Source organism: Gigantopelta aegis, chromosome 9 (assembly GCF_016097555.1).
Source record: "Gigantopelta aegis isolate Gae_Host chromosome 9, Gae_host_genome, whole genome shotgun sequence".
Lineage (NCBI taxonomy): Eukaryota > Metazoa > Mollusca > Gastropoda > Neomphalida > Peltospiridae > Gigantopelta > Gigantopelta aegis.
The window spans coordinates 5,272,807-5,344,895 of record NC_054707.1 but is presented as its reverse complement, the minus strand read 5'-3'; the positions used below and the strand labels follow the sequence as shown (position 1 = coordinate 5,344,895).

The 72,089-nt window shown below is 38.5% G+C and overlaps 1 protein-coding gene across 1 annotated transcript; it reads right to left on the bottom strand.

The window, feature by feature from the left end:
- Positions 1–25,640: 25,640 nt before the first annotated feature.
- On the bottom strand, positions 25,641–57,872 carry LOC121380698 (cerebrin prohormone-like). The gene is made up of 4 exons (XM_041509649.1): positions 57,802–57,872; positions 28,414–28,533; positions 27,106–27,249; positions 25,641–25,847 (listed from the first exon to the last, which is right to left on the bottom strand). The coding sequence occupies exons 2-3, from the start codon at positions 28,528–28,530 to the stop codon at positions 27,115–27,117; spliced, it is 252 nt and encodes an 83-aa protein (XP_041365583.1). The 5' UTR covers positions 28,531–28,533; positions 57,802–57,872; the 3' UTR covers positions 25,641–25,847; positions 27,106–27,114.
- Between the last annotated feature and the right edge of the window lie 14,217 nt (positions 57,873–72,089).

Sequence of the window (72,089 nt, the reverse complement as noted above, 5' to 3'; positions counted from 1 at the left end):
ATGATTATTTACGTAGAGAGAAAACCCGCTACATTTTTCCAGTAGTAGCAAGGGATCTTTTATATGAGTCATCTAACGGCAGGATAGCACATACCACTGCCTATAATATACCAGTTGTCTTGCACTGGCTGGATCGAGAAATAGCCCAATGGGCCCATCGAAGAGGATCGATCCTAGACCGACCGCGCATCAAGCGAACGCTTTACCACTGCGCTACGTCCCGACCCTGTATGAATGAATGTTTAACGAGATAAGATTCCAGCACGAAAAATATATCGGCTAATGGGAATGAATGAATGAATGAATGAATGAATGAATGAATGAATGAATGAATGAATGAATGAATGAACGAATGAATGTTTTAAACCTTTATGTTTAAACTTTTATTGTTAAACATTAACAACACCCCAGAACAAAAAATACACATGAACATATATGAAAATATTGACTATTGGGTGTCAAACGGAGATAAATGCAAAAATTAATTCATAATTTACATCAGTATAAAAATCCAAGAGTTATATTAAAACACAGTGTAAAGAACTGTGCAAAAATATCACAGATGAGTAAAATTAAAATTTAGAATTTTGTCGCCAAATTTAATTCACTACTAGTGTAGTTATATAAACAGAAAGTAATACATGAGTGGCCGCTAGATACAATTTATCTCACAACGAGTTGTTTTATATAGAGTAGTATACATGAGTGTCCGTTAAATACCATTTATCTCACAACGAGTTCTTTTATATAGAGAATCATACATGAGTGTCCGTTAGATACCATTTATCTCACAACGAGTTGTTTATATGGAGAATCATACATGAGCGGCCGTTAGATACCATTTATCTCACAACGAGTTGTTTATATAGAGTAGTATACATGAGTGTCCGTTAAATACCATTTATCTCACGAGTTGTTTATATAGAGTAGTATACATGAGTGTCCGTTAAATACCATTTATCTTACAACGAGTTGTTTATATAGAGAATCATACATGAGCGGCCGTTAGATACCATTTATCTCACAACGAGTTGTTTATATAGAATAGTATACATGAGTGTCCGTTAGATACCATTTATCTCACAACGAGTTGTTTTATATAGAGAATCATACATGAGTGTCCGTTAGATACCATTTATCTCACAACGAGTTGTTTATATAGAGTAGTATACATGCGTGTCCGTTAAATACCATTTATCTCACAACGAGTTGTTTATATAGAGTAGTATACATGAGTGTCCGTTAAATACCATTTATCTTACAACGAGTTGTTTATATAGAGAATCATACATGAGCGGCCGTTAGATACCATTTATCTCACAACGAGTTGTTTATATAGAATAGTATACATGAGTGTCCGTTAGATACCATTTATCTCACAACGAGTTGTTTTATATAGAGAATCATACATGAGCGGCCGTTAGATACCATTTATCTCACAACGAGTTGTTTATATAGAGTAGTATACATGCGTGTCCGTTAAATACCATTTATCTCACAACGAGTTGTTTATATAGAGTAGTATACATGAGTGTCCGTTAAATACCATTTATCTCACGAGTTGTTTATATAGAGTAGTATACATGAGTGTCCGTTAAATACCATTTATCTTACAACGAGTTGTTTATATAGAGAATCATACATGAGCGGCTGTTAGATACCATTTATCTCACAACGAGTTGTTTATATAGAATAGTATACATGAGTGTCCGTTAGATACCATTTATCTCACAACGAGTTGTTTTATATAGAGAATCATACATGAGCGGCCGTTAGATACCATTTATCTCACAACGAGTTGTTTTATATTGAGTAGTATACATGAGTGTCCGTTAAATACCATTTATCTTACAGCGAGTTGTTTATATAGAGAATCATACATGAGCGGCCGTTAGATACCATTTATCTCACAACGAGTTGTTTATATAGAGTAGTATACATGAGTGTCCGTTAAATACCATTTATCTCACAACGAGTTGTTTATATAGAGTAGTATACATGAGTGTCCGTTAAATACTCACAGCGAGTTGTTTATATAGAGAATCATACATGAGCGGCCGTTAGATACCATTTATCTCACAACGAGTTGTTTATATAGAGTAGTATACATGAGTGTCCGTTAAATACCATTTATCTCACAACGAGTTGTTTATATAGAGTAGTATACATGAGTGTCCGTTAGATACCATTTATCTCACGAGTTGTTTATATAGAATAGTATACATGAGTGTCCGTTAGATACCATTTATCTCACAGCGAGTTGTTTATATAGAGAATCATACATGAGTGTCCGTTAGATACCATTTATCTCACAACGAGTTGTTTATATAGAGAATCATACATGAGTGTCCATTAGATACCATTTATCTCACGACGAGTTGTTTATATAGAGAATCATACATGAGTGGCCGTTAGATACCATTTATCTCACGACGAGTTGTTTATATAGAGAATCATACATGAGTGTCCGTTAGATACCATTTATCTCACGACGAGTTGTTTATATAGAGAATCATACATGAGTGTCCGTTAGATACCATTTATCTCACAACGAGTTGTTCTTATAGATAATGATACATGAATGGCCGTTAGATACCATTTATCTCACAGCAAGTTGTTTATATAGAGAATAATACATGAGTGACCGTTAGATACCATTTATCTCACAACGAGTTGTTTATACAGAGAATAATACACGAGTGGCCGTTAGATACCATTTATCTCAAAACGAGTTGCTTTAAAAGGTATCTGACGAGCGAAAGCGAGTTACAAACCTTTTTAAACCAGGAGTTGTGAGATAAATGATATCTAACGGCCACGGATATATTATTCTATTTCTTACATATCCTCAAAAAACAGGTTTTAAGCACATTTTGACATCTTTATCGACTAAAATATACTTACAACAATTTGTAACGGCCTTACTCGTCACAGACGCATGATTTCGAGGTTAACTATACGTTACAGTGTAATCGTTTTTCACCGTGCTGTTTTTTATTGAACGTATGACATTGGTGCCCTGGTCTTAATATTTGCAAGATGGCCAAACTGGATTTTGTCTTCAAATAATTTCGTACGTACGAAAAAATTATATTTTAGGAAATAAAATGAAATTTAACCTAGTACAAATATTAGAACGATCAGATAAACATTTAATATGCAGCCACTAATATTTTATGCAGAAAAATATATTTGATATGTAATTACAATCGTTAAAAAGTCTCTGCTAGTCGATAACATCTTAAAAACTGCAGCAAACTCGGGAATGTCCTTTTAAGCACATTTTGACATCTTTATCGACTAAAATATACTTACAACAATTTGTAACTGCCTTACGCGTCACAGACACATGATTTCGAGGTTAACTTTACGTTACAGTGTAATCGATTTTCACCGTGCTGTTTTTTATTGAACGTATGGCATTGGTGCTCTGGTCATTACCTAGGAGCAGCCAGTCGTATGTCTTGAAATTGTTAACACACGTACAAATACAGAGAGAGAGAGAGAGAGAGAGAGAGAGAGAGAGAGAGAGAGAGAGAGAGAGAGAGAGAGAGAGAGAGAGAGAGAGAGAGAGAGAGAGACGCTAGGAGTAATATGGATGAAAACGAAGAAAAACAGTCAATGTTTCTGAACAACAAAACCGAATTACTATATCAAAATCGTACCTCTGCACAATGCTTAGTCGACAGGATGTTAGCCAAAGTCGGATTTAGGAGGACCGCCACTGACCTATGAGATCCATAACTTGAAGTTTCATCCCTCCTGCACCGTTTGTAGGACTGGAACTCTCATATAGGTTAAACAAAACAAAAAACCTCAAACCGGTGCAGGAGGAGTGAGTTCAATGGAAGATATAAAGATGTGATGGCATGCACTCATGAATCACTGTAAAAAAACAGTGATAATGCCAGGTGTTCGTGAAAGTGGATCATAGCTGAAATGTACAACCGGCCTCGGTGGCGTCGTGGTTAGGCCATCGGTCTACAAGCTGGTAGGTACTGGGTTCGCATCCCAGTCGAGGCATGGGATTTTTAATCCAGATACCAACTCCAAACCCTGAGTGAGTGCTCCGCAAGGCTCAACTACTTGCACCGAACAGTGATCCATAACTGGTTAAACAAAGGACATGGTTTGTGCTATCCTGCCTGTGGGAAGCGCAAATAAAATATCCCTTGCAGCCTATCGTAAAAGAGTAGCCTATGTAGCGACAGCGGGTTTCCTCTAAAAAAACAGTGTCAGAATGACCATATGTTTGACGTCCAATAGCCGACGATAAGATAAAAAATCAATGTGCTCTAGTGGTGTCGTTAAATAAAACAAACTTTATAGATGAAATGTACAGGATTTTCACCCAAAAGATGAAAAGATATGTACCATGTCAAAACAGGGTATTGCATCAAACATCATTTTAGTCATGTCCTGAAATGGCTCAAGATGAAGGGGACATCGACTGTTGGAAAGCTGAAGTCATCCCTCTTATCATACAGCTTTGTCTGAAGGCCAACATCGTTCTGAATCTCTGTGTATAGATCAATGTATGAAACAGATTATATAATTTCTGTAGTTTCCTTTATTTCTAATTCTAGTGGGTAGGTAAATCAAAAAGTAAAGTTTGTTTTATTTAACGACGCCACTAGAGCACATTGATTTTTTATCTTATCATCGGCTATTGGACGTCAAACATATCGTCATTCTGACACTGTTTTTAGAGGAAACCCGCTGTCGCCACATAGGCTACTCTTTTTTTACGACAGGCAGCAAGGGATCTTTTATTTGCGCTTCCCACAGGCAGGATAGCACAAACCATGGCCTTTGTTGAACCAGTTATGGATCACTGGTCGGTGCAAGTGGTTTACACCTACCCATTGAGCCTTGCGGAGCACTCACTCAGGGTTTGGAGTCGGTATCTGGATTAAAAATCCCATGCCTCGACTGGGATCCGAACCCAGTACCTACCAGCCTGTAGACCGATGGCCTGCCACGACGCCACCGAGGCCGGTAGGTAAATCAGTGAAAGGTAATATGTGATCTTATTGCTATTTAATGATATAATATCATCAATATATCAAAAGGAAGAAGTTTGTTTTGTTTAACGACACAACTAGAGCACATTAATTAATCATCGGCTATTGGGTGTCAAAACCCGCTACATTTTTCCCAATGCAGCAAGGGATCTTTTGTATGCACTTTCTGACATACCACGGCCTTTGACCAGCTGTGGTGCACTGGTTAGAACGAGAAAAAAAACCCAATCAGTTGAATGGATCCACCGAGGTGGTTCGATCCTGTGACGCAAGCGGCTCGAGCGAGCACTCAACCGACTAAACTAAATCCCGCCCCTATATCAAACGGTGAAATTAAACTTTTTCGGCAAACTCTTTTATTTTGATAGCGTGTTTTCAGACACCATTAGCGTGATGTCATTCAGTCAGAGAGCAATATGGAGGGAGAGAGGGGGGTGGAGGGGGGGGGGGGTAGATAAATTTAACAGTATACTCGACTCACTGTCATTGAATAATATTGTATTAACTATGTAACGGTATTTAACAAGACAAAACTGGTTTCGCCTGTTGCCACCGAGCTCCGTATTAAGCTGTGTTAATCTGTAAACGCTGATGGCCACACTCTGGACGGCATGGATCAATAATTGGATGGAGGAGGAACCCTTAACAACGACCGACTATTCCGCTCGCCAGAACACGTCAACAGAATCCGTACAAGGCGTCCAATTTTCGTCCGCATATCTCATGTCATTAAGATGTTCCAACGATTGGTTGGATAAGATATCCTTGACGTCATGAACCATCTCTAAGTGTGAATCCCCCCTCTGAGCAGTGCCACCTATGGGAGGCGACAGGTAAACCGAGTAGGAAATTGGTGGTCAGAGATCATGCTATGTCGATTAGATCACAGGAGAGACACAGGGACAGGTGTGCTGTGGCGATATAGTCATGAACATCAATATAGGTAGGTTTTTTTTGTTTTTTTTCTTTAATTTGTTTTGTTCTCTCTTGTTTTTGTCGTAGGGCCAAAACCTTCTAATATGTAGTATTCTGGAGTGGGTGTTGACTGATATGAGTTCACTTGTCAACTGTTGATATAAATGAATACACGGAACTATCCTGAGTTTTTGTCGATTGTTAAATTCATGTTGACCAACAGAGACTTTTTAACGACTGTAATTACATGTTAAATATATTATGTAAAATATTAGTGGTTGTATATTAAATATATTGTGTAAAATATTAGTGGTTATATATTAAATATATTGTGTAAAATATTAATGGTTGTATGTTAAACGTGTGTCTGACCGTCCTAGTTTTTGCACTAGGTCAAACTTCATTTCATTTCCTAATATATATTTATTGGTATACCAAATCCAGATCAAGCTACTTCCAAATATTACAACGATTAGAAATACACTGAATATAAAGACACTGTTATTCTAAACAGGATACTAATATATTTAATATGCAATACTATTCGTTACAAAATTTTATAAGTCGAAAACATCTTACATTGCAGCAAACTCAGGATAGACCATTTAAAATACAGTTTCATTATTAACCGATTGTCAAGCAACATTTGAAAGTTTTAAATAGTCCAATAAACGGCGAAGTTTTCGCTTTACATTGAAATCTCCATATATGTATGCGAATACAGGGCCGTAGCCCCCCAGAAAATATTCCTGAAAGCATTATAGAAACTTAAAGAAAATTCTCTTCTTAACTGTTTAAGGAGTTTTAGACTATTAACTATGTATTATCGTGTCTGTTAGCTGGTGCATATAAAAGATCCCTTGCTGCTAATAAAAAAGAGTAACCCAAAGAGTGTCCACAGCGGGTATCATCACCAATTATTTAACTGGTCCTTAAGCATAATATCCGATGCTATTTAACACAAAAGAAGTTTGTTTTGTTTAACGACACCACTAGAGCATATTGATTAATTAATAATCGGCTATTGGATGTCAAACATTTGATACTTCTGATAAGTGTCCTTAGTCAAATCATTGTGTCTGTGTGAACATGCTCAACTATTTGTTTATTTCCATCAGAAATGTTAAAATAATTTGTTTTTGCTGGTTATAAAATTAACATTAAACGAAATGATGATGAGTGTTTTCAAGTTAATATCCACAATTACCTGATGAATCCATAGTAAAACCACAGTGATATATATTTGTGTTTAAAGTACTAGACATTTCTTAATCTGGTATGTAAAACATTTTCTTTTCGATTTCCGCATATTAATGTTATTCGTTTTTGGCAGTGTATAACGTTTTTATCACTCATCTAGTATTTTTGGCGTACAAGGTCAATACTTTGCCATTATTGCCAAAACTACAGTGATCACGTTCTATTTTTGTAATGATATTGCACACCTCTGTGGTTTGTAGACAGACAGACCAAGCGCTTGATACGTGTGGATGTGTGATATTACCGTAATGTGTATTACCACTGTTCGTAAGCTACTTAATTAACAAATGTACACTCACTTTATTAGCTTTAAACCTTCTACCCACTCTTCTCTAGATCTCCAAATAGTTTTATGTTCAAAGGAAAACAAATATTTTAAAGTTGCAGATCCTAGCTCCGACTTCTCAACATGTACACTGAGTTTGTGTAATGAACAAATCTGTAAAGCATCTGGATTCAATTATAACAGAGTGAAGCAAAAATCTATGACGTTGAAATAGGGAAATACCCTTTAAAATATATTAGTTACAGTTACTTCTCAGAAACACACAAGGGTATCAATACAACAAAACGTTTTGTATTGTTAACGACACCACTAGAGCACATTGAATTATTATTCATCAGCTATTGGCTGTCAAACATTTGGTTAACTCTGACATGTAGGAAACCCGCTATATTTTTCCATTTGTTGCACGGGATCTTTTATATGCACCATTCCACAAACAGGATATTACATACCACGACCTTTGATATACCAGTCGTGGTGGATTGGCTGGAACAACAAATAGTCCAATGGGCTATCGACAGTGATCCATCTGAGTCAGACTGCGTATCAGGCGAGCGTGATATCATTGCGCCCACTCATATGTAACCAGACTTGTATTTTGGGTTACATGATACTATGCTTATTTCGATACCAGTGTGTGGGGGGAGTGGGGGGGGGGGGGGTGCATGTAGCAACTTTGGACACACCTGCTCTATAATTGTCTATGGGGATTTGGTTGTATATACCTTACCAATCGTCCATCTTAGATTCAGAAGAGAGAAAAAGAAGACATGTTATATTTAACGACGAACTCAGCGTAATTTGAACTCGGTTATATAGCGTCGGGCATATGGTTAACACACCAATAATGAAAGAGGAAACCTGCAGCCGCTATGTCATAGGCTACTGTTTTAGATTAGCAGCAAGGAAACCTTTACATGCACCATCTCACAGACAGGAGTGTAAATACCACGGCCTTTGTTTCATCAGTTGTGAAGCACTGGCTGGAACGAAAAATAGCCTAGTGGGTCTTGCCGATGGGGATCGATCCCAGGCCGACAATGCATCAGCCTTTACTACGTATACGTCGTCTCGCCCCTAATGTTAGGCTCAGACTACCAACTGTCACGACGAAATTGGACAACTCGACGGTTGAGTTGTAATTTCCCCAACTCCCGACTTACGATGGGTGCGCTCAAATTAACAACTAATCAATTGTACGAAAATCCAGGTTTTGGAGCGCTCAGACTAGCAACTCACAGTCGTACAAGTCGTACAAAAAATTGTTTATTGACACCACTAGAGCAAATGGATTTATTTAGAAAGGAACTACATTTTCCCATTAGTAGCAAGGTATCTCTTATAGGCACAATCCCACAGACAGGGTAACACATACCACGGCCTTTGATATACCAGTTGTGGTGCACTGGCTGGAACGAAAAACAGCCCAATGTGCCCACCGACGGGGATTGATCCTAGATGACCGCACATTGAGCGAGAGTTTTTACCACTGAGCTATGTCTCGCCCATAGAAGTCGTAAACGTAAAACGGTGGACAACTTTGTCATGGCAGTTGGTAGTCTTAACTTAGCATTAGGTATGGAGTCACGTAACTACATGCTAATTTCCGCTTTGTGCTTCGTCAGTATGAACCCAGTGTTAGAAAGAAATGTTCACAAATTCCGGTTTCTACGATTCTGTGATTTGTTTCCACAGCTTTGTGCCTCGCCTCCATTGATTTTACATAGCACAAGATACAAACGTTATCGTTTTTATTAATTAAAACGGAAAAACAAGTTTAATGTTCTAACTTGGAAGAGGAGAATAACATTTAAGACGTCTTCTGTTTGTTTGTTTTTGTGTGTGTTTTTGTGTGTGTTTTTATTTTTTTTTTTTTGGGTGGGGGGGGGGTGGGTGGGGTGGGCGGGGGTGGTATCACACACCCTCAGTTCTATATTAAGTCACAGGCCTTAGTTTCAGGTAGTAAAAATGAACGCTAAAACCTGTACCACATGGATATACAATTACAATAAAGTGACACAAGAGACTGTGAGGTTGAAACGGGGACAATAAATTAGGGCCCATCTCCATAACCGTTACTTCGCACAAGTAGGTGCGGATTTTTTTCAGAATTATGTAAAATGCATTTTGTTCGCTATAATACAAAAACAAGGATGACCAGAAACACACGGATATACGAAAATGGATAATTTGAACAATAAAATGTAAGTAATGTCTGATGTCAATGATCAAAAACGGATGTAATAGTAAAAAAAAACCCAAAACAACAACAAAAAAACAACAACCACGCAATAATATTTTAAACGTAGGGTTCATCACTTTAGAACGAGTCAGGGGCGGGACGTAGCCCCGTGGTAAAGCTCTCGCCTGATGCGCGGTCGGTCTGGGATCGAATCCCGTCGGTGGGCCCATTGGGCTATTTTCGTTCCAGCCAGTGCACCACGTGGAACAATGTATCCAAGGTGTTGGTATGTGCAATTCTCTGTGAGATGGTGCATATAAAAAACACTTGGCTATTAATGGAGACTATATATCAAAATTACCAAATGTTTGACATCCAATAGCCAATGATTAATAAATCACTGCTCTAGTGGTGTCGTTAAACAAAACAAACTTTAACTTGCTTGAAGTGATAGTTTGTTTCCGTCCCTTTGTTTATATACACTGCTTTAAAGTGACAATCATCCTAAAGATGACGTTAGAACCATACACGCGCTTTAAAGTTGCGATCATCCTACAGATGGAGATAGAACCATACACGAGATTTACAGTTGCAGTTCTCCTACAGATGGAGGTGGAACCATACACGCGCTTTATAGTGATAGTTCTACAGATGAAGGTGGGACCACACACGTGCTTTAAAATGTCAGTCCTCTTATAGATGAGCATGGAAACGTACACATGCTTTAAAGTGGCAGTTCTCCTACAGACGGATGTGGAACCATATACGCGCTTGATAATTTTATTCCTCTTACAGACGGAGGTGGAACCATAGTCTTGCTTTAAAGTGGCAAACCAACAGATTAGGTTAGAACCACATACTCGCTTTAAAGTGGTAATCATCCTACAGATGGAGGTTTATAATGATATTACTCCTGCAGACGAAGGTGGAACCATACACGTATTTTAAAATGGCAGTCCTCCTACAAATCAAGTGGAACAATACATGTGCTTTTAAAGTGGCAGTTCTCCTGCAGATGGGGTTAGATCCACACACTCGCTTTAAAATGGCAATCCTCCTTCAGATGGAGGTGGAATCACACACGCGCGCTTCATACTGACAGTTCTCCTACAGATGAAGTTGCAACCATATACTGTGCTCAAGATCTGACAGTGAATAATGGCTGCTTATGTTCAAGGCTCTCATAAAGTCTTTTCAAATCCGTTTTGTGCAGAGATACAGTATGCTAATGACAAATTCACAATCGACATATATGTTTCGGCCTCTATTACAACTTTAAAATTGTTGTATGTTTTGGTGTGCTATTGACGTTCTTTCCATGTAACCGTGGCTACCGTTCGTCTTCGTGACTTGGGAGTGTTCAATTCGCACATTAGGCTAACGTTTCAACACTTGCTCATATACTGTTAATTAAAAATCCGATAGTGCTAAAGAAGTGTAATCAACAATTTTAAAATGTGTTTGAATATATCCTCCTAAAGCCACCGGGTTAGCCACTGTGACTGCGTATTTTCACCACCACCTCTACTCCTACCTCCGTGTTCGATACATTTTCACCTCTACTCCCACCTCCGTGTTCGATACATTTTCACCTCTACTCCCACCTCCGTGTTCGATACATTTGCACCTCTACTCCCACCTCCGTGTTCGATACATTTTCACATCTATTCCCACCTCCGTTTTCGATACATTTGCACCTCTACTCCCACCTCCGTGTTCGATACATTTGCACCTCTACTCCCACCTCCGTGTTCGATATATTTGCACCTCTACTCCCACCCCCGTGTTGGACACATTTGCACCTCTACTCCCACCTCCGTGTTGGACACATTTGCACCTCTACTCCCACCTCCGTGTTGAGTACATTTGCACCTCTACTCCCACCTCCGTGTTGGACACATTTGCACCTCTACTCCCACCCCCGTGTTGAGTACATTTGCACCTCTACTCCCACCCCCGTGTTGGACACATTTGCACCTCTACTCCCACCCCCGTGTTGGACACATTTGCACCTCTACTCCCACCCCCGTGTTGGACACATTTGCACCTCTACTCCCACCTCCGTGTTGGACACATTTGCACCTCTACTCCCACCCCCGTGTTGGACACATTTGCACCTCTACTCCCACCTCCGTGTTGGACACATTTGCACCTCTACTCCCACCTCCGTGTTGAGTACATTTGCACCTCTACTCCCACCTCCGTGTTGGACACATTTGCACCTCTACTCCCACCCCCGTGTTGAGTACATTTGCACCTCTACTCCCACCCCCGTGTTGGACACATTTGCACCTCTACTCCCACCCCCGTGTTGGACACATTTGCACCTCTACTCCCACCTCCGTGTTGGACACATTTGCACCTCTACTCCCACCTCCGTGTTGGACACATTTTCACCTCTACTCCCACCTCCGTGTTGGACACATTTGCACCTCTACTCCCACCTCCGTGTTGAGTACATTTGCACCTCTACTCCCACCTCCGTGTTGGACACATTTGCACCTCTACTCCCACCTCCGTGTTGAGTACATTTGCACCTCTACTCCCACCTCCGTGTTGGACACATTTGCACCTCTACTCCCACCTCCGTGTTGGACACATTTGCACCTCCACCCACCCCCATTTTGGACACATTTGATCCCCGACCGCCACTCTGCACTACCATATATATCCATTCTGTAGGATGACCCACTCTCCAATACCATGTGTCAACTCTATAGGAGGACCGCCACTCTCATTACCATGTCTACTCTGTAGGACTGCCACTGTGCACTACCATACATGTTAACTATGTTGGAGAAACACCATTCTCCAATTCTATATATATATATATATATATATATAGAATTGGAGAATATATATATATATATATATACCAAGCCTATGAGGACCGCCACTCTCCACTACCATATATGTCAACACTCGCCAATACCTTAGAGCCCACCTGTAGGAGACAAATTCTTCAAGACCATATATCCTACGTATGTTTGAAGACTGTCATTGAAAACCGATTCTGTGTGGACTTCTTATGTATGCTTAAAACAAAATAATCGCATAAAAATATCTTCTTCTTTTTTTTTCTCTTTTTTTTTGGAGGGGGGGGGGGGGAGATAAATGTCACCACAGATCAACTGTTCGGTTGGTAATGCGGTGCTTATATCCAATTAAGGCTCAAACACGCTGTTCTGGGCACTCACAGTGGGTTAGTTGTTAGTTGTCATTGGTTAGTGAGAGAGAAGAGGGTGTAGTGGCCTTACACCTACCCATTGGGTCGTTAAAACTCGCTCTGGGTGGCAGTCGGTACCGGGCTGCGAACACTGTACCTACCACGCTTAAAGTAGAGTAAAGTTTGTTTTATTTAACGATGCCACTAGAGCACACTGATTTTTAATCTTATCATTGGCTATTGGACGTCAAACATATGGTCATTCTGACACTGTCTGGCTACTCTTTTACGATAGGCAGTAAGGGATCTTTTATTTGCGCTTCCCACAGGCAGGATAGCACAAACCATGGCCTTTGTTGAACCAGTTATGGATCACTGGTCGATGCAAGTGGTTTACACCGTCCCATTGAGCCTTGCGGAGCACTCACTCAGGGTTTGGAGTCGGCATCTGGATTAAAAATCCCATGCCTCGACTGGGATCCGAACCCAGTACCTGCCAGCCTGTAGTTCGATGACTTAACCACTGCGCCACCGAGGCCGGTCTACCAGCCTTATGTCCATGGCTTAACCACGACACCACTGAGGCCGGTTCAGATTCATCTGACTCTTATGATTATTATTGTGATGGTATGCTGTTGGCTTAATTATGTCGCAGCGGAAAAGTTAAAAGTCTGTTTTGCTTAACGACACCACTAAAGCAGAATTATTAATCAATCATCCGATACTGGATGTCAAACAACTGGACATTTTAATATAGACCAGAGAAAATCTGCTACATTTTTCCATTAGCAGCAATGGTTCTCTTATCCACTTTCCTACAGACAGGATAGCACATACCACAGACTTTGGTATGCTAGTCGTGGGCCACGAGATGGAACTGGATACATCGGATGTATTCGCCCAGGAGGTTCGATCATACGACCCTAGGGCGAGCGCACTACAGACTGAGCTAAATCCCGCCCCCTTTTTTAGTCACACACACACTCAAACATTTGCTAATTTTAACATATAGTCTTAGAGAAAGAAATCCGTGGCATTTTCCATTACGGATCTTGTATATGCACTATCCCATAGTCATGATAGCACATACCACAGCCGTTGATATACCAGTCGTGGTTCACTGGCTGGAACGAGAAATAGCCCAATTGGCCCACCGACGGGGATCGAATCACATCGAAATAAACAGTCAACACAGACCGTCGACGACATCGTATTCACGTACAAGAGTGAGTCAACAATAACCCTTTAAAAACCGCGATAGCAGGCAAGGAACCTTAACACTGATATAAAGGGGCTGGGTTAGACAACAACGTTTTTGTTGGAACCCAAAGACCTGTAAACCCCATATGACAAACTTTGCGCGTGGCTGAAATATGAACTTACACCAGATTCACCTGTTGACTAAGAGGTCGTCCTTATCGTACGGGGCGATCAAATCGTGAAACCGTAGAGGCAGATTCCAAATCCCTAATCTCATTTGATGCTTTATTTGCCGAAGATCTCCGCTGCCATCAATCATGGTGGCTGAACACCGCGATGCACCGCAGACTGACGTGATAACCTCGTGATCGACGCATCCAATAACGCGCGGAGACAGGACCGCATGATTAACAAAGTTTTGAATCTTTTTCGTCAACAAATCAGTGGAATTGCCAAAGAGCACGAATGAAACAAACGGGACCGCATACGCGGACACAGTGATTCCAAAGAATTTCTACGAATGGTCATGAGACGCGCCCAGTTGTAATTACTCTTTCTTTGGAGTTTTATTACACTTCTGGACCCTCAATTAATTTAGCTTTATAGAGATACGTAATCTGGTTTCCAGAAGAAGACATAGGCTACGGACATTATAAATATGTCTTAATGTGCGTTTGAAGAGCAAGCTATTTTTAGACGTGGACGAAAAAGGAAATGAATTTTTGTTTAACGACTCTCGAGAATATTGCTTCTATTAGTCTGTGACTGTTAGGTCCCCAAATCATTGTAATTGGTACGTCACATGATAATTGCAACAGCAGTCCGTCCAAAGAAATAAAGTTTGTTTTATTTTAAAGATGTCACAAGAGGACATTTGACTTTTTAATCATTGGATGTCAGGCATTTAATACTACTAACATTATAGCATTAAATAGGTAGGTAGGTAGGTAGGTGAGTAGATAGGTAGGTAGGTAGGCAGGTAGGTAGATAGATAGGTAGGTAGGTGAGTAGATAGGTAGGTAGGTAGGTAGGCAGGTAGGTAGATAGATAGGTAGGTAGCTAGTTTGGTAGATAAGTAGGTAGGTAGACAGGTAGATAAGTATGTCGGTAGGTAGGTAGATAAGTATGTCGGTAGGTAGGTAGATATGTAGATAGGTAGGTAGATAGGTGGGTAGGTATGTTGGTAGGTAGGTAGGTAGATATATAGGTAGATAGATAGGTAGGTGGGTAGGTAGGTAGGTAGGTAGGTAGGTAGGTAACTAGTTTAACGTGTTCATATACCACCAGGGTTTCGAACACGCCCATCCCGAGTCCGACCTCCGATATGATCGGAGGCTTGACTTGGGACTGTAGCATTAGACGAAACCCGTTGTCTTTTAACACGCTTTAATTACGTTGTTTGACACCTAATAGCTGATAGAGACAGCTGGCCAAAACCCATAAAAACATTGTTGAGGCATGTTTGGTTAGAAATGGCTACCAACGGTTAACGAGGTTGATATATCGTAAAATGTACGGTGAGGGTCGGTACCCACGCGATCTTGATCTTTAAAGGTCATTTTAGGGTCATTTAATGTCATTTGCGTCAAATTATGGAAAGTTATGTTGTTGTTTTAGTTGTTGTTTTTTAATTTTTAATATTGGAGGCTGGGGCTTTTAAAATATGTATGCTACTTAAGATTTACTCTTCATTAATATGATTGTAATAGATCATAATGTATTACAATTTACTTTCGAACTATGGAGAAATGTTGATAATAAAAATCGATTATACATAGTATATTTTGTCGTGTCACAAAGCATTCACTGATTCTTTCTTTCAGTACTGAGCATATGTGCTGGGATAGTTATAACGGCCACATTAGTATTTTCGTTTGACATCGATTCCATTGGAGGAGGAGGGGGAGACTTCCCAACCCTAGCCAGACCGCAGAAGACTAGACAACACTATTCTCCTTGGGAGGCCTTCACACAACACAGACGGCCTAACTCTCCACGAATATGGGACGCTAAGAGCACCGCAGACACGAACCCGCTGTCCATCAAACTGAAGTCTCTGTCTCGCCGGAAGCCTCCGCCCACCTCTTACGGGCGGACCGAACTAGACACTCGGTCGGCCCAGATGATGAGTTCCCGTCGCTGCCGGATTCAGCCTATAGAACTGACGATCCACCCTCCTCTACAGTACGAGGGTTTTTGCACGTCCAGCACGGTGCTGACGTTCGCGTGTCGCGGCGGGTGCGACTCCTACAGCAGACTCAACGCCTACAACACGTCACAGATCGAGAGATATTGCAGGTACGTAACGTACTGCGATTGAAATATTCTATACATGAGGCAGTTATTTTATCTCCATGAAGGACTGTCATTTCATAATTATTATGGTGATGATGATGATAGTTGTGATTACTGTGGTAATGATGGATATGATGACGATGGTAGTGATGATGATGATAGTGGTGGTGGTGGTGGTGATGATGATGATGGTGGTGATGATGACGATGATGATGGCAGTCATGATGGTGGTGGTGATGATGACGATGATGATGACGATTATGATGATGATAATGATGATGATGATGATGATGATGATGGTGATGATGATAATAATAATGTCATAGCATCTATACATCCGAAGTAACTTCTGTATTATGTAGATTTTTTATTTACAAATTAATACAAATGTATAAAATATTTCAATGAAAATAGTGGGAACGCTGAAACGGACGGCAACAGCATGAGCGGTAGTAGTAGCAGTAGCAGCAGCAGTGGTGGTAGTAGTAGTAGTAGTAGTAGTAGTAGTAGTAGTAGTAGTAGTAGTAGTAGTAGTAGCTGTAGCAGTAGCAACACCAGCAGCAGCAACAATAGCAGTAGCAGTAGTAGTAGCAGCAGTAGTAGTAGCAGTAGCAGCAGTAGTAGTAATAGTAGTAGTAGTAGTAGCAGCAGCAGCAGTAGTAGTAGTAGTAGTAGTAGTAGTAGTAGTAGTAGTAGTAGTAGTAGTAGTAGTAGCAGCAGCAGCAGTAGTTGTAGTAGTAGTAGTAGTAGCAGCAGCAGCAGCAGCAGCAGCAGCAGCAGTAGTAGTAGTAGCAGTAGTAGTAGTAGCAGCAGCAGCAGCAGTAGCAGCAGTAGTAGTAGCAGCAGCAGCAGCAGCAGCAGCAGCAGCAGCAGCAGTAGTAGTAGTAGTAGTAGTAGTAGTAGTAGCAGCAGTAGTTGTAGCTGTAGCTGTAGCAGTAGCTATAGCTGTAGCAGTAGTAGTAGCAGCAGCAGCAGCAGCAGCAGCAGCAGTAGTAGTAGTAGTAGTAGTAGTAGTAGTAGTAGTAGTAGTAGTAGTAGTAGTAGTAATGACTAAATCTTGAACATTGACTTTTTTTCCTCCAGTTGCTGCAGCCAGACAAAAGAAGGTGTGCTGCAAACTCCGGCTGTGATAGAATGTAAAGACGGCAAACAACTCCGGATTCCGGTCAAGGTGGCGCTGGAGTGCAACTGTCGGCCATGTTTTAGTTCCTTTCACCACGTGGACATCTTCGATCTCCGTCGTCTGCTTGAAAACTCTGTTTTGTTTCGTGGTTGACTTTTCTGAACGATTATGCAAAGAAAATCTTATACAAAACAAAAATCTGTGTGGGCATTGTATTTCGGGGCGTCTTCTACATTTATCATTAAGTGATTAATTCGTATCTGAGTACTATGTTTGGTGCTGAAGCCTTTTTTTGTGTGTTATTATTAAAAGTTCGATTTAAAAAGAATTGAGTCATACCTGCTTTAAACAGTTGCTTAGTATATGTTTGTTTATCAACAAGGAATGTAATTAGCAAATAGACTACACAATTGTAAATGGTTTAGTGTAGTATTACGGAAACAGCTATATGTTATTTCAATTAATAATCATTCATTCGGTGTGATAGGGACCATCCTGAGCTTGTAACCATTTTAAAAAGTTTTGGCGAGTAAAATAATTTTCATTATTAAAATTCCTCCAGTATAATAGGAACCTGCCTGAGTTTGTAGCCATTTTAAAAGAGTTTTGGCGAATAAAATAGTTCCAATTATTAAAACTACAATTTACTGACATGTTCTTATTTAAAATATGAATATTTCTATAACCAATGCATTTCTGGGAAGTAATGTTTTGAAATTGCTATTTCGTCCAACGGCCAAAGAAAATTTGAAATACTTCGGCCAAAGGTCATTCTGCATGTATTTATTCATATAATGCTTTATATTTAAAACATATTACGGTAAGATAGTGGAGTTTAAAAAAAAAAAAAAAACCCAAAACAGAAACAATCATTATGTATGTTTATTTCTGGAGTAGATGAACAAACGGATGTCTTGCTAGCGCTGAAAACATAGGATACTCCCTTTACAAAGAGGAGAGAATGTGCAATAGTGAACAATTATAACGACTGGTCGTCATAAAAACACTCCTAGTAGTCATTCCCCAGTATGACTGATACACTTTCAAACACTAATTTAACTATTACTGGAATTCATGCACTATGTTCTTCCAGTATAAAATGAATTTTATATACTTCAGAAGATATGTTTGAGACAACCCAAATAATTGCAAGTCATTACGTGTAATACGTGTATGTTTGGTTGGCCAAGTAAAAGTCTGAACAATACAGTTGTTTTGATTGGTTGTAATGAATGGCGTACATATTAGAAACAGCTACCTATTTGATCAATTACATTTATGGCATGCGGTTTTGATTATCTCAATAAGGTACAGTCAATCGGTAATGAAACAGAATTAATTCAAATACAAACATCTTATCTTATACCTGCCCTAAGTTCAGCCAGCGAACATTTCGCTAACGTTCGCGAACTATTTGATTGGTTCCTGACGAGGCCACTTGGTTTAATGTGAAGCGCATAAACCAGTCTAGTTGACGTTACTCGGCTCGATCTGGCTGAACGAAGCCCTGTTAAATGTTTCTGGCGCTTTTACATTCTGCTACAGTTATCGGGTTTTTGTTGTTGTTGTTGTTGCACTTTGTTTTGTTTTTTAATCTTTTGTTCTATTCGTTTTTTTGTTTGTGACTTTTCTTGTAAATCTTAATTTATCGTGTTAAGCAACAAATCATTAAACTGGTATGAAACAAACAATAGGTATCCTCTGAGAAAGGAAAAAAATAATATTTTTAACTAAAAATCAACTTCGTGTTGCACTTAAACGTCTGAATTTGTTAAAGACTATTTCATTTTATGCTGTGTTTGCTTTTAGTTTGTTTTATTTTGTTTTGTTTGGGGGAGGGGAAGGGGGGTGGGGGGTTGAGGGGTTGTTTTTTGTTGTTTTTTCAGTGTTTGCTTTACTTTGTTTTGCTTCGCTTTGTTGTTTTTCTTGCGGAGTGGGGGTGTTGTTTTATTGCTGGGGTTTTTTTTGCTTGTTTGTTTTTGTTTTTTGTTTTTTTTAGGGGGGGGAGGGGGGTTGGGTGTTTGTCGTTATGTGTGTGTGTGTGTCATACCACTTCCAGGAACACCAAACAGGTATATACAATTTTGATAACGCATTTTAGGATATGTGTAATGTCATAATGATATTTATCGTATGTCGCTTCCTTTCATGTCATTATTAAATTATTAGTAATATCACAACATATTTGTAAGTCATATTTTAATAAAAAAATTATGGATCTCAAAATATAAATAACATTGACTAATTATTGATCACACACTATTATAGTAACTCATATTCTTGCGACTGATCACTGTAAATCGTATTATTGATAACACAGTGTCATAGTAAATCGTACTGCTGTCAGTAGGAAGGAAATGTTTTATTTAACGACGCACTCAACACATTTTATTTACGGTTATATGGCGTCGGACGTATGGTTAAGAACCACACAGATATTGAGGTATGAAACCCGCTGTCGTCACTTCATAGGCTACTCTTTTCGATTAGCAGTAAGGGATATTTTATATGCACCATCCCATAGACAGGATAGAACATACCACGGCCTTTAATATACCAGTAGTGGTGCATTGGCTGGAGCGAGAATCTGCCATTAGGAGTTATATGTGAGTAGTATTACTCCGGCGCCGATCCGGACGTTCCAAATTATGCGCCAAATTATTTGATAAAAACTTTTATATTTTGGACGGGATATTCAAAATGCAATAGCAACAGCTGCTGGTGCTCTCTTGCTCTCTCAGCGCGGGCGGTCCCTATTCCCACCCACCCCAAACCCGTTCCTGTCCTGGACGGAGGAGACGGAATAAGTCGACACCTGCGCCCATGGCAGGCGTGCGCTACCAAGGCTTGCTCTGGACGTGAACATTAAGCCCTATAACGAGACCTGGCGCCGATCCAGCGAATGTTTTGAAGGGTGGTCTACGTGCAACTACTTAAGTGGAAGTTGTGTGTTAATGGTGAATGCACTTTAAAATAAGTAGAAAAAACCTTTGTTTGTCGTTCAGACCCTCTCGACAGCCTGTTTCTGTGAATTGCCTTTCATTAATAACTGTGTTCTGAATCGAGGCTGGCAGGAATTGGATGCGCTCCCAGGGCGAGTTCTAACGGCTCGTGGGGAAGTGATAGCTGATGCCTGTGTCCAGGGCAGCGGGATGGAACATTAACTCAATAAAAGCTTGTTTGGTTGCTCGGGTATTGTTGTTGTTGGTGGGGTTTGTGGGGTTTTTTCAAAAACTGTTTTTGTTTGTTTGGGGGTGGGTGGGTGGGTTGTGGGGTGGTGGAGAGGTTGGCGCTTTGAGAGGGTTGTGGATTTTTGTTGTTTTTAGAGGGCGTCTTGTTTATTGGTTTTTGTTGTGGTTGGCGGTTTTGGGGTTGGGTTGTTTTTGTGGGGAGTTCGGAGGGGGTGTGGTGTGGTGTGGTGTGGTGTGGTGTGGTTGTTGTTACTCTTGTTGTTTCTTGTTGATGTAAAGAAAACTAATTGAAAGAAGAAAATATTTAAGAAATATTCTATTTGTGTTACAGTGTGATAAATGAAGAATGAGTATTATTACTGTATGTAATATTTGATTTTACCGTATTTAACGTGCAATAAACAGATATTACATGATAATACTTTATCCATCGGCAGTAGGTCTTTACTCATTAACACGTGTACACTAGTTTGTTCTGTCAACCCTTTGTGATTCTTGGTATGTGCACTTTGTTATTTATATAACATTAAAAGAAACGTCTTCAAACTGTTTCCTCATTTGGTTCTTCTTGGATTTGGTTGTTCATCAATCAAATCATATTTTCATTATAATATACATAAATAAAATCATATTTTCATTTTATTAGTACACATTAAACCCAAAAGACACGCACAGTTCCGAATTTGGCACGGGCAGAAATAAAATATAATCAATGGAAATTCAACAATATTTACGACCTATTGCAAGTTGCCACACGTCGTTTGAAAGGAAACGAATATGTGTCTATACAGTTTGTTTTGTTTAACAACACCACTAGAGCACATTGATTTATTGATTATTTGCTATTAGATGTCAAACATTTGGTAATTTTGACATATAGTCTTTGAGAAAGAAAATCCGCTGAGAACGTTTATATTAGTAGCAAGGGATCTTTTATAGACAGAATAGCACATATCACGTTCTTTGATATACCAGTCCGGGTGCACTGGCTGGAAAGAAAAATAGCCCAGTTTAACGACACTACTAGAACACAATGATAATTATCGGTTATTGGATGCCAAACATGGTCATTTTGATGCTTTGTCTTCAGAGAAAACCCGTTACATTTTTTTCCCCATTAGTAACAAGGAATATTTTATATCCACATACAGGACAGCACAAACCATGGGTTTATGTATACCAGATGCGCGGCACTGATTGGGACTGAGTAAAAATCTCAGGCGAGTGCTCTACCAACTAAGATAAATCACGCACCAACTTTGTGTACATGAATCTGACAATCTCAACACCGGCCTCGGTGGCGTCGTGGTTAGGCCATCGGTCTACAGGCTGGTAGGTACTGGGTTCGGATCCCAGTCGAGGTATGGGATTTTTAATCCAGATACCGACTCCGCAAGGCTCAATGGGTAGGCGTAAACCACTTGCACCGACCAGTGATCCATAACTGGTTCAACAAAGGCCATGGTTTGTGCTATCCTGCCTGTGGGAAGCGCAAATAAAAGATCCCTTGCTGCCTGTCATAAAAGAATAGCCTATGAGGCGACAGTGGGTTTCCTCTAAAAAAAAAGGTGTCAGAATGACCATATATTTGACGTCCAATAGCCGATGATAAGATAAAAAATCAATGTGCTCTAGTGGCGTCGTTAAATAAAACAAACTTTACTTTACTGACAATCTGAAAGTAAGATATTTCATTTCCGTGCGTATATCCAATAACAGTCAAGCATGCTGTTCTGGTTCGCATTTCGTATGTCTTGGCAGACAAACATGGGTAGAGGAGAGAGTCTGAGGTTGCACTGTACCAAAGAATAAATATTTACGGAGAAAAAACAGCTGGGGCTCTGATCGGTGGGAATATAAGTTATTGATTATTTGAGGCAATTCTATTATCCATTGACGATAAATACTTATATTTGTTATATAGTTGTTATGCAGTATTCATCAGAGGTTGAAACCAGTGCAGGTAACTTAAAATCTGGAACTGCGATTTCCAGCAAAAAAATTAAATCAGGGTTGCTGATAAAAACATTAATTAAATACCTTAAATGGTGTGTGACCCCCCTCCCCCCCATTATCAGTTTTATTAGTAAACGTTAACATTATCGGCAATAGTAATATAGTTGATACATTGTAACCATGAGAGTAGAGGTTCTGTTAGAACTGCATATCGCCATTTTGAATTATGTGTCTTGAGAGTGAAATCAGATAAGAGTTATTCCCCTTGGCATGTTATTCACAGACTTTACTAAACAATTTCATTTGATGTGAGCGTTATATCGTAGTGGTAGCGTGAACAAATATCTGATTACTTTACAATGCTCAAAGCTGACTTCCGTGTATTATTATATTTTATTGTTTTTAATCCAAATGCGTTAATAGTACTCTTATTTTATTTAAAGTAATTTTTGTTTCTTACTTATTTTTCATACAGACGTAGTGTCTATAGCCGTCTATAGCCGTCTGTAGTTAGGTATGTAGGTAGGTAAGTAGGTAGGTATGTATGTAGGTAGGTAGGTAGGTATGTAGGTATGTAGATAGGTAGGAAGACACAAGTATGTATTTTACGACCTCACATTTGAGGCCCCTTCAGTTTAACCCCCCCCCCAAAAAAAACCCAAAAAAAACCCCAACAAATTACCGACATCTTCCGACGTCTGTAGTGTGGTGTGTGGTGGTCGAACCTGTTCAAGCTATATCACTATGACCATGACCTCTCTAAAGATTAAACTGTGACATGCCTGGTGTTACGGAATTACGAGCGATTATGACATGCATCGCGAGTTAAACCAGATTTCGCGACACAGGTGGTTTAGTTTCGCCAGTGTAATTTCCGAAAATACCCCCGATTATTACGATGTTAACGTTGTTACATAACAGTTTAGATTTTCATTTGTCACTATATTAGTACCGTTATAATTTATTATTTGTATATTTCTCACGTTATCCAGGAGCAATACACGTGACTACGTAACGGTACGTTTACGTTAATGAATAATTCTAAATTTCATATAAAAACTAAAATGTTAATTAAATATGTCACCAATAACTATGTATTAAGTAAAATTCCACACCAAATCCCATTAATATTTTTGTTTATAAAATTACAAGGTAAATACAAACGTTCCTGAAAGTCGCAGAGCCTAATTTCAACAGGTAAAACTTGACACTAAGGCCCAAACCACACTGGATATGTGTCTGCTGTCTATGGTATCAGTCCAAAATGAAACGCACTGAATCGAATATGACAAAATGAAACGCGTCTGTGCTGGCGTGAACTACTGACCTGGCAACAGACGTCATAGAACAGGCGCTAATTTTTCTCACTACCAGACTGACAGCTGCACAATGTTCGAGCCTTACTTTTTCAGTTTTCTTAATAAACAACAGAAAAGATATATAATAAGCAATGTGGAATAATCGTAATTATTTTTGATGTTTATAGAAGAAAATATATCCAAAGATATAAACTCAGTCACTTTAATTGATAACACGTAACAGTTACAGACTACATCAAAATACACCAGACATGGCATCTTTGCCACACTCTCCAGACCAAAAGTAAAGTTTGTTTTATTTAACAACGCCACTAGAGCACATTGATTTTTTATTTTATCATCGGCTATTGGACGTCAAACATATGGTCATTCTGACACTGTTTTTAGAGAAAACCCGCTGTCGCCTCATAGGCTATTCTTTTATGACAGGCAGCAAGGGATCTTTTATTTGCGCCTCCCACAGGCAGGACAGCACAAACCATGGCCTTTGTTGAACCAGTTATGGATCACTGGTCGGTGCAAGTGGTTTACACCTACCCATTGAGCCTTGCGGAGCACTCACTCAGGGTTTGGAGTCGGTATCTGGATTAAAAATCCCATGCCTCGACTGGGATCCGAACCCAGTACCTACCAGCCTGTAGATCGATGGCCTAACCACGACGCCACCGAGGCCGGTCTCTCCAGACCACGGCCCAGATTCGGTGTGTTTTGGGCCTAAGTTTGGTCACTCTACAAACCTCTACAAAGTTACAATATAGCGAAACAAGAGGCCGTGACGTTCAAACGGGAAAGTACTCTCTAAAATAGACTAGAACATGCCTCTATATCCGTTTACTTCTCATAGGTATGTGCGTTTATAGAATTATAGAAAATGAAAACACATTTCATGGTATTAGAAACATCACGATGACCCGAAATATTTTGGATGTACATTGGTATACAATGACTTTTGTTTATATGAATTTGCGTGGCTTTAAAAATGTTACCATTTCATAATATTATAATATTATATACACGTTTTAGCATTAACGATGATAGAGTTACATACCAGCCCATGGCTTTATTATTGTCCGAATGATGACGTATTAAGCCATGTTTTACACAAATGATCCAAATCCACACTAAGGGCATCGCTTTTTCTGTTTAGATTGTGATTCTTCAACCATATCCTATTTCTACTTGTGTTTCCGCACGAAGTCTCTCCTTCTCTTCCTGTCCGTCTTTCTCCGTGTCTGTCTGTCTGTCTGCCTGCCTGTCTGTCTGTCTGTATGTTTGTCTGCCTGTCTGCCTGCCTACCTGCCTACCTGTCTGTGTGGTTTCTCTCTCTCTCTCTCTCTCTCTCTCTCTCTCTCTCTCTCTCTCTCTCTCTCTCTCTCTCTCTCTCTCTCTCTCTCTCTGCGTCTCTCTCTCTGTCTATATGTATGTCTGTGTGACTCCCTCTGTGTCTGTGTCTCTGTTTGTCTGTCTTTCTCTCTCTGTCGGTTTCTCTTTATTTTAAAAATGCATTTCATGGTTTTACAAACACCAAGATGACCAGTAACATTGGATCTCTCTCTCTCTCTCTCTCTCTCTCTCTCTCTCTCTCTCTCTCTCTCTCTCTCTCTCTCTCTCTCTCTCTCTCTCTCTCTCTCTACCTCTCGCTCATGAATGCCTTATTTATTTACACAAGAAGACGATAAACTACACAGCTTTTGTTTTTAATCTTTATTGTGTTCAGAAAAAAACAGAGAAGAGAAGACACTCCTTAGTCACAAAATAACGTGTATATTACATTCATCTGGAACAACTGCAACAAGTGTGACGTTATCGTTTCAGATGATCTGGCATACATGTCAACAGGCGCGTCCTTGCCGACTGGTCGTTGTAATAAAGCGTGCATTCGAAACAGTGGTATGGAAATGTCCGTCAGTACTCCACACACTGGCGTTACCTAGAAGCGAAAAGTCATTGTTGGGTTAATGAGGCGAGAAGATCTCGTAATGCTGCATCAATTATAGAATCAGCCGTCATATTTTACACGTAATGGAACGAGCAAAGCTCGCCCGAGGACAAAGAACGTTAACGGGATTGTCTTTTGAAGATGTTTCAGACTAAGAGAATGTTTTTGACAACTACAATTACGTATTAAAAACATTTTAGAATATCAGAGGTTGTGTATCCAATGCATTTGCTGCCATGTGCTAATGTTTGTAGCAGTTATTTTTCATTTTACTTCACACACAATTGTTTCTCTGTTTTTCTTCCCTTTTTTTTGTACGTACGAAACTATTGGGAAGTAAAATCCAGCTGGGGCTGCTACGAACATCGGGACAACAACAAACACTTTGTTCATACAAATACTGATATTGTAAACACATTTTAAAATTTAATATGCAATTTTCTTGGAAACATCTTACAATGGACGCAAACTCAGGGCAGTCTCTTTAATTCACATGCAAAATAAAACGGTATGCAAGAAGGAAATGGTTTTGAAGGGGTACGATGGGGTGGGGTATTGTATTGGCCCAGAACATCATTGATGAAGTTAGTTAATGATTCCTAACTCATTACTTTATAGATAGGATACACAAACACACACATATTTAAGCTGTTCAAACACAATAGTACCAGCGACTAGACCACGTAAATGAATATGTACTATTAGTATTATTTATGATTCATTACTACTAATACTACTACTGCTACTGCTACTACAACTGCTGCTGCTACTGCTGATAATATTACTACTATAACAACAACATCAACAACAACAACAACAGCTACTACTACTACTACTACTACTACTACTACTACTACTATTATTATTATTATTATTATTATTAATATATGGGAGTACTAGTAGTAGTAGCAGCACCAGCTGCAGAAGTAGTATTGGTATTTGTAGAAGCAGCCCCAGTAGTTGTAGTACTAGTAGTAGTAATAGTAGTAGTAGCAGAAGTAGTATCAGCATCAGAAATAGTAGTAGTAATAGTAGCAGCAATAGTAGTAGTAGTAGTAGTAGTAGTAGTAGTAGTAGTAGTAGTAGTAGTAGTAGTGGTGGTGGTGGTGGTGGTGGTGGTGGCAGCAGCAGCAGCAGCAGCAGCACCATCAGCAGCTATATCAGAAATACTTTTAAACAAAAATAATAATAGTGTTAGTGTCAGCGGCTAGTAACAACGTCGCTGTTTGTAACATTGGAAATTCCTTACTTAGCGAGATTATCTGCGGCCCTTGTCCGTGAGGTCGGGCAGGATGTAGAGAGAGTCGAGAGTGCCGCCATTGCGCTTCCGTACTTCCCACTCACTCCTGTACGTGACCAGCTTGATGATCTGGGACGCTAGGTTCACAACCTCCTGCAAACGGAAATCGAAAACTGTCAAGGTTGTTTTTTTTGTGTTTTTTTTGTAAATATACTGAAATCCACCGAAAACGCACCAGTTAGATGTGTAGTCATAAATTACAATATGGACAGGATTTAGCTCAGTCGGTTCAGTGCTAGCTTGAGGTGCTTGCGTCGCAGGATCGAACCACCTCGATGGATCCATTCAACTGATCGGGGTTTTCTCGTTCCAACCATTGCACCACAACTAGACAAAAGGATGTGGAATGTTTTTCCTGTTTGTGGGAAACTGCATATAAAAGATCCCAAGCTGCATTAGCAAAAATGTAGCGGGTTTCCTACTTGTCAGAATTACCAATGTGTAACATCCAATAACCGAAGATTAATTAGGCAATAACCAGATGTATTCTGGTACTGAATAAATAACTAAAAATTGTCTGCATGGGTTAGTGTTATTTTGTGTTTTAATAGCAATTCCACACATGCGATAACAGTGATAACTGACAGTTGGGTAATGCGATTTCGGTGGAGTTTAGTATACTATTAACGATTATATTCAGTACAAGATTCTATTCTTGCTGCTTTAATACTACAACATTGGTTTGTCTCTGTTCTTTCTTGTTTGCGTTGTATTAGTTTACGACTGTACCATAATACTCTTTGTCTTATGCTGAGATACGGTTTTCATTATGGAAAATGGGTTTGTCTTTATAAAAGGAATATTTGAGATAAAACTTCCAAGATAAGTTCAGGATTGCCAAAGCATTACATAGCGCTTTCTTTAGCCTTCCTCCACATATCAGTATCAATAGGGGGAGGACTGGAGGTGACTCGAGCTAGGCATAGTAATATGCGGTTTTACCCAGTTACGGCGAAAAGGGCACTTTAAGAGCCGTCTTCTATGAGCACGGACTCTGGCGCGGCCCAGGAGCGGAAAACAGATGTATTTAATAATGGATTTTATGGTTACCAATAGCGGCGTTTCCATAAGAGCGGCGATGTATGCGCCATTTTGTTTTCTAAGTCCGCGCCATGTCGCGCCAAAATACCGCACACATGGGAAAACCGCCAGTAAAAAGAGCCTTTTGTATTGTTATCCCCTTGTTCGTCCCCACCCCCGGCCAGACAAACACCTGCCCCCACTAAATACGGGCCTGGTATGAACGCCCCAACTGACCTGTCTTATCGAGTCTTCCAGCTGGTATCGTCTCAAAGGGGAGGCACGTGACTCGAGGACCATGGAGATGAGGAGGGCAGCAGCTACCAGCAGAATGACTTTCTGATAAGATACCATTTCCTAGAAACAAAAATAATATACAGTTATATGTTTTAATGAGAACACAGATATATATACAGACAGACTTTGTGATAATATACCATTTCCTAGAAACAAACATACTATAGATTTATAAGGTGTTCACAAATACATATATACAGACGGATAAAATAGTATTTCAGACATGCTTAGAGAGACTTTGTAATAAGATACCATTTCCTAGAAACAAAAACATATATTTATATGATGTTTCAGAGAGAACACAAATATATACTCAGACATACTTAATGAGAGCATCGATGTAGACATATATACAGATATACTCTGTGATAAGATACCATTTCCTAGAAACAAACATAATATTATAATTAAAAGGTGGGGAATAAACTTCGGCTAGCGAAATTTATGAAGGGTTAAGTCATGCTTCCGCGGAAAAAGTACTGAAACAAAAGAACATTTGCTTGATCAAGTTAAGAATAAAAGTCAGTATCACGAAGAAATTGTAATAAAAGTTCTGGATGGAATGGAAATGATTCCATCACAACAAGTATATTACGAAAAAAAACAAATCACACTCACTGAGTGACTCAGTCTTTTGTTGACTTTTGAACAAAATGTGGGTTTTTTTCCTCTAAAAAGGGATTTAAAAAAAAAAAATCTGTTCCCATTGCCTAAGTATAATGTTAAAAGAACACTGCTATTGTAATATGTCTACGATACATGGAGCCCTTTTGATAGCTAAAATTATATATGAAATATATTTTCCTGTTTAGAAAATCGGTGTCTCGCTAACCAAGGTGTTTGTTGTCCTCCTAATGTTTGTTGTCGCCCCAAACAGATTTTACCGTCAACAATTTCGAAAAACTTATATTACGATGTAAAATGAAAATTTACTGCTACAAACATTAGAACAGGAACGCAGACAAGTATACATATACATACGCTGGTATTTGAAACAAGAAAATGTATTTAATAAATAATTTTAGTCGCAAAATGACTCTTATGTACAATGGCCACAAACTCAAGACAGACCCTTTAAAACGATGTATAATAAAACTCACTGTCAATAAGCCAGTGCTTTTCACTGTCAAACGTTTAAAGGGACATTCCTGAGTTTGCTGCATTGACAGATGTTTCCGACTAATAAAATAATTCTACGATTAAACTTACATATTAAATATATTTTCTGGTTTAGAATATCATTGTCTGTATATTAAATATGTTTCTGGTCGTCTTAATATTTGTAAGAAGCCCAAACTGGATTTTGTCTTCAAATAATTTCCTACGCACGAAAAAATTATATTTTTGGAAATAAATGAAATTTAACCCAGTACAAATATTAGAACGATCAGAGACACGTTTAATATACAGCCACTAATATTTTATTCAGAAAAATATGTTTTATATGTAATTACAATCGTTAAAAAGTCTTTGTTAGTCGATAACATCTTAAAAAGTGAAGCGAACTCAGGAATGTCCCTTTAAAAATATCACTTTTCTACTACTGTGATCAATCTCACTCGTGAATAATCTAATACAGGGGACTACAGTATTATATTGAAGTGTATGGATAATATGGCAGCGATGCACCTTATGTAAAAACATCAATACAACAGAAACCAACACCACAAACATTAGGATAAATACTGTGTGAATTAAACATAAGAGTCAATCACCGTCAGTTCGCTTCTCCTTCACACATAATATGTAATGTTGCACTAAACCAGTAATATCATTTTCCCACCGCCCTACACGATGATTGTGTGTGGTTCCTGTGGGATTTGTGAACATGGTTAGTCATTCTCCAGTAAGCTGTGAACATGGAATGTCATTTTGTACCGAATGTGTCAGTACTGAAGCCAGTTGTTTTGTTGGATATTGGTTACATCCGAAGGAAAATCCTTTTTGCTTAATTAATAATCTGGAGATAGCAACAGGCTATCAATAAGATTCTATCGGTATCAATATACTGCCGGAAACGTGATACTTTAGTCTCCCGGAACGCATTTAATACAACTTAAGGCCCGTCGACACGAGCATACATTTGTCCATGCACATAATATTGTTTTTGTTAAATGCGATGCTTTTTCATAACTAATATATTATCGTATAGAACGTTTTACCGACACATTCGTTGGAGAGATCAGTGTGCGATTTGTGATATACGGCAATATCCCATATATACATGCCGCAGTCATTAACACAGAAAAGAAAGGATCGTTGACAAACCTTCGCCTTGGAACAATAAGTTTCTACACAGAAAAAAAACCAACATCTAAAAGTGTATTGTTGTATTTCACACAGTATTTTGCATTTATTATGGGTTAGGGTTTAGGAACGGGTTAGGGGCAGTGTCGTAACGTTTGTATTGTCCATGTACTTATAGTTGGCACCTTGTCGTATAGTACTATAGCAATTTTTAGTTCCTATTAATAGCCAGAGATTGAGAATTGTGGAATGAATAGTAGAGGAATTCGACATTTCCCGAGCAGGATGAAAACAAAAGGCATCATTCACCTATCGGAAATACTTACATTCCGAATGGACCATTCGTCCTGGCCATAATTGCTGGCGACCAAAGGAATCAAATAATCTTATGTAGTACCGAACACATACGAGTGACTGACCTATGGGAGTTAGCCGTGATGTATGAAAGCCCGTGCTTCGTTGACAAAATCGAATTACAGATCATGAACCTTCTGTAATTTAAAAGAATTGGGTTTTTTTGTTGTTTTTTTAAAGCAACACTATTCGTTATTGCAGACAAAAGTAGGTCCACGTCATTCAAACACCGGTTAACGACATGCCGTTGAATTACGATAGGCTCATTGCGGTGAACAGATTTAAACATATGTTCGTGCTTATATTCAATTAGGGTTCACGCACGCTGTCCTGAGCACACACCTCAGCTATCTGGGCTGTCTGTTCGGGACACAGAGTTAATGGTTAGTGGTTAGTGAGAGAGAATTCGGTGTAGTGGCCTTAGGTCAGGTCAAAGAGGTTTACATGCACATTCAGAACAAGCTGTTGTAGCGCACGCTTATCACGGGCGCAGGTGCCAACTCTCGCCGGCTCCTCCGTCCAGGACAGGGTAGTGGCCCTACATCTTACCCACTGTGTCGTTAAACTGTGTGGGAGCCAGTACCGGGCTGCGAACTCAGTACCTACCAGCCTTATGTCCGATGGCTTAACCACGACACCACCAAGGTCGGTAAAACACGGGATGAATGATTTAATTAATTAATGAATTAATTAATTAAAGAACGCATGTTTAACAACACCCCGGCACAAAACCCAAAACCCCAAAAAGACCCAAAACACACCCACACACCCACAAGCACATGCATACATACATGCATGCATACACAACCCACACGCACGTGCATGCATACATATATAAACACATATATACGCAACAACACGCACAAACATATGCACATACATACATGTACATACATGTACATACATACATACATGCATACATACATACACACATGCACACACACACACACACACACACACACACACACACACACACACACACACACACACACACACATACATACATACATACATACATACATACATACATACATCGTTCGAGCGCATCGTGGTTAGTCTGCAATTTGCGGGCGGTTCGGTGCCACAGGCTCGAGTCTTAGCAACGGTATGGGACGATGCGTGAGGCCAGAAAGGATTTAATTATTCGCCAGTGCGTTAATATCTATGTATGTAACAGTCAACCTGGACATACATACAATATATAGATATTCATACATCAATACATACATACATACATACATACATACATACATACATACACACACATACATACATATCTATTACAATTATGGAAAATCATTGGCTGTAATAGGTTTATATATGTTAATAAATCTACACCAGTAGCCAATACAGTCAGGAAATATCACATTATTGCTGCTGAAACACAATGGGAATCGTTTGTGATTGTCTCGTTTCCTGTGATCCTATTAACATCTCGTTAGACACAAAATGTGGTTCATCTACTCTTGCCTAATTACGCAAATCGGGCTAAAGTAATGTGGCCTCGACCACCCTTTTTCAAATCAAAGCTTTGCTTTGTCTGAACGACACCACTAGTGTACATTGATTTATTAATCATCGGCTATTTGATGTTAAACATTTGGGAATTTCGACATATAGCTTTAAAAAGGAAACCCGCTGCATGTTTTTCTATTATAATTGTAATCTTTTATATGCACCATCACACAGACAGGATATCACATATCACGGTTTTTGATATATCATTCGTAGGGCACTGGATGGAGTGAGAAATACATGTAGCCCAATAGGTCCACCGGCGGGGATCGATCCCAGACCGACCACGCATCAAGTCAGCGCTTTACCACTGGGCTACTTCCCGCCCTCGGTTTCAAATAAGTTATATGCAGGTGTATATAGTGATTGCGTCTTCCTTGTTTTTTCTGTTTCAAATAAGTTATATGCAGGTGTATATAGTGATTGCGTCTTCCTTGTTTTTTTCTGTTTCAAATAAGTTATATGCAGGTGTATATAGTGATTGTATCTTCCTCGTTTTTTCCGTTTCAAATAAGTTATATGCAGGTGTATATAGTGATTGTATCTTCCTTGTTTTTTCCGTTTCAAATAAGTTATATGCAGGTGTGTATCTTCCTTGTTTTTTCCGTTTCAAATAAGTTATATCCAGGTGTATATAGTGATTGTGTCTTCCTTGTTTTTCCCGTTTCAAATAAGTTATATGCAGGTGTATATAGTGATTGCGTCTTCCTTGTTTTTCCCGTTTCAAATAAGTTATATCCAGGTGTATATAGTGATTGCGTTTTCCTTGTTTTTCCCGTTTCAAATAAGTTATATCCAGGTGTATATAGTGATTGCGTCTTCCTTGTTTTTTTCCGTTTCAAATAAGTTATATCCAGGTGTATATAGTGATTGTATCTTCCTTGTTTTTTCCGTTTCAAATAAGTTATATGCAGGTGTGTATCTTCCTTGTTTTTTTCCGTTTCAAATAAGTTATATCCAGGTGTATATAGTGATTGTGTCTTCCTTGTTTTTCCCGTTTCAAATAAGTTATATGCAGGTGTATATAGTGATTGCGTCTTCCTTGTTTTCCCCGTTTCAAATAAGTTATAGATTGGAAGCCAGTTTGGAAATATATACATTACTGTGATGTTAACTTGGATTTTAAGATTGCTCATAACATTGTTTTCACATATTCTAAATTATTTAAATATGGTAAGGTATCATCAAGCCAATGTCATGTTTGTTTTAAAGAAGAAGATATGTGTCATCTATTTTGTATTGCGATGAACTTTATGACTTAATTTTTATTTTTCATGAACTATGCATTTATATGTTTAAGAACATTGGCTTTTCTTTAGAATTGCTTAATAAATTGTTGCTTTTGGGGTGTTATTTCAAAATACAAAACTGATCAAATGAATTCATCAATGATTTACTCTCAATATATAGAATATCAGTTTTAAAGAGACGTTTAATAGCAGAATCAAGGGGTGAAAATATTAATACTGTTACGTTTATAAGCATTATATACGTCAGTACTGCTTTAAAAATAGATTTTTCTGCATTTATTAATAAATATATTAAAAATAATAATTTTCTTGATCTAAATAATGATAAATTAGTTTTTAAATACCACTTTGAAAACTTATATTTGTATTTGGTATTTCTCTTCAAAATTTAACATCATATAGTAAGATCGATATCCCTCAATTTTTTTTTAAATGTTTGTGTGTGTTTGTGTGAATGTGTGTGTGTGTGTGTGTGTGTGTGTGTGCGCGCGCACGCGCGGTTGCGTCTGGGAAGTAACAGTTATGGAGTGGAGTTTTGGTACATTTATAAGGGTATGTCACCGTTTCAACGTCACTGACTTTTGTTTCACTCTGATGCAACTTTATCCACATGTATTGCAGGTTTGTAGATTAACTAAAGTTAGTGTCCATTATTACCGGTTAAAACTCGGATCTGCAACTTTAACTATAAACCGGATCTATGTTTCCAATGGCACCCGCCATCAGTGCAATGTGCGAAGGTTCAAGAACATTACTAAACCCAGCAATCTACTTTGTGTTGTTTCCGTAAAATTCAATGCAGTTCATAACTCTGGTTTCCGGCAAGAGCGTTCTATAGATTTCCCTTGATGAGGACTGCTCATTTGTGTTTGTTAAAGAAAACCAATACATGTCCTGTAATACAATTAGAATCTGCTTCAAAGATTAGAAAGACTGCAAGTATCCATACACATGCAGACCACTACATACACATGTAGACCACTCCATACACATGTAGACCACTCCATACACATGTAGACCACTACATACACATGTAGACCACTCCATACACATGTAGACCACTCCATACACATGTAGACCACTCCATACACATGTAGACCACTACATACACATGTAGACCACTCCATACACATGTAGACCACTCCATACACATGTAGACCACTCCATACACATGTAGACCACTCCATACACATGTAGACCACTACATACACATGTAGACCACTCCATACACATGTAGACCACTACATACACATGCAGACCACTCCATACACATGCAGACCACTCCATACACATGTAGACCACTCCATACACATATAGACCACTCCATACACATGTAGACCACTACATACACATGTAGACCACTCCATACACATGTATTCCATTCTGTTTAAACGGGGGCATCTGGTGGTGGTGTTGTTTTTGTTTTTTGTTTTTTGTTTTTGTAAACAACAAAAACTAAAATAATATTTCTTAACGACACCTCAGCACCTTTTAAAGTATGACTCTTTGGTGTCTAACATATTATAGTTATCGTGAACTTTGGCTGATAAAAAGAAAGGGAGGAAACCCGTTGCCACTACATAGGCTACTTCTATAGATACATCAATGAATCTTTTATATGAAATTTCCAATAGACAAAACAGTACCTACAACAGTATTTGATGAATCAGTTATGGGTCAGTTGTTGGAACGGGGAAACATCAAGTCCAATGATGGCGACCGATGCTACATCCCCTGCTTTAGAAGGGACATTCTACTATTCTTTCAAAGCATCTTATTTTGCACAAAGTGTCCTGTAAAAGCAACTATTTGTTTTAAGGAGCCATTTTACTGTAATTTTAAGTAACAGACCTTTTTACATATAATAAAACTGAATGCGTGTATATGTGTGTGTGTATGCGTGTGTGCGTGCGTTTGTATGTGTGGAGGTTATACTATAGCAAATATCTTATTGGCGAGGATATGCGGATACAAACACTACATCAAACACTGCATGTAGTATATCAACCAAAATACGAAACAAAACTATCAATAATACAACACCACATCCAAGGCTAACACGGACAGAGACAGACAGAAAAATACCGCTCAAACTGCGCAATGTACTTCCTGATATTGAGTTTGACAAACAGCTTTGGCTTTCGATTTTATTTTGGCAGTATTCCCGATATATCTAAAATCCCTTTATGTCAAGAGTGATAATAAAAACTATAAATGTTTGTGCACGTTTAATTCAAGCCTTCCACGCTGTTTTTAAATAGTTACATTTTGAGTCTCATAAAGAGTCTGAAGCCCCGTTTACATGCACATATTTGCATACATGAGTATTTGTTTACTTAATATATGCAAATTTGCATACCTGCGTAAATTCGATCATTTGAATGCACTTTGCATATTTAACTAAATATACTGACGTGTAGTTTTAAATAATTTGCACTTTGTGGGGACCACATGTAAATTAATAAAGTAACACCTTTATATATAGTAAACACATTGTCTGAGTATTTAAGACTCTTGTCATGTGTCCGCGCAGCAAATCTGCTCACTCGTGAAATGTGTTATGGGGTTCAGGGAGTCCTGAAGGCATTAGACAAGTTTTATGGTTGACATTTGGAAGCTACATCTACTAAATACGATACATCACTGACCAAAATGACGGCTGATGCTATTCCATATTTTAAAATTGGGCATGCCTTTTCATCATATTGGATGTCGTGACGGCCATGCCACCTGTGGTGGTAGTACTCATGGCCGATGCCAGCTGTGGTGGTAGTACTCATGGCCGATGCCAGCTGTGGTGGTAGTACTCATGGCCGATGCCAGCTGTGGTGGTAGTACTCATTTCCGATGCCAGCTGTGGTGGTAGTACTCATGGCCGATGTCAGCTGTGGTGGTAGTACTCATGGCCGATGCCAGCATTGGTGGTAGTACTCATGGCCGATGCCAGCTGTGGTGGTAGTACTCATGGCCGATGTCAGCTGTGGTGGTAGTACCCATGGCCGATGCCAGCAGTGGGGCAGGATATGCTCATCTTTCACGAACACCTGTTATCATCACGTTTTGACAGTGATTTGTGAATGTATGTCACCATAGCTGTATTAATTCTAATGCGTTCTGTCCTGTGCCAGTTTTGATTGAGTAAATTAGTCGAAGAGTGGCTGTTCTCCTTATGACGGTCAAACGATTGTATTGTAAAGGATCATCTCGGGATTGACGGTCAAAAGAATGTATTGTAAAGGATCATCTTGGAAGTCGCGGTCAAAAGAATGTATTGTAAAGGATCATCTCGGGATTGACGATAAAAAAAATGCATTGTAAAGGATCACATTGGAAGTGGCGGTCAAAAGAATGTATTGTGAAGGATCATTTCGGAAGTGGAGGTCAAAAGAATGCATTGTAAAGGATCACCTTGGAAGTGGCGGTGAAAAGAATGCATTGCAAAGGATCACCTTGGAAGTGGCGGTGAAAAGAAAGTATTGTAAAGGATCATCTCGGGAATGGCGGTGAAAAGAAAGTATTGTAAAGGATCATCTCGGGAGTGGCGGTGAAAAGAAAGTATTGTAAAGGATCATCTCGGGAGTGGCGGTGAAAAGAAAGTATTGTAAAGGATCATCTCGAGAGTGGCGGTGAAAAGAAAGTATTGTAAAGGATCATCTCGGGAGTGGCGGTGAAAAGAAAGTATTGTAAAGGATCATCTCGGGAGTGGCGGTGAAAAGAAAGTATTGTAAAGGATCATCTCGAGAGTGGCGGTGAAAAGAAAGTATTGTAAAGGATCATCTCGAGAGTGGCGGTGAAAAGAAAGTATTGTAAAGGATCATCTCGGGAATGGCAGTAAAAAGAATGTATTGTAAAGGATCACCTTGGAAGTGGCGGTCCAAAGAATGTATTGTAAAAGATCACCTTGGAAGTGGCGGTCAAAAGAATGCACTTCAAAGGATCACCTTGGAAGTGGCGGTCAAAAGAAAGTATTGTAAAGGATCATCTCGGGAGTGGCGGTGAAAAGAATGTACTGTAAAGGATCATCTCGGGAGTGGCTGTCAAAAGAATGTACTGTAAATGATCATCTCGGGAATGGAGGTGAAAAGAATGTACTGTAAAGGATCATGGCGGTCAAAAGAAAGTACTGTAAAGGATCATCTCGGGAGTGGCGGTCAAAAGAAAGTATTGTAAAGGATCATCTCGGCAGTGGCGGTCAAAAGAAAGTATTGTAAAGGATCATCTCGGGAATGGCGGTGAAAAGAAAGTATTTTAAAGGATCATCTCGGGAATGGCGGTGAAAAGAAAGTATTGTAAAGGATCATCTCGGGAGTGGCGGTGAAAAGAAAGTATTGTAAAGGATCATCTCGGGAGTGGAGGTGAAAAGAATGTACTGTAAAGGATCGTGGCGGTCAAAAGAAAGTACTGTAAAGGATCATCTCGGGAGTGGCGGTCAAAAGAAAGTATTGTAAAGGATCATCTCGGCAGTGGCGGTCAAAAGAAAGTATTGTAAAGGATCATCTCGGGAATGGCGGTGAAAAGAAAGTATTTTAAAGGATCATCTCGGGAGTGGCGGTGAAAAGAAAGTATTGTAAAGGATCATCTCGGGAGTGGCGGTGAAAAGAAAGTATTGTAAAGGATCATCTCGGGAGTGGCGGTGAAAAGAAAGTATTGTAAAGGATCATCTCGGGAGTGGCGGTGAAAAGAAAGTATTGTAAAGGATCATCTCGGGAGTGGCGGTGAAAAGAAAGTATTGTAAAGGATCATCTCGGGAGTGGCGGTGAAAAGAAAGTACTGTAAAGGATCATCTCGGGAATGGCGGTCAAAAGAATGTACTGTAAAGGATCACCTCGAGAGTGGCTCTCCTCCTATAGAGGAGACACTAGATAAAAATGTATGGAATCAACCTTTACTTTGCCAATGCCCATTCGACTATATATTGTTCAGAGATAAGGCCATAACGGTTTTGTCATTTAGATTCAAATGTTGATTAAGTGATCGTATAATCGATATAAATAGAACCTAGGTGACATTTGTAGGGGATGCGTGACACCTTCACGGTTTCTACACAATATATACTCGGATATTTCTCTTCTCACTCTAAACGTTTGGGTTCATTGTTCACCATCAAATGTCAGCACACGAAACCGTGTATACCAATTAGTAGATCCCCGCCTCTTCCACGTTCGTTTTTTTTTTATGACCTTATTCGATGACAAAGCCTAGATTGACATAAAAAGGTAAAAGTCTGAATTGTCGGAACCTTATCAAGCCATGCATGTTGGTTGAAATGAGACTGTACTCTGGTTTTCTTCCTTTTAGACAGTAGTCGTGTCAACGCGTAACAATTATACTTTTGCACACGTGGGTAAAATATGCAAATATGTATATTTACTCATTTGCTTCCAGATTAAACTTTGTACTTCTAGCTTTGTCATCAAAGATATTATCTGAGAAAAGCGGAACCTTTACTTGCTCGTTTTAGTATAACAAAAGATGTTATAACCACACTTAATTCCATATAAAAATAGCTATTGTTGTTCGAACTGACCAAGCACATGAGCATTAGTCAAGAGTGGTACACAATAGACCAGCAACCAACGTCATGTAGCCTACCTCTAGTAGAAGGACTGGCAGTATTAAATGTTTTACTTTGAACCGTCCGAATTACTATTCAGTTGTGTACTATATATAATGAACAATCTCGTAAGTGCTACATATTATGAGCAATGTCATAAGCGGTACATACAATGAAAAATACAAACCAGTTATCCGTGATCAAGACCGCATCTCTGCACAATACAGCGTCGAAATATATGGGGAGACATGGATCAAACAGACGTGGTTTTTGTTTTACATGATGGCAGGTTTCTGCTTCATTATAGAGTCCTGACTCTCAGAAACTCTATTCCATTTGTATCCAAGGTCGAGTGTTACTCATGCGCTGTCTTATCTGTAAACGTTTGATTTGCTTAACGACACCACTAGAGTACATTGATCTATTAATATTCGGCTATTGCATATCCACTATTTGGTTAATTCAGACTTGATCATCGGCTATTGCATATCAACTATTTGGTTAATTCAGACTTAATCATCAGCTATTGTATATCAACTATTTGGTTAATTCAGACTTAATCATCGGCTATTGCATACACACTATTTGGTAATTCAGACTTAAACATCGGCTATTGCATATACACTATTTGGTAACTCAAAAAGGATACAGTTTTCTATTAGGAGTAAGGAAACGGTTACGTGCATTTTCTCAGAGACAGGACAGGAATAAATCAGGGCCTTTTATATACCAGTCGTGTGGTACTGGTTGGGACAAAAACAAAATTCAGAGAATGGATGCACCTGTGGTGTTAGATCCTTTGGTCCTAGCACCTCATACCAGGTGCGCGCTCTACCGACCGAGCTAGATCCCATCGCCTCTTCTCTGAGAATCTGTATTGTATGTGAGACTATCTTGTGTGTGATGCTATAAAGGGTAGGCGTAGTCTATGTGGCGGCAACTAGGATCTCCTCTCGTTAGTTATATCAAAAAGTGTTTTATCATCCATTAAAGGCTTTTGTCGGAGATATCGCTGACGCTATAATTTGCGATATCTCCTGCGATATTCTTCTTATAATCTTGCTTGGTCAAATTGTAAGCACAAGACATTATTTTGTTACGTCACTGTGTATGTTTCAGCACTAAACCTATCATTAATAAATTCATAAATTTCATATAATATTATGACAGTATTCCCTTGAAGGAAGGAAGTAAGAAAGGAAATGTTTTATTTAACGACGCACTCACTTTTATTTACGGTTATATGGCGTCGGACATATAGTTAAGGACCACATAGATATTGAGGGAGGAAACCCGCTGCCGCCACTTCATAGGCTACCTTTTTCGATTAGCAGCAAGGGACATTTTATATGCATGATCCCATATATAGGATAGCACCTACCACGGCCTTTGGTATACCAGTCGTGGTGCACTGGCTGGAGCGAGAAATAGCCCAATGGGCCCACTGACAGGGATCGATCCCAAACCGACCGCGCATCAATTGAGCGCTTTACCACTGGGCTACGTCTCGCCCCCCTCCCTTGAAGGAGTGGGACGTATCCCGGTGGTAAAGCGCTCGTTTGCTGTGCGGTCGATCTAGGATCGATCCCCGTCGGTGGGCCCAATGGGCTATATCTCGTTCCAGCCAGTGCACCACGACTGGTATATCAAAGACCGTGGTAGGTGCTATCCTGTTTGTGGTATGGTGCATATACAAAATCCCTTGCTACTTATGGAAACATGTTGCTGTTATCCTCTCTTAGACTATACGTCGGCATTAAAACTGTTTTACACCCAATAGCCGAAGATTAACCAATCAATGTGCTCCAGTGGTTTAGTTAAACAAAACAAAAACTTTATATTCCCTAGAAACACCGAGCCGACCAAGATATTACCTGCTCCCGCTAAAAGCAAATAAAATTATTGTATTCATCTGATAAAAACTGGGTTTGTCGTGTCACGTCAAAACTCGGTGGTGGGGTGTGTAGATACCCAGCACCCCTCTCCGCTGAATCCGCACCTTTGACGCAAAGCATTTCAGCACCTTCCGTCTTTCATCTCTAAATGCAGCTAAGCGAATAACACTTGAATTATCTGGATGGTTAAAACGTCTTTTGAGGATGACTGCTGGTTACAGACCAAATATATTGATATCATTTGCTTCACTTGTTGCCTTTTAGCCTATATTATCCATGTCACTGTTTCCTTGGAGGCTAATTTTATAATAATATAAAGTTAAAACTAGAAAAGAAAAAGCTTTGCCAAGTTGTAGTTATTAAGAGATTGATTTACTGATGTTTTTATTTCCAATAAAGTCTAATTGTTTCTTTAAAAAAAAAAAACATTATTTAAATCCTGTATTAAAATAGTTTTTCAGCTACAATGATTTTCCTTGTCCGTATCTGTGGTGATCTAGAAGGACGTTATCTGTGTTTTGGCATAAGATGGAGCGTTTAGCGAAGGTATTTTGTAAGATATTTTCGAATAAAGATGGAACGTATAGCGAAGGTATTTTGTAAGATATTTTCGAATAAAGATGGACCGTTTAGCGAAGGTATTTTGTAAGATATTTTCGAATAAAGATGGAACGTATAGCGAAGGTATTTTGTAAGATATTTTCGAATAATGATGGAGCATTTAGCGAAGGTATTTTGTAAGATATTTTCGAATAAAGATGGAACGTATAGCGAAGGTATTTTGTAAGATAATTTTGAATAAAGATGGAAAGGTTAGCGAAGGTATTTTGTAAGATATTTTCGAATAAAGATGGAGCGTTTAGCGAAGGTATTTTGTAAGATATTTTCGAAACAACATTTGGTTTAGAATAAGCTTTTAGAATTTTGTTTTCGAATAAAGTTTGAAACGTTGTAAGATGCCCCACTAAACCTAATAGTTATGTACATTTTTAATAACTGATGTTTGCTGTTACGTCAGGTTGTATTGGAAACTGATTTCATAGTTTGTAAATAGTTCAGCATTTTAAAAATATTTTGTACTGCAAACTATTTTATACTTATGTACCGTAAGGCATATGAACATAAAGTGAATTAAACTGAACGAAAACAACTTTTAAATTGTTTTGCATCGCTTTTTTACGAACTTTTTTTGTACTCGTTATTGGGAAGTATAGAGTAAAATACATTTAAAACGTCAAAAACATTGTTAACAATTTTATTATAAAGTTAGCCTTTTCAAGAGTATGTATGCGGTTTTTGTTAGTCAGCTAGTATGACGATGTTTAAACATTGTAGTATATGTGTATTTCAATTTGGTATCACCTAGTGTTAATAGTAGTTGAAGTTTTCTTATTTCAAAGTATGCACATTGTCTAGATCGTATTCATACTAGGTAATATACATACAGTATTAAATTAGAATACAAATTAATTACATTTTATGTTCATTACTTAATTTTTCTGTGATTTATTATGTGAAATAACTGACATTTCCTAGATTACCTTGATACTATATTCTTTGGTGTTAAATTAGAATACAAATTATTACTTACTTTTTCAAGTTCATTACTTCATTAATCTGTGACTTATTTTTTGTTTTAATGCATTTTTTAAATATTATATTCATACTAGATAGTATAGTGGTACATTGAAATACAATTTACTTACCAGATCAAAAGTGGGACGACAACTGGAACCTCTTTGATGTCTTGCAAAAGTTCGTCCTCGGGCGTACCACAGACCTAATCACGACTTTATATATCAAAGCGCGCACATGTCAATTCGAGTTCCACCCACCGAATCACAGAGAAAAACTCATGCGCGCACAAGTCCTCTTTCAATTAATATGGAAACCCTAGTAGCGGAATTTCATACATTGGACAACACGAGAGGAAATTGAAGCAAATATGGTAGCCTTGTTAGAGGTCGTACAAATTGGCGTCCTCACAACAAGACCATTTTCATTCGCTGACACCAGTGTACCAACATCAATAGTATGGCGCGCTCACAATACGTGCAACCACTAAACGTATCTTCTGACAATGTTAATTAAATAGTTAATTTTTTGTGTATTTGCAATAAATGTTCTTTCAGTTGGGTTTTAAAATGTCGCTGGGTATTATATTAAATTTTATTTATGTAATGCAATTTGTTTTATTCTGTGCTAAGCTATACTCTGCTCTTCGTTGCTTTAATATGCAACGCTGTGCTGTTTTATGTCATGTTATTTTGTTTCATATTTTTAATTTAAGAGAACTAATGAATAAATAAATAAATGAACGGGCCTGCGGACGGACGGACAAATTAATAACGACACCACAGCACATAATCCAAGTGGCTGTTGGGTGTCAAACACAGATATAAGATGACCAACATTAATACAAAAACATCAACACTTTACAATGTAAACAGCTGTTAGAATGAGTCGCAGCCATGCAAGATACAATGGCGCATATTAACAACATACCAAAACATTTGTCTCCCTCAAATGAAACGTATCTCGTCCAAAAAACTAACGATAATATGCGATAATCTATTAAATCTACACCAACACAATATACAATGCTAAAAGTGTGTATTATAGGTCGTAACACACATGGCGATTACGAATCTATCATTAATATTTTCAAGAATGCATATTTTCGTACAAGACTGATACCAAAATACGGTATGATACGGTCGTGATAGTAGACAGCCATGACGAATTGTTAAAGGGACATTCCCGAGTTTGCTGCAATTTTTAAGATGTTATCGACTAGCAGAGACTTGTTAACGATTGTAATTACATATCAAATATATTTTTCTGTATAAAATATTAGTGGCTGCATATTAAATGCGTTTCTGATCGTTCTAATATTTGTACTAGGTTAAATTTCATTTTATTTCCTAAAATATAATTTTTTCGTACGTACGAAATTATTTGAAGACACAATCCAGTTTGGCCGTCTTACAAATATTAAGACGACCAGAAACACATTTAATACTAGTATACAGACATTGATATTCTAAACAAGAAAATATATTTAATATATAACTTTAATCGTAGAAATATTTTCTTAGTCGGAAACATCTTACAATGGAGCAAACTCAGGAATGTCCCTTTAAGTGTTTTTTTTTTTTAAAACTGTTTACTTGTTTTGTTTGGTGGGTGGGTTTTTTTCAAGTAAAATAAAACATTAAATTTAATTGATGCATCATTTGTCAATATAAGTAAAAGGAGATTTTCAATACAAAATGAAATTCTTAACTGTCACGCCATCCAATGCAGAATGTATTTTAAAGTACCAAATTGCTAAACGTTTTTGTCTTAGTATAATCGTCGGTGGACCTATTGGGCTATTTCTCGTTCCAGCCAGTGCTCCACAACTGGTATATCAAAGGGTCCTTAACCATAATATGTCTGACGCCATATAACCGTAATTAAATGTGTTGAGTGCGTCGTTAAATAAAACATTTCCTTCCTTCTTCTTAGTATAATAGTACTTAGTTTTTCAATTTCATTTAAATATGATCCTCTTGTGAAGCTGGAATCAAATAAATAAACACAACACAGAGACAATAACCATAGACCACGGCTTGTGTCCAAATCGTTATTGTGTATATAAACTAACAAATCATATCGCAAACCTCTCACACGCGATCTCTGATTTGTAACACACGATTCATTAATATACAAAAATCGATGTCATTGTGACGATAGCAGCAATAATCGGAATAATGTATTGGCTGATCCTTTCTACAAAATGCCGTGTAATTAATTATAGTACATGTAATTAGTTCAGTATTATTAGTACATGTAATTAGTTCAGTAGGGATTTTCTTTTATAGAGGTGTGTGCTCTGCAACCGGATTCATTGGAGACCAGTTAAACTAGTATTAGAAATATATATATGGAGGGTAACATATATGACTAACACTGCTACACGCAACACTTCAGTCAACATATACACCTTGGATATAAATATTGTCATCTCCTAAGGTAAATAACAACCAAATTGGGGTATAAACAGCTAGTTTACAACTTAACGGGATGCGCCCTTGACTGCGCTAGTTAGAACAAACATTATCACCCTACTGTCGGTAAGACCGCGCACGTTTCAAGCACAATAGTAGTTGGCACACTGACACTAGTTCCAATTAAATGACAGGACTTTATTGGCCAGATGAAGCAGCACTTTATGACAACATGCGCTGGATGGCAGGACTGGCGGTATTAATAGTGCTGTTAAATGTTAAGAACCCTTCGTATCTTGAGCCGGTGAGGTGTTACTTGGTAGACATATACATTATATATTACTTCAGAGCCCTGTTTTGCGAAGCGATCACAGCGCTAAAATTACCATATAGGTAGTACTAAACCAAATAACTTCCGGCTGGGTCAAAGTTCGACATGTCCCCAACTCTATCCAAGTCCTGTGATTGGTGATAAATGTGAATGTGTTGGTTGTAAAAAAACATAGTTTCATCTGGGCAAACATTTATGCAATTTTATTTCATTTAGTACCACTGTGTCAAGTAGCCTTGTGCTTGAAACATGTATGGGGTACCTGTTAAAAAAAGTACTCGAATTTTGTACGGAACTAGGGTAGTCATAGACGCTATCCGTTATCTCGGAAATGAGCAGCTTGACCCCCAATTGTTTCTGACTCACTTTAGGGATGAGGGGTTGTAGTTTTAGCCACATATGTTACTGTTGTTGTCTATCGGATTTGATTCGGTAGTATACACCCTATAGTGTCTGACCCTAGTTTCAACCCCTAAATGTGGTTAATCAAAACCTCTGAATAACAAACCCGTTGTCCGCTATCAAGACCCTATCTCTGCACAATGCAGAGTTGAATGGGCAGTTGGCAAAATAATGGTTAATTTAATCAAAACTCTAGCTAGTGCCGCGTCTATAGGAGGACAGCCTCTATCACAGCACATCTTGATAAAGTTACAATAGAGTAAAACTCTATCTAGTGCCTCGTCTATAGGAGGACAGCCTCTAACACAGCACATCTTGATAAAGTTACAATAGAGTAAAACTCTATCTAGTGCCTCGTCTATAGGAGGACAGCCTCTAACACAGCACATCTTGATAAAGTTACAATAGAGTAAAACTCTATCTAGTGCCTCGTCTATAGGAGGACAGCCTCTATCACAGCACATCTTGATAAAGTTACAATAGAGTAAAACTCTATCTAGTGCCTCGTCTATAGGAGGACAGCCTCTAACACAGCACATCTTGATAAAGTTACAATAGAGTAAAACTCTATCTAGTGCCTCGTCTATAGGAGGACAGCCTCTAACACAGCACATCTTGATAAAGTTACAATAGAGTAAAACTCTATCTAGTGCCTCGTCTATAGGAGGACAGCCTCTAACACAGCACATCTTGATAAAGTTACAATAGAGTAAAACTCTATCTAGTGCCTCGTCTATAGGAGGACAGCCTCTAACACAGCACATCTTGATAAAGTTACAATACAGTAAAACTCTATCTAGTGCCTCGTCTATAGGAGGACAGCCTCTATCACAGCACATCTTGATAAAGTTACAATAGAGTAAAACTCTATCTAGTGCCTCGTCTATAGGAGGACAGCCTCTAACACAGCACATCTTGATAAAGTTACAATAGAGTAAAACTCTATCTAGTGCCTCGTCTATAGGAGGACAGCCTCTAACACAGCACATCTTGATAAAGTTACAATAGAGTAAAACTCTATCTAGTGCCTCGTCTATAGGAGGACAGCCTCTATCACAGCACATCTTGATAAAGTTACAATAGAGTAAAACTCTATCTAGTGCCTCGTCTATAGGAGGACAGCCTCTAACACAGCACATCTTGATAAAGTTACAATAGAGTAAAACTCTATCTAGTGCCTCGTCTATAGGAGGACAGCCTCTAACACAGCACATCTTGATAAAGTTACAATAGAGTAAAACTCTATCTAGTGCCTCGTCTATAGGAGGACAGCCTCTAACACAGCACATCTTGATAAAGTTACAATAGAGTAAAACTCTATATAGTGCCTCGTCTATAGGAGGACAGCCTCTAACACAGCACATCTTGATAAAGTTACAATAGAGTAAAACTCTATCTAGTGCCTCGTCTATAGGAGGACAGCCTCTAACACAGCACATCTTGATAAAGTTACAATAGAGTAAAACTCTATCTAGTGCCTCGTCTATAGGAGGACAGCCTCTAACACAGCACATCTTGATAAAGTTACAATAGAGTAAAACTCTAGATAGTGCCTCGTCTATAGGAGGATAGCCTCTAACACAGCACATCTTGATAAAGTTACAATAGAGTAAAACTCTATCTAGTGCCTCGTCTATAGGAGGACAGCCTCTAACACAGCACATCTTGATAAAGTTACAATAGAGTAAAACTCTATCTAGTGCCTCGTCTATAGGAGGACAGCCTCTAACACAGCACATCTTGATAAAGTTACAATAGAGTAAAACTCTATCTAGTGCCTCGTCTATAGGAGGACAGCCTCTAACACAGCACATCTTGATAAAGTTACAATAGAGTAAAACTCTATATAGTGCCTCGTCTATAGGAGGACAGCCTCTAACACAGCACATCTTGATAAAGTTACAATAGAGTAAAACTCTATCTAGTGCCTCGTCTATAGGAGGACAGCCTCTAACACAGCACATCTTGATAAAGTTACAATAGAGTAAAACTCTATATAGTGCCTCGTCTATAGGAGGACAGCCTCTAACACAGCACATCTTGATAAAGTTACAATAGAGTAAAACTCTATATAGTGCCTCGTCTATAGGAGGATAGCCTCTAACACAGCACATCTTGATAAAGTTACAATAGAGTAAAACTCTAGATAGTGCCTCGTCTATAGGAGGACAGCCTCTAACACAGCACATCTTGATAAAGTTACAATAGAGTAAAACTCTATCTAGTGCCTCGTCTATAGGAGGACAGCCTCTAACACAGCACATCTTGATAAAGTTACAATGGAGTAAAACTCTATCTAGTGCCTCGTCTATAGGAGGACAGCCTCTAACACAGCACATCTTGATAAAGTTACAATAGAGTAAAACTCTATATAGTGCCTCGTCTATAGGAGGACAGCCTCTAACACAGCACATCTTGATAAAGTTACAATAGAGTAAAACTCTATCTAGTGCCTCGTCTATAGGAGGATAGCCTCTAACACAGCACATCTTGATAAAGTTACAATAGAGTAAAACTCTAGATAGTGCCTCGTCTATAGGAGGACAGCCTCTAACACAGCACATCTTGATAAAGTTACAATAGAGTAAAACTCTATCTAGTGCCTCGTCTATAGGAGGATAGCCTCTAACACAGCACATCTTGATAAAGTTACAATAGAGTAAAACTCTATCTAGTGCCTCGTCTATAGGAGGACAGCCTCTAACACAGCACATCTTGATAAAGTTACAATAGAGTAAAACTCTAGATAGTGCCTCGTCTATAGGAGGATAGCCTCTAACACAGCACATCTTGATAAAGTTACAATAGAGTAAAACTCTATCTAGTGCCTCGTCTATAGGAGGATAGCCTCTAACACAGCACATCTTGATAAAGTTACAATAGAGTAAAACTCTAGATAGTGCCTCGTCTATAGGAGGACAGCCTCTAACACAGCACATCTTGATAAAGTTACAATAGAGTAAAACTCTATCTAGTGCCTCGTCTATAGGAGGACAGCCTCTAACACAGCACATCTTGATAAAGTTACAATAGAGTAAAACTCTATCTAGTGCCTCGTCTATAGGAGGACAGCCTCTAACACAGCACATCTTGATAAAGTTACAATAGAGTAAAACTCTATATAGTGCCTCGTCTATAGGAGGACAGCCTCTAACACAGCACATCTTGATAAAGTTACAATAGAGTAAAACTCTATCTAGTGCCTCGTCTATAGGAGGACAGCCTCTAACACAGCACATCTTGATAAAGTTACAATAGAGTAAAACTCTATCTAGTGCCTCGTCTATAGGAGGACAGCCTCTAACACAGCACATCTTGATAAAGTTACAATAGAGTAAAACTCTAGATAGTGCCTCGTCTATAGGAGGACAGCCTCTAACACAGCACATCTTGATAAAGTTACAATAGAGTAAAACTCTATCTAGTGCAATAGAGTAAAACTCTATCTAGTGCCTCGTCTATAGGAGGACAGCCTCTAACACAGCACATCTTGATAAAGTTACAATAGAGTAAAACTCTATCTAGTGCCTCGTCTATAGGAGGACAGCCTCTAACACAGCACATCTTGATAAAGTTACAATAGAGTAAAACTCTATCTAGTGCCTCGTCTATAGGAGGACAGCCTCTAACACAGCACATCTTGATAAAGTTACAATAGAGTAAAACTCTATCTAGTGCCTCGTCTATAGGAGGACAGCCTCTAACACAGCACATCTTGATAAAGTTACAATAGAGTAAAACTCTATCTAGTGCCTCGTCTATAGGAGGACAGCCTCTAACACAGCACATCTTGATAAAGTTACAATAGAGTAAAACTCTATCTAGTGCCTCGTCTATAGGAGGACAGCCTCTAACACAGCACATCTTGATAAAGTTACAATAGAGTAAAACTCTATCTAGTGCCTCGTCTATAGGAGGACAGCCTCTAACACAGCACATCTTGATAAAGTTACAATAGAGTAAAACTCTATCTAGTGCCTCGTCTATAGGAGGACAGCCTCTAACACAGCACATCTTGATAAAGTTACAATAGAGTAAAACTCTATCTAGTGCCTCGTCTATAGGAGGACAGCCTCTAACACAGCACATCTTGATAAAGTTACAATAGAGTAAAACTCTATCTAGTGCCTCGTCTATAGGAGGACAGCCTCTAACACAGCACATCAGTAAAACTCTATCTAGTGCCTCGTCTATAGGAGGACAGCCTCTAACACAGCACATCTTGATAAAGTTACAATAGAGTAAAACTCTATCTAGTGCCTCGTCTATAGGAGGACAGCCTCTAACACAGCACATCTTGATAAAGTTGCAATAGAGTAAAACTCTATCTAGTGCCTCGTCTATAGGAGGACAGCCTCTAACACAGCACATCTTGATAAAGTTACAATAGAGTAAAACTCTATCTAGTGCCTCGTCTATAGGAGGACAGCCTCTAACACAGCACATCTTGATAAAGTTACAATAGAGTAAAACTCTATCTAGTGCCTCGTCTATAGGAGGACAGCCTCTAACACAGCACATCTTGATAAAGTTGCAATAGAGTAAAACTCTATCTAGTGCCTCGTCTATAGGAGGACAGCCTCTAACACAGCACATCTTGATAAAGTTACAATAGAGTAAAACTCTATCTAGTGCCTCGTCTATAGGAGGACAGCCTCTAACACAGCACATCTTGATAAAGTTACAATAGAGTAAAACTCTATCTAGTGCCTCGTCTATAGGAGGACAGCCTCTAACACAGCACATCTTGATAAAGTTACAATAGAGTAAAACTCTATCTAGTGCCTCGTCTATAGGAGGACAGCCTCTAACACAGCACATCTTGATAAAGTTACAATAGAGTAAAACTCTATCTAGTGCCTCGTCTATAGGAGGACAGCCTCTAACACAGCACATCTTGATAAAGTTACAATAGAGTAAAACTCTATCTAGTGCCTCGTCTATAGGAGGACAGCCTCTAACACAGCACATCTTGATAAAGTTACAATAGAGTAAAACTCTATCTAGTTACAATGGAGTAAAACTCTATCTGCCTCGTCTATAGGAGGACAGCCTCTAACACAGCACATCTTGATAAAGTTACAATAGAGTAAAACTCTATCTAGTGCCTCGTCTATAGGAGGACAGCCTCTAACACAGCACATCTTGATAAAGTTACAATAGAGTAAAACTCTATCTAGTGCCTCGTCTATAGGAGGACAGCCTCTAACACAGCACATCTTGATAAAGTTACAATGGAGTAAAACTCTATCTAGTGCCTCGTCTATAGGAGGACAGCCTCTAACACAGCACATCTTGATAAAGTTACAATAGAGTAAAACTCTATCTAGTGCCTCGTCTATAGGAGGACAGCCTCTAACACAGCACATCTTGATAAAGTTACAATAGAGTAAAACTCTATCTAGTGCCTCGTCTATAGGAGGACAGCCTCTAACACAGCACATCTTGATAAAGTTACAATAGAGTAAAACTCTATCTAGTGCCTCGTCTATAGGAGGACAGCCTCTAACACAGCACATCTTGATAAAGTTACAATAGAGTAAAACTCTATCTAGTGCCTCGTCTATAGGAGGACAGCCTCTAACACAGCACATCTTGATAAAGTTACAATAGAGTAAAACTCTATCTAGTGCCTCGTCTATAGGAGGACAGCCTCTAACACAGCACATCTTGATAAAGTTACAATGGAGTAAAACTCTATCTAGTGCCTCGTCTATAGGAGGACAGCCTCTAACACAGCACATCTTGATAAAGTTACAATAGAGTAAAACTCTATCTAGTGCCTCGTCTATAGGAGGACAGCCTCTAACACAGCACATCTTGATAAAGTTACAATAGAGTAAAACTCTATCTAGTGCCTCGTCTATAGGAGGACAGCCTCTAACACAGCACATCTTGATAAAGTTACAATAGAGTAAAACTCTATCTAGTGCCTCGTCTATAGGAGGATAGCCTCTAACACAGCACATCTTGATGAAGTTACAATAGAGTAAAACTCTATCTAGTGCCTCGTCTATAGGAGGACAGCCTCTAACACAGCACATCTTGATGAAGTTACAATAGAGTAAAACTCTATCTAGTGTCTCGTCTATAGGAGGACAGCCTCTAACACAGCACATCTTGATAAAGTTACAATGGAGTAAAACTCTATCTAGTGCCTCGTCTATAGGAGGACAGCCTCTATCACAGCACATCTTGATAAAGTTACAATAGAGTAAAACTCTATCTAGTGCCTCGTCTATAGGAGGACAGCCTCTATCACAGCACATCTTGATAAAGTTACAATAGAGTAAAACTCTAGATAGTGCCTCGTCTATAGGAGGACAACCTCTAACACAGCACATCTTGATAAAGTTACAATAGAGTAAAACTCTAGATAGTGCCTCGTCTATAGGAGGACAGCCTCTATCACAGCACATCTTGATAAAGTTACAATAGAGTAAAACTCTATCTAGTGCCTCGTCTATAGGAGGACAACCTCTAACACAGCACATCTTGATAAAGTTACAATAGAGTAAAACTCTAGATAGTGCCTCGTCTATAGGAGGACAGCCTCTATCACAGCACATCTTGATAAAGTTACAATAGAGTAAAACTCTATCTAGTGCCTCGTCTATAGGAGGACAACCTCTAACACAGCACATCTTGATAAAGTTACAATAGAGTAAAACTCTATCTAGTGCCTCGTCTATAGGAGGACAACCTCTAACACAGCACATCTTGATAAAGTTACAATAGAGTAAAACTCTATCTAGTGCCTCGTCTATAGGAGGACAACCTCTAACACAGCACATCTTGATAAAGTTACAATAGAGTAAAACTCTATCTAGTGCCTCGTCTATAGGAGGACAGCCTCTAACACAGCACATCTTGATAAAGTTACAATAGAGTAAAACTCTAGCTAGTGCCTCGTCTATAGGAGGACAGCCTCTATCACAGCACATCTTGATAAAGTTGCAACAGAGTAAAACGAGTGTGCGAAGTGGAAACGGGGAAATGTCCTACACAATTCACCTAGGCTCATCTCTGTTCTAATACGGTTCTAATAGTGACCACTATGTCGTAATGTTTAAGAACTAGGGTATGTCACTTTAAGTGTCTAACTACCTTATACATTTAGGTGAATTTAGCGCTAAAAGTGCTTCGTAAAACCACTGTGCATATCTTATAGCACATAACTAATCCATGGGACCGACACCAAGTTTCAAATTTATTTATTGCCTTAAGTTTTACAACTCATTAGCATACATAATACATACATGTCTACATACAATATGTATAATATAATGGCCGGGAGTTATTTTTACATAGTATGGTAAATGTGAAAACATATATAATACAAATATAACTATACAATATAATACTAGATTAAATCAAGTTATTTATTAAACTGTTTGTCCGAATTAAATATGTCCCACGGTTATTGAGCTCTTTAATATGTTCAGTAGTTTGTAGTTGAATTAACTTAAAAACACTAGGTCGTCTGTAATAATACGCTTTGATAATGTTTTGTCTTAGATTATTATATCGGATATTGCTACTAGCGTAGTAACAAATATTGCTATTATTATTATTATTATTATTATTATTATTATTATGAATGACTTACTTCTGGTGTTCACGTTCAATCATACAAATTCGTATAACTTAAATATTATAGAACATATTTTACATAATAACGGATGTATTCCACAAAATATTTAAATGCCGACTGTATGGCGAATTGTGGCGGTGTACGGTGGATTATTATATCAGTTAATTTGGTTTTCATAATTTTATTTAAACTTATTGAGTTTGAATCGCATTATTTTTGTGTCTATTAAAATTAACATTGTTTTGTGAACACTTTAAAACAATTAACGAATTAATCAATGAAGAAAAATAAATTTAAAAATATTTTCGTTTCTTTTGTTGTTCAATAGATTGAAAATTAAATTTGTAAAACGAATACAATTAATAACATTAAAGGAAAAATAACAGGAAAGAATAGCCAACAAAGGTAAAGGAAAGTAAATAATGATTTAACCGTATTTATTATGTGGGGTTTTTTCCTACTCCGAAGGTCCTACGTTGGTAATTGATAAATAATAAACGAATTTAAGTTAGCACCAGTAAATGTAATTCTCTTTACTATTAAAAGAGACTCAGTTTGTAATGTTTCAGCTCCTGCTACCTAAACAGACTAAAGTGGAACTGTTCGGACTGCATACATTATTATCCATTATCAGATTGGTTTTCACACTGAAATAAGACATGTCCATTACCGCTCTGTATTGGATTCCAAAATTTAATAAGAATCCATAGGACGAAGATGATCTGTCATCTATGTATTGTCAGAACGCTTTAATCACACGGATTATATATCAATGACTAGGTTTTTAGCATTATTTTTCTCAACGTGCCATTTCTGACAATTGTAATGAATAGAGTGTATATATCAATATATATATATATATGTAATGAACAGAGTGCAAAGATATGCCAATAAAGATATAGACATAATATAGTCTGCGAATTAGGTCAACTTAGACAAGACATTTCTAAACTGCTAGACATCCTCAATATCAGGGCACGGCGTAGCCCAGTTGTAAAGCGTTCGTCAGATGCGCGGTTGGGGAAGGATCGATCTCCGTCGGTTGGCCAGTTGAGCTATTTCTCGTTTCAACCAGTATCGTGGTAGAGCACTAGTCTGGGATGTTTCGTCATAGGATCGAACCTCAACGGTGTACACCCTTTAAATAACATGTTAAACGTTTGTTTTATTTAACGTTTGTTTTGTTTACCGACACCACTAGAGCATATTGATTTATTAATAATCGGTTACTGGATGTAAAATAGTTGGTAATTTTGATACGTCGTGTTAGATAGGAAACCCGCTACCTTTTTTCCATTAGTAGCAATGGATCTTGTATATGTACCATCCCACAGACAGGATAGCACATACTACGGTCTTTGATATACTAGTCGTGATGTACTGGCTGGAACGAGAAATAACCCATTGGTCTTGTGGATAAGTGGCTAGACAATCAAGCTGACAACAGTGGTTCAAATCCCGTCAAAGCTGGCTCACACATTCATTCATCTTTCTCATCTATCACCCTCTGCCTGTCATTCTCATTATCTTAATATAAAAAAATAAAATAAAACTTTTACAACGATTACAATCTGTTTCGACCCTTTCTGTCAGTTTCCTCCAACTCTGTCTTCTGAGCTGTCCACACCATCGCCTATCTGTCTCAACTTCCTCCACGGGTGCAATTTCTGTGTACTTCCTCGCACACTCCTGTCATCTTCGTCCTCTGCCGCTAATAAAGCTGGTCTGACCCACGACACTAACTAACGACCGCAGGTAGTATGAGAGCATAGTAGGTAGTTACAAGTGCCTCTTAACATGAAGAAAACGCTTTATTTAACGACGCACTCAACACATTTTATTTACGGTTATATGGCGTCAGGCATATTGTTAAGGACCACACAGATATATAGAGAGGAAACCTGCTGTCGCCACTGCATGGGCTACTCTTTTCGATTAGCAGCAAGAGATCTTTTATATGCACCATTCCACAGACAGGATAATACATACCACGCCTTTATTTATACCAGTTGTGGAGCACTGGCTGGAACGAGAAATAGCCCAATGGGCCACCGACAGGAATCGATCCTAAACCGACCGCGCATCAAGCGAGCGCTTTACAACTGGGCTACATCCCGCCCCTGCCTCTTAACACTGCCCGAAGTAACTACTGAACACTGCCCGAAGTAACTACTGAACAATGCCCGAAGTAACTACTGAACAATGCCCGAAGTAACTACTGAACAATGCCCGAAGTAACTACTGAACACTGCCCGAAGTAACTACTGAACAATGCCCGAAGTAACTACTGAACACTGCCCGAAGTAACTACTGAACAATGCCCGAAGTAACTACTGAACACTGCCCGAAGTAACTACTGAACACTGCCCGAAGTGGTCAGACTAAACCCACGGCTAAAAGCTGATGGAGAATGACAGGTGTGTGACACGCATAGCCACAAGAGACAAGCACAGGTTGCGGTTGGAGAGACAAGGACTGGGATGTGGACGTGGACAGCGAAAGAAGTTGAAAGATAGGAGTTGCCAGATCGGGAAGAAATGAGACGGAATTCAAAGGAGTAAAAGGAAAGGGGGCAGTGGGATTAGAATTGTTTTATTTTTTAAAATCGTTTATTCGTTGTCAAACAGTTGGTATTTTTGACATATCATTTTAGATAGGAAACCCGCTACCTTTTTCCTTTAGTAGCAAGGGATCTTTTATATGTACCATACCACAGACATGATAGCACATACCACGGCCTTTGATATACTAGTCGTGGTGCACTGGCTGGAACGAGAAATAGTCTATTGAGCCCACCGACCAGGATCGAACTCGGACAGACCGCGCATCAAGCAAGTGTTTTACCACTGAGCTACATCTCGACCCCTAAATAACATGTAAACTAGAAATGTTGTGAGAGGCTACGGCCAACTAATTCTACTTTCCACCAGTTACGCACCCAAAACAAAACGTTCTATTGTAATTCTGAAAATTCGTCTATTAAAAGCCGAGGCAATATGTGTAAGATACAGACACTGTCACAGATGTACATGTTCAAGGATGACGAGTAATAATATTATTAATTATTTACACCGCTTCCTGGACTCAAACGCCTCTGACGTCTTTGATAAATCAAACATGACTGCGATATGCCGCGATTGCTGTAGAGCATTTATAGGGAATTTGTCGACGTGGCGATCGCTGTAGGAAGGTAGATTTGCTTGGGCTGTTCCTGAAGAAATCAACTCAAGTGCTTTTAAAAGGACTTTCCTGAGATTGCTGCAATCGTTAAAATGTTGTTGACTAACAGAAATTTCGTAGAGGGACATTCCTAAGTTTGCTGCGATGTTTAAAGGGACATTCCCGAGTTTGCTGCAAATTTTAAGATGTTATCGACTAACAGAGACTTTTTAACGATTGTAATTACATATCTAATATATTTTTTTCTGCATAAAATATTAGTGGCTGCATATTAAATGCGTTTCTGATCGTTCTAATGTTTGTACTAGGTTAAATTTCATTTTATCTCCTAAAATATAATTTTTTCGTACGTACGAAATTATTTGAAGACACAATCCAGTTTGGCCGTCTTACAAATATTAAGACGACCAGAAACATATTGAATATACAGATACTGATATTCTAAACAAGAAAATATATTTAATATATAAGTTTAATCGTAGAAATATTTTATTAGTCGGAAACATCTTACAATGCAGCAAACTCGGGAATGTCCCTTTAACGACTGTAACTATATATTAAATATATGTGCACCTAAAATATCAGTGACTGTATATTAAATGCGTTTCTGATCACCATAGTGTTTGCACAAGGTCAAAATTAATTTTTGTTTCCTAATATATATATATATATATATATATATATATATATATATATATATATATATATATATATATATATATATATATATATATTGTACGTACGAAATTATTTAGAGACCAAATCCAGTTTGGGCTACTTACCAATATTAAGATGACAAGGAACGCTTTGAATATACATACAGTCATATAATAAACATGAAATTGTAATTAATATGTAAATTTAGTCGTTTTAATACTATTTTAAACATCTAAATTTCAAACTGGACATATAGTAGCTATGCCCCAAATAGTCAACATAGGGTTAATACTTGGAAATGTTTTAATAATCCTATCTTCCAAAGCAACATTTAAGTCATCCACAAAATATACTCACAATATACGAAATAAAGGCTATTTATAAAACAATGCTATTTCCGCATGTTTACTCAAACAAAATGTCCACCAGTGCTACACAATTGCTGTAACAAAGACCGTGTTGTGTAATAGTGTGGTCCTTAGCCATATCACATGTCCGACACCATGTAGCAGTAAATGAGTTGAGTCCATGGCTAAATAAAACATTTATTCCTTTCTCCTCTGCCGGACGACTGCCACATAAAGCGTGCCAGTACATGTGCCAAAATATTTTAATCGAGGAACTGTCAGTATTTACAGACATATTGTTCAAGTTATTTTCAAGTAAAAGTACATGTAATGTAATACTCATTACCGATAATCTTTTTAAAAAGGTTGCATTGCCATTTCTGTGTCGAGTGGTCTGTACTGTTATACTTCATTGCTCAGCATCGTTTTCAAGTAGGAGAGAATAACTATGTTAACAGCGAGAGAAGTGTCTACATGAATTTAGTCGACAAGTGCTTGAGCTTTAAGAAACCACGAATGTAATTTCGCCTAAAGTGCGAAAGTCTTTACACCCTAAGCCTCGTTCTGTAGACAAAGACTTCTAAGGCTTGTATTTTTCTTTCCGTCATACATACGATATATATATATATATATATATATATATATATATAAAAATTAAGGAATAAATGTTTTATTTAGCCATGGACTCAACTCATTTACTGCTACATGGTGTCGGACATGTGATATGGCTAAGGACCACACTATTACATAACACGGTCTTTGTTACAGCAATTGTGTAGCACTGGTGGACATTTTGTTTGAGTAAACATGCGGAAATAGCATTGTGTTATGAAAGTTTAACCTAATAGATAGCCTTTATTTCGTATATTGTGAGTATATTTTGTGGATGACTTAATTGTTGCTTTGGAGGATAGGATTATTAAAACATTTCCAAGCATTAACCCTATGTTGATTATTTGGGGCATAGCTGATATATGTCCATTTTGAAATTTAGATGTTTAAAATAGTATTAAAACGACTAAATTTACATATTAATTACAATTTCATGTTTATTATATGACTGTATGTATATTCAAAGCGTTCCTTGTCATCTTAATATTGATAAGTAGCCCAAACTGGATTTGGTCTCTAAATAATTTCGTACGTACAATTCTTGTATTCCGTAGGCAACTTTTGTCCAGGCAATAACTATGCAATTCAAATAAAATGATGTCACATGATAAAGAAAATAATTGTGTTTCTTGAAAAAAAACCCACAATAATAAAAGAGAAAACGTATATGAATGAATAAATATTTAACGACACGTCATCATACAAGTATCTCGTCTATTAAACAAACACATTTTGTTTTAGGAAATCGCGCCATTGTATTCTTATTCCTTTCACCCCTCTCCCCCAGGTCAGAACAGTGAAAGGTCGCTCATCTTGTGAGTGGACATACTCAATGACTAATAAAATTAATGGCCACCTGTTTTTCCGATACCATTGCAAGGGACTCACATCTGTTGTTTTACGAGTTGATAACTCATAGTGTGTTGATGGATAGCTATTATTTATATGGACATATGCATATGGTTGACCAGAGAGAGCGACAGAGAGAGAGAGACACACACACACACACACACACACACACAGAGAGAGAGAGAGAGAGAGAGAGAGAGAGAGAGAGAGAGAGAGAGAGAGAGAGAGAGAGAGAGAGAGAGAGGCAGACATACAGACAGACAGAGAGAGAGAGACAGAGAGACACAGAGAGACAGACAGACAGCCATATATATGTATATATAGCTGTTTTGTTTAAGGACACCACTAGAGCACATTGATTTACTAATCATCGGCTACTGGATGTCAAATATAGTCTTAGAGAGGACAACCGCTACATTGTTCCATTAGCAAGAAGATATGCACAATAACACAGACAGAATAGCACATACCACGACCTTTGATATACCAGTTGTGGTGCACTGGTAATAACGGGAAATATTCCAATGGGCCCACCGACGGGGATCGATCCGAAACCGATCGCGCATGAAGCGTGCGCTTTACCACTGGGCTACGTCCCGACCTGTGAGAGAGAGAGAGAGAGAGAGAAAGACAGAGAGAGAGAGAGAGAGAGAGAGAGAGAGAGAGAGAGAGAGAGAGAGAGAGAGAGAGAGAGAGAGAGAGAGAGAAGGATCCAGCGACAGACAGACTGCTTCAGACAAACAGACAACCAGATGAAGAAAGAAAAAACACAAATATAGAACGAACGAGAGGGCTAAAGACAGTAGACGTGGAGATGGGATAGGTAGAGGGGACGAAAAAGACTATGAGAGTGAGGCGAAGAATGAATTAGCGAGTCTAGACATCAATTAAAACCTGCACAACGCAATACACTCAGGAGATAAACAAAACAGTTATACTTCTACCAGAGAGTACCTAATGTGGTTACTAAATATATGAGTAGAATAGAGCAAAATGAATGAATGAATGAATGTTTAACGACACCCCAGCACGAAAAATACATCGGCTGTTGGGTGTCAAACTATGGTAATGCAAACAAATAAAGTGATGATCAACATCAATATAAACACTCAAGGTTTAAATAAAAACAGTGTAAAGAACTGTGCAAAAATACAAATATCACAGAGATACTGACTTTTACTCAAAATTTCAATTTTGTGCTGTATTGGCCATTATCAATGAGAAAGTTACACCCCTGCACCACGGTGAGGTTACAGCACGCGCAGAGGCGGAATAGAGCATGCAACACATTTTTTAATTTAAATAACATAATACACATATATGCATATGACTTTCTGTCAATCTAGTTATCCATCCATCGATCCTTCTATCCATCTATCGATCTATATTTCGATCTATATAAAACGTGCGTGCATGTCCGTCTGTGTGTGTGTGTGTGTGTGTGTGTGTGTGTGTGTGTGTGTGTGGAGAGAGAGACACACACAGAGAGAGAGAGAGAGAGAGAGAGAGAGAGAGAGAGAGAGAGAGAGAGAGAGAGAGAGAGAGAGAGAGAGAGAGAGAGAGAGAATGTACGTACATCTCTGTACCTGCTCGTCTATGTGTGAAATCATAATTCTGATTTCTTAATTTTTAAGATTCTTCATTTCGCATCCTCAGTGATTATTCGATCATTTCTGCACCCATACCATCATGCATGCGTGGATATGTTGTTCGCAGAGGTTAGGTTTTGCTCGTTCAATTTCCTAGATATGTCTTCCCTCATCGTTGCCAATGTCTCATAATTTGCCCGTCACACTAATATGAGATGACCAATCTCAAAATTAAAGAAACCAGAATAGTGATTTTTATCATTAAATTCCTTGGCTTCGCTTTCTTGGATGTACTTCGTAATAGCCAATACTGTAACATCCCATTAGCAATCCGCCTACAGGCTCTCCGGTTAAGGCTTCAGTGAACACTATTGCCAGGACTTAAGTGGATGTGGCAGGTGTAATACCACGCGCATAGATGGCCTGTTTATCTCATCAGACAACAATATTCGAAAACAAATTTCGGCAAGGATATTGGCTGGAAAGAGTAATTTATGCAAGACAGATTCATTGGCAATCTGCATAACAACAAGTTCGATTGAAGAAGAAGAAGAAGAAGAAAAAATTGCATGGAAATAAAATAGGTCAGTGTAAAATGAATGACGTCATTGTGGATTTTGTCCCATGCGATACCGACAGCGTTTATTTCGCATGTGATTGGCTGGTCGAGATGGGTGGGATCTGAAGCGTACTGTTTTGTTCAGCTGGTTAGCTCTTATGTCAAAGTGATATATGCAAATGAGGAAGCGCACCCAATCAACGCACGTGTCTGTTTCATGTTGTTTACAGTTAATAGCATGGAATTAGATGACGTCGTTACGTTACAATCGCTTCTCTATTTGCCTGTGTGGAACAAAAAAAATAGATCACACGACAGCTAAAAAACCTTGTTCTAATGACCCTATTGCGTCACCATCGACACGTTCATTACGTTGTTAGGGATTATATGTTATTTGTCGTCTTGATCTTACGCAGATGTTCTCATAATGAATCACATCTGTCAACTCAACAAATAAAGGTGTAGTCTCATATGTGGCCTATTGGGCTAATTCGTGTTTCATCCAGTGCTCCATAATTGGTGTAACAAAGGGCGTGGTATGTACTGCCCTGTATTTGGGATAGAGCATACAAAATATCCCTTGCTGCTAATCGAAAAGACTATCGCATTGCGTGGCGGCAGCGGGTTTCCTATCTCATGATTTGTGTGGTTCTTAACCATATGAATATAACCGCAAATAAAATCTGTTGAGTGCGTCGTTAAATAAAACATATCCTTCCTTAACCATATGTCTAATGCCATATGGTCATAGATTTTCTTTTTCGGTCGTTCTAATCTTATGTCTAGCTTTACCCCTGAAACAGATTTCTGATAATTTAAGTCAATTTGTATCGTTAATAAGATAAAAAAGAAGAAAGAAAAAAGAAAGAAGAGCAGTAATGAAAATAACCTCATTTTAATTGATAGTTACATGAGCAACCGTCTTTCGTTACAGTTTGACGTCAGAATCCTACTATATGTAATAATATTGTCTCTTCTAGAATGTTTATAAAAATCCACTAGCCATGGGATCAGTGATTTTAAAAATTTACCAGCCATGGTATGTACTATCCTGACTGTGGGATGAGCATATCAAAGATCCCTTTCTACTAATGGAAAAATGTAGCGGCTTTCCTCTCTGAGACTACATCAAAATTATCATATGTTTGACATCCAATAGCCGATGATCGATAAATCTATGTTCTATAGTTGTGTCGTTAAACAAAACAAACCTTTTTTAGCATGTATCGCTATTTCTTCTTAGGTGGCTGTTAGGTCAGGTCAGGTCATAGGGTTTTACGTGCACATTCAGAACAAGCTGTTGTAGCGCACGCTTGTCATGGGCACAAGAGCCGGCCTTGGCCTGCTCCTCCGTCCATGACAGGAAAGGTGGGGGGGGGGGGGGGGACCGCCTGCACTGGCAGGTGCAAGGGAGCACCAGCAGCCCGACCAAGGTCGGTAGCAGGCGGGGGGTGGCTGTTATTTACGGTGTCCTTTTATAACAGACTCATTCGTTATTTTCGTGCTTATATCCAGTTACGGTTCAAGCTCGCTGTTCTGGGCATACAGTTCAGCTATATGGGCTGGCGGTCCAGGACAGAGGGATAGTGATTAGTTATAAGCGATGAGTGATAGAGAATTAGATGTGGTGGCTTTACATCTAACCACTGAATCGATAAACTCGCTCTAAGTAGGAGCCGGTACAAGGGTGCGAACACAGTACCTACCAGCCTTATTTCGGATGGCTTAACCACGACACTACCGAGGCCGGTTTATAACAGATGACAATGATTTTATATATTATTTCACATTTACTGTTGTAAGCACCGTTAACTTAGCTATTAGTGTAAGAGCACTTTAAGGAAAGCAAGCCACGTGGCTCATATACTGAAATATAGCGACACAAGTAAAACAGAAGTTTTAATTTGTATTTTTAAAAACTAAATACGGAACGACAAACTGCGCTGGTTTAGAAAACTTAAAAGGACCAGAATAACAGTGTGTCCCAATTTGTATCACTATTAACACACCGCGTTAAAAAAACATCTGTCGAATGTATTATGTGTGTTGCTACATGGCGTACCGTCTATTATAAAACACCCCAGACATTTGTCCATATGGAGGGGGCGGGACGTGGCCCAGTGGTAAAGTGCTCGCTTGATGCGCGGTCGGTTTGGGATCGATCCCCGTCGGTGGGCCCATTGGGCTATTTCTCGTTCCAACCAATGCACCACGACTGGTATATCAATTGCCGTGGTATGTTCTATCCTGTCTGTGGGATGATGCATATAAAAGATCCATTGCTACTAATGGAAAAATGTAGCGGGTTTCCTCTATAAGACTATATGTCAAAATTACCAACAGCCGATGATTAATAAGTCAATGTGCTCTAGTCGTGTAGTTAAAGAAAACAAACACAGCTTTCAATAATTAAACAATAAAATAAATCGTAAACTATAGGATTACACTGTCGCGAAAGTAACAAAACATTCCAGACCATTCCATAAGACGGTCACGGGTGTTTCTGTGCCAGAATACGCCTCCACTAAGCCCACTAACAAATACAAGATGAAAGTTAAAGTTTGTTTGTTCAACGACACCACTAGAGCATATTGCTAACTTAATCATCGGTTATTTTGTAATTTTTTGACACGAAGTCTTAGAGGAAACCCGCTAGGTTTAGTTTTTTTGTTTTTCTGTTTTTTTAGGGGGGGGGGGGGCATTAGCAGCAAAGGGTTCATCTATACGTATTTTCACACATGTAGGACAGCACATACTATGGTCGTTGATATACCAGTCGTGGGACATTGGCTGGGTTATGAAAAAAAAACCTGGGTCCACTGAGGTGGTTTGATTCTACACCGCAAGCATATTAGGTGAGCGTCCTGCCGACTGAGTTAGATGCCACCCACATACAGCCCAGACGCACGTCACATATAATATCTTATTAAGAATTTCTCTCCGTGTCTCTTTGGCTGCTTGCCTTTCTTTCTCTCCCTCTCTTCCGCTTCTGTTTCGTTCTCTCTCTCTCTCTCTCTCTCTCTCTCTCTCTCTCTCTCTCTCTCTCTCTCTCTCTCTCTCTCTCTCTCTCGCTCGCTCGCTCTCTCGCTCTATCGCTCTCTCTCTCGCTCTCTCGCTCTCTCGCTCTCTCTCTCTCTCTCTCTCTGTGTGTCTGTCTCTGTCTCTCTCTCTGTGTGTCTCTGTCTCTGTCTCTGTCTCTCTCTCTCTCTCTCTCTCTCTCTCTCTCTCTCTCTCTCTCTCTCTCTCTCTCTCTCTCTCTCTCTACTCTGTCACTTTTCTCTTTCTTTCTCTCCCTCTCCCCCCTCTCGCCTTCTCTCTCTCTCGTTCTCTACTCTGTCCGTTTTTTCTATCTCTTTTCCCTATTGTCTCTCTCTTTCTCTCTTTATATCTGTCTCTGTCTCTCTGTCTGTTTCTCTCTCTGTCTGTCTGTATGTTTGTTTCTTTCTCTGTCTCTCTCTCTCTGTCTGTCTCTGTCTCTGTCTCTCTCTGTCTGTCTCTGTCTCTCTCTGTCTCTGTCTCTGTCTCTCTCTCTCTCTGTGTGTGTGTGTGTGTGGGTTTGTGTGTGTGTGTGTGTGTGTGTGTGTTTGTCTCTTTCGACTTTTCTATCACAACCAAGTGCCAAAATCGCTCTATGTTACATATCAAAAACTGTCGTTGTTTATAGGTATTGAGATATTGTTAACCTAATATTATTTTCCAATTTTGTCTATCAATAGTTACGTCTAGCATATCAGTAGTTTTAGTATCGTTCTTCTGTCTTATTTTTAATGGGTGTGTTTGGAAGGTTAGGGATATGTGTCAAATTCTTGTCAGTGTGTTTTCGTGTCTAGTCTTATTACTGTGTGATGTTTTTCGTTAGTGGTCGTTTTGAAAGGTATACTGTTTGACACTAAGAGCTGTTGACAAATCACAATTATAATTAAGATGACAGTAGTGGCTTTAACTGTGTTACAGAGTGGTCATGCCATCATCCTACTTATTCAGTTGCTATGGCATCAAACACTAATTGACGACTACGTAATTGTTACGCCGTTTACAACCGCGCCTAAAATAATATCTGCAGATTTGTTAGAAAAGGTCTATCGCTTGTTGAAACTTGTCCCTGTTTGAGAGAAATATTGTCTTAATTCGTAATTGAAGTGACCAACCACGTACTGAAAGTTCAACATAGTCAATAGGTCCAAGGCGGAATTAGAAAAGATAAATAGATTAGTAGACAGATAGACAGACAGAGATAGGTAGATGTAAATATATAGATACATAGCTAGATAGATGGACAGATAGATATATAGGCAGACAGACAGACATACATATAGATAGATAGATAGACAGACAGACAGACATACATACATACTGGTTGATTGATTGATTGATTGATAGAGAGATAGATAGATAGACAGACAGACAGACAGACAGACAGACAGATAGATAATAGTTCGATAGCTAGATAGTAGATCGATAGATAGGCATACATACAGATATAGATATATAGATGTAAATATATACACACATGGATATATACATCATAGATAGATAGATAGATAGATAGATAGATAGATAGATAGATAGATAGATAGATAGGTCGGTCGGTCGGTCGGTCGGTAGGCAGACAGGCAGGCAGGCAGGGAGGGAGGTAGGTAGGCAGGCAGGCAGGGAGGGAGGGAGGCAGGGAGGTAGGTAGGTAGGTAGGTAGGTAGGTATTTATATCTATAAAAGTTTTAAAATCCTTTTTGGGATGATGTATTGAATGCATGGAAAGATCTTGTGCAAAAAACAGAAATTGAAACTTGCGACGAAATAGTAAATGAGCCGATATGGTACAACACACATTTTAAAAACAGGTCATTATTTATCCGCAATTGGTATAATAACGGTATAACACATATCAGAGATCTTTTATCTGAAACAGGATACATCATTCCTTTTGCAGAGTTAAAACAAAAATACAACATACGAGGAACCTTTTCAGATTACGAAAATGTAATTCATAGTATCCCAGAAAATTGGAAAGGCATTGTCCAAAAATTACAAGGACAGATAAATTTATATAATACTTTGTGTCCGCCGTATATGTTTTTAATGACAAAAATTAGTAAAGATTGTGGTGTATATTATAATATACGTTCTATGAATGTAGAAATGCCAATAGTACAAATCCGCTGGTCTGCGATAATAAACGATGATAACACCCCGTTAATATGGAAAAAGGTATATTTAACACCCAGATTATGTACTAAACAAATCGCACTTATAGATTTTCGATATAAAATTCTTAATAGAATAATAGCAACCAATAGCTTTCTATGTAGGATAGGGATTCGGGACGATGCACTTTGTATTTTCTGTAATGAGGACGAGGAAACGATAATGCACCTTTTTGTAAAATGTTCAAAAGTGACTTCTTTGTGGCGAAATTTGGAATCTAGGATTTTTGACGTAACGGGATGCCGTACAGTTATAAACGCTAGAAAGATAATATTTGGTATACAAACAGGACAAAAAATACTTAATCATTTAATTTTAATAACAAAAAAATATATATATATATAATGCTCGAGTAGCGAACATCTCACTATCGTTTCCTCGTCTTCTAGCCATGGTAAAGGATTATTACATGACAGAAAAAAATAATATCACAAATAAATTTGCAAGGGGACGACCATATTACAAAATGGTGCCTATTTGTCGCGGTATTAGAAGCCAGTGAATAAATATTCTTCTTCTCCGTTTTCTTTTTATTAAGGTTGATTTAATCAACTGGTTTTAATGCATTTATAATAATATATATTTATGCAAAAATAGAAGTCGTGGAAATAGGAGACCTGCGGTGAAATAGCCCATGTGTTCAAATACATGTTATACCTCCCTGAAACATCAGCTGTACATATCTTTTTACCTTCTTTTTTCAAATACTGTTTGTATTCAATGACGTGCTGTGTGTATAGTCTATTGTTCTTTTTTCTTGTATTTTGTAATTTATGTTTTACAAACTGTACCTCTGCCAATAAAAAGAAAAAGAAAGAATTAAAAAAAAAAAGAAAAAAAAAAGAAAAAACGAGTATATCTTAGATTGTATATTTCAGACGTTTTGACAGCTGTAAGTGACACGCACGCACACAATAAATGCACACAATAGACATGAATTTACGTATTGGTAGGACATGTGTTGAAGCCCAAAATGTCCCAACTGCCCAAGATGTCCCAATTGGTATTGATAGGAAATATGTTGAAGCCCAATATTTTCCATTTCCATGTATTTAAAACGTGTATTTTGTATATTTGACAGACGGAAAAAGCAAGGCATTAATACAAAGATTCACGCATACAAACGCATACAATCAACACACAGACAGGAACATGACATATTGCTAAAATATCTTCGAGACAAAATACATCACTAAAAATTTCAAATTTTGTCAGGAATCCCTTTTTGTCATGGTTATCTGTAATATAACTTCCGGATACACTACCTGAACAGTTTGTGATAGGGCCCACTGGCATAACCATCATATTTAACACTATTATATTAAATGAACTTGATGTTTTCTGATCTCTTTGTGTTTGTATCCCACGACGCTTTGATGCTGATTTAAAAACAAAACAAAATAATATTTATCTCACTAGGTGTACCCGACAGTTGAAACCTATTAGATTCTGTTCTGTAATGCCGATTATAACATATACTCTGTAACAACTAGCGTCGGTTATATAAACAAGATCAATGCAGCCATTAAAACACAAAAAAATACCACATACAAGTAGCAAAGGAAGCTTAAACCCTTTGTGAACAAGCAATACGATATCGCGTCTACACTATTATGGAATATTCATTGTCGTAAAATTCCTGATATTGGCAACTAAAAATAAATCATCACGATCAAGAAATATTCTTCACACACAAATATTCTCTTTGAAATAAATTGATAGGAGTCCTTTTGCAACACCTATTGTAATTTCAACCCATAGTATATTCGCTAACTGTTACAATATGTGGTACACTTGAGTTTTCTAATTCACTATTTTTATTCACAAAACGTACTTCAGTTATTACAAATGATATCACTCGATAACATAGCAACAAGCAGAGGGTGAAAAGCAGACAGAGACATACACTGAAGAGAGAGAGATCGGATTTGTTGCAGAGAGCACTGTTGATAAAAGAGAGAGAGAGAGAGAGAAAGAGTGGACAGAGAGAGAGAGAGAGAGAGAGAGAGAGAGAGAGAGAGAGAGAGAGAGAGACTGAAATACAGACTGACTGATTGATTGAAAAAAAGGGAGTCAAACAGACGATAGAGTGGGAGAGAGGCAGATCGACACATACACCAACGAGTCACATACGCACACACTGGCAATCTCTGGGCTGGATTATATTCCCCCAAACCAGTTTTGGTATGTGTATATATAGATATATGTATGTGTTGAAGGATGTGTGGATAGATGGACGAATGAATGGGCGGCTGGATCGAACCTCATCTCTGAATGTCTGTCATTGGTAATTTTCCCGCCCCAACCAACGCCCCAAAGACCGTGCTATGTACTGTTTTGTCAGAGGAAAAGGGCATTTAAAAATCCCTTGCTCCTTTTTTTGGTATGATTAGAGATTTCGACCTCAGCCAATATATCAATAAATACAATGTGCTTGGTATGTCGTTAAGTAAAACTTTTTTCTACCTTTCTATTCAGCCACACACAGATCCATCCATTTATCCAACCAACCATCCACCCATCCATTTATTACTTCAGAACAAATACGTCATATTTCTTCACGTCAGATGTCATTTTCCAATATCATTTCATTGCAGTACATTACATTAAAATAATCTTTGAAATATATCTCAAAAATGGATCGCTTTTCTACTGCACAAACACACAGTAGAAATGGTTATATGATAATAGTATAATAGTGAATTAATTGGGCAAACATTACAACCGGTAGGTTTTATGGCCACTAAAGATCTTGAAGTATCTCCTCCCTCTCTCTCTCTCTCTCTCTCTCTCTCTCTCTCTCTCTCTCTCTCTCTCTCTCTCTCTCTCTCTCTCTCTCTCTATATATATATATATATATATATATATATATATATATATATATATAATATATATTAATATTAGTCATTCTCCTAATACGGAGTGGAAGGGCGCTCCGACCCGCAGCAAACCTGGACCCCCCTGCTGCCCTTTTAGTTCTTTACCGCGACGGCCTGCTGCCCCTTTAGTTCCCGACCACTGCCTCGACTGACGTGAAAACACTTTTTTTCTGCCGACACTGAGTCAACTTTAAGACTATGCGGCTCATTCCCTACACACTTGTTCTTGTAATTAAACTTCGTTATACTTTTAATGTTGAGGTAATAATTTACATGAAATATAAATGACAAAATGCACGCGGGTTTTTTAATCTTTTATTAAAATTCGTGTTTGAGAATTCTGAAATGGAACCTTGCTTCTTAAGATTACCACCCTCTCCCTATATTCCAGTCTGGGAGAAACACCAATGTACATGTATATATATTATTTTTCTTTAATAAACGATATTAAAAGACTCGAAGAAGGGGATATTACAACTTCTGGATAAAATTTTGGTCCATTTCGGTGGTTCTTCGATCCATTTCGGTCCCTTTCCGTGTTTCGTCGGTCCATTTTGGACCTTTTCGGTCCATTTCGGTCATTGGTCGGGCCGGTGGAATAGTGCATATAAAAAGAGCCCTTGCTGCTAATCTTAAAGGGACATTTGTGAGTTTGCTGCATTGTAAGATGTTTCCGATTAATAAGATATTTCGACGATTAAACTTGCATATTACATATATTTTCTTGTTTAGAATATTAGTGTCTGTATATTCAATGTATCTTAATATTTATAAGAAGCCCAAACTGGATTTTATCTTCAAATAATTTCGTACGTACAAAAAAAACAACAACATTTTATCAAAATAAAGTGAAATTTAACCTAGTAAAAATATTAGAACGATCAAAATCACGTTTAATGTACAGCCACTAATATTTTATGCATTTTATGTAATTACAATCGTTAAAAAGTTTCTGTTAATCGATATCATTTTAAAAATTGCAGCAAACTTAGGAATGTCCCTTTAAAGAGTGGCTCCTGAAGTGGTGACAGAGGGTATCCTCTCTCAATATCTGTTTAGTCCTTGACCATATGTCCGACGCTTTGTAATCGTAATTAAAATGTGTTGAGTGTGACGCTAGATAAAACATTTCCGAGAAATAGACCAATGGGTCCACCGATGGGGATCGATCCTAGACCGACCGCGCATCAAGCGAACGCTTTACCACAGGTCTACGTCCCGCCCCTTCACTGAAGGTCAAATATCCACAAAGTAATGAGTTTAAATATCAAAGTTACAGTTCTCATACTTTATAAATAAGTCCATGTTCAGTAGACTTATAACGTTTTTTCGGGCCATCAGATACGTGGGTTTAATTCGAACATACTTTCAACCCCTGCCATTAAGAAAATGTCCATAGCAAAAAAAAAAAAATAATAATAATAAAATAAAATAAAAATCGAATATAGTCCACAGCAAAACAAAAATGTACCGTGGCGAATAGAAAACTCCACAGCATTATCGTTGGCATTGTCGATTGCAAGGTTAATGCCTCAGTCACAAATGCATCGTAAGTGGGTAAGATGCCCGTACGATGTGTGTTTTTGACGATATCGTACGAATACCCTACGGGCATCGATGACATCCTACGGACATCGTTGAGTTTTTGGCCGATTTGTGGCCATCGTTGTGTCATCGGAAACGTTTAATGCGGAATTAAAAAATTTTGAAGACCGTACGATTTTTAAAATCAGAAACCCACCGCAGACATATCGAAGGGGCACCTTGCGGCCTGGAGGTGACCTTTCGGCGGCCTTGGGGTGACCTTGCGGTATCTGGAGACATCGCAGGGAGGACACACGATGCCCCTACGATGTCTTTAAGATTTGATGGCCCGAAAAAAATATGTCAGCCCTAATGTGACCATTGCAAAGATTTTTGGGAGAACCCTACGATTCTTTCCCGATGTCGCGGACGCCAGGACGCCGTACGTTTACCCCGCCCCCACCGCCGGCGACCGGTGCATCTGTGACTGAGGCTTTAGTCTAGCAAAAACAGTTTTAAAAATCAGCTTACCTCAACAAAATTTTCATATTATTGTTTGAGTATGAAAAATCCACGAGTTTCGAAAGAATCAAGGTGGTTTTTCGCATTATTAATTAAGTAACTTGAAATATACGAGTTCTAATCGTACTGACTATATGTGGGTAATTCGGACATTTTCAGTATCCTAGTATAAATAGAAAAATAATTCATCTTACCTCAATAGAATTTCAAATCGTTGCTTGCGTATGAACAATTTGCACGTTTACAGAATCAACGTGTTTATTTTCTTAGTATTAATTTGTTTACTTGAAATATACGAGTTCTAATCCTGTTTGTGGATTTAACATTAAAAAGAAACCAGCTAACCTCGACAGATTTTTCAAGATGTTACTTGAGTATGAAACGTCCAGTGCACAAACATGAATAGAATTTTCATTGAAAAACACTTTGTATCCACCTACGTCATCCCTGTGATATTCGATTAACAGGTTTACTCCAATATCGTTGAGACGCTGTCGTGACCACATATTGACCAGGTATGTATTATTTAATACTATTTACATATAATGGTAAGTCCCGT

What these genes read in the sequence shown, in the direction of transcription:
- LOC121380698 (XM_041509649.1), bottom strand. Translation starts at nt 28,530, where the DNA reads ATGGTATCTTATCAGAAAGTCATTCTGCTGGTAGCTGCTGCCCTCCTC. An exon ending in TGGAAGACTCGATAAGACAG is followed by an intron (nt 27,250 to 28,413) that starts GTCAGTTGGGGC and finishes TTCCGTTTGCAG; the next exon opens with GAGGTTGTGAACCTAGCGTC.